Source organism: Notechis scutatus, chromosome 5, assembly GCF_049901735.1.
Source record: "Notechis scutatus isolate UNSWTSFEM ecotype Mainland chromosome 5, rNotScu1.2, whole genome shotgun sequence".
Taxonomy (NCBI): Eukaryota; Metazoa; Chordata; class Lepidosauria; order Squamata; family Elapidae; genus Notechis; species Notechis scutatus.
Window position 1 is genome coordinate 83,867,232 of NC_142013.1, and position 72,089 is coordinate 83,939,320.

Genomic DNA, 72,089 nt, shown 5'->3' on the forward strand with positions numbered 1-72,089 from the left:
CAAGTGTTCTTCCATGGGTTCAGTAAGCTTCTTACTCTTTCTGAGATCGTAGGCTTTCGGAGGTATCACGGCTTCTCCAGAGGGTTGGACATCTAAAGGTGGTTGTTGGGAACCAGGCTCCACATTTACAACAAGGGTGGGTGGAGGATTCTGGTCTTCTGGTACATCAGAGACATCTGTCATGGCTGAGGAAGTTTCCATGATTCAAATTGGTAAAGGAAGAATTTTGGAAAATTTTAGTGGTTTTCCGTGCAATTCCCTTTTTTGTACTAGGGTGCGCAGGTAGTAGATAGTGTAATTGCTGCTGGATTTAATACTTGAGCACATAGGTGGCACTGCAGAGTCTGGGCGATGCTAGCACAGCACAGAGTATGGCTGCTTCTAGGGTGCGTTGTGAGCTTGCAACACAAGGGGGCACTAGAGGTTGCATCATGAAATCTGAAGACTAGAGGCCTGAACGCAGAAATATGCTTAGCGTAGTCTGAAGACTTGAGGGCGGAACACAGAAATATGCCTATTATTGTCGCTTGTTTCACAAGGTGGTAGCAGAGGGTCAGGAAGATGCTGTTGCTATGCCCATGTTAGGTTGCAGTTACTCTTGGGACCTTTGAATTAAATTGATTAAATTGTCTACAATGGTTTCAATGGAGAAACACTCTGGTCAATATTTGAGAAACTGTGTAAAAAAAAAAATCAAAGTCTGGGAAATTTCTCCTTCAGCCCCAGATGTAGCTGTGGGCTGCGTTGCTTATGTCTCACTTCTTTGTGGAAGAAAAAAGAGGGGGGAGAATTTCCTGCCTACTCTTGAAAAAAAGGGAAAATGGTAAGAATTCTTTAACTTCACTGAAAATTTCTTCTTGACCACCAGATTGAGTCTGATTTTTCTCTTTAGGGGGGTGAGCCTCGTGGCTATGAAGTTTGCTGATTGCCCAAAGGAATTTATTGCCTACTTCAGGTGGTGCTGCAAGCTAATAGTTGAATGTCAGCCGATTTCACTGGAAGAGAAAAATTCATTAGGAAAAATACTTCAGTAAGTTGCATGCACTGTGGCCGTGTTATGCTTTTAATTTTTTAGTAAAGATAGGAGGAGATGAAGAAACGTTAGGCATTTAAACAAAGGAAATTGCTCCTGAATCAGCCTTGTGACTTGGGGGAAGGAATGTGTTCCGTTGCTTTGAAGATGGTCCCTCACTAATAATTTATGACCCCCAATAAACCAGCCAGAGTGGTTGTAAAATAGCTGGAAAGGCCTCCTTTATTGCCTCTTCGAAGCAGTCGAGAGCATAAGAAATGCAAAACCTTTCCTTTTAGCAATACATGCAAGATTTCTCAAACTTTTGTTGCATTTGGAAAGGGTTTGTAACTGGAGAGAGACGTAGATGGGGAATACCTGGCCCCTTCCTTCAATTCCAAACAGGCTGTAAGGTTACTTTGGCCAACAATGGAAGACGCAGATTAAGCCAGAGAATAGGATGTTTGAAAGTCTCTTGCGTACATGGAGAAGGGGGGGGTGGATGGGTTACTGGTTCTCTTTGTTTGTAGCATGTGGAGGAATTCCAACCCCTCCCACCATCCACAGCATGTAAAGAATTCCAATACTCACAGAGAGAGACGATGGGGAAATGCAGGTTTAGATTAACATTGCATATTCACTCCTGGCTTCAATATTACTTTGCTTTATCACAAATCCAAATTAACAATCTTATATATAGATGTGCCTCAGGAGATCATCGTTTACTTTTCTGCCTTCTGCACAGAGGTGGATTTGAAGCTGTACAGATGCAGATAGATAACTCAACAAGACGTCCATAACAAATTACATTTATTGGTTCATCAGGTATCCTCATAACTCACGTGTGTGACTAAGTTCTTCTTTAATGACCAATCCTTTGTATATCTGCCTTGTAGTAAAAGTTGGTTATCTCCTAACCCATCTCGTAGCAATAGAAAGAAGCTGACATGAGTTAGGTAGTTCAGGCAAGAATGAGGAAAACCTCCCCCAACCCCTTGAGGGTCAATTTAGTGACCAAGAGAATTACAGGATTACAGATGTGGCCACATAACATGAACTACATTTCCCAGGATACCTTTAACTACATTTACCATGATGCATTCCCTTAAAGGGACAGCTCATAATTCCTAAGTAACTATCCAATTCCCATAGACTGGCTGGGACAGCACACAGTTCCCTTTCACCTGATGTTCTCCATGTCCCCAGCTTTGTGACCTGGAAATCTTTCTCTTTGGCTTGTCAAAATCAAGATGTCCACTACCTGGTGAAAACGAATTAGTGTTTTTGTATCTCTCTGCCTCCATTTAATGGCAGCCCGGATATTCCATGCCTATTTTCTGTCCTATTTTCACTAGAAGATAGGAGGAGAGGAGCAGGAAGAGGAAGAAAATAGCCAGAAGTACCTCTCTGGGTGTCAGGCCCCTGTTGGAGTCTGAATCCAAGGAAGAAGATGAACAGCTGACAGGGAGTGGGAGTGTGGCTCCATTGGCTGTGGAGGAAACTGGTGAAGGGCAAAGTCTGGCTGGGCAGAGCAGGGGAGAGGTAGAACAAGGGAAAGGAAGTTCAGAGGAAGACTCAGGCCCATCTTCTCTTCATCCTAAGGCACACAGGGAGGAACAGAGAAGAGAGCAACGTGGGCTGCATGGCTTATGGGGGAGGAAATGGCCCTGATTCCCTTCATTAGACACACCTGGGAATGAGAATTTAAGAGATGCAGGCTGAGAGCAATGTCTGCTGGGAACAAACATGAGTTTATCTTGTGTTGACTTTGGTTATCTGTGTTCCTGACATTCTCCCAACTGGGTTGAATTACTGCCATTCCTTCATGTCAGGAATTCCTTCTCTTGCCCTGCCAGACAAATTACATCATCTTGCCTTGATTGGACTTATGGTTACAGTTTTTGTTGACAACATTTTGGACTTAAATCTCTGCAGCTAAAGGCTGTTCCTGGGAGAGTTTTTCTCCAGCCCAGAAGATAACCAGGACATTGGGGGCAAAGTTGGACCAAATAACAGAACTCCTACTGATTATTTGACTGTATTGCCTTTGTGTCATGCCCTAGGTCATCACACTGGGCTCCATTTCCTGCACGTTCTGCTGTGCTGTTCATATAATAAGTTGCCAATGCCAGCATCACATTTCTGTAAAATATAGAAACAACTGGGAACTAGAATTTACACTTCCATCAAGCATTGTTATCTTTCTTACATTTGGCAAACCAAAACTATGAAATCCACATTGAATCAAAGTTATATCTACAGAAGTACTTTTGATATAAGACTAAATAACAATGTTGATATGAAAAAAATAGTGAACATTTGTATAGATGGATGGAAGAAGACAGGAAGGGAGATAAGAGTGAAGCAAATGGGTTCAAAGAAGAGCGATAGGGAAGAATAACAAAATAGAAGAAATTAAGTCCTGTGAGGAGAGCTTAGCAAAACAATCTTTTTAGCCTTGAGAAAAAAATATTGGAGAAAAGACTGTAATAGGATTCTTATAGGAGAATGGAAGAAAGAAGGGAAATATTATGTCATCCAACATCTTAGAGGATGGGAATAATGTCTTAAATTACAGAATAGTCTGGCTGAAAATATGGCATAAAAGGGGAATCGATATACAAGGCAATTGGTGAATTCCTTTTTACTGGTTGCAGTCAAACAAAGGATGGACTATCACCTACTGGGAATGGCTTTAATTTGAAGAAGTGCACTTTGTAGGACAGTGAAGTGACAACTGAAAATGAATGAGGATGTTAAGCATCAGTCTTATCTTGCCAAAAGTTGTACCAGGCACAGATTTCTAAAGCTTCAGTAAGAAAGGGAAATACAGTTGTCACCAAAGGGGATGGAAGAACCTATGTTAAATGCAAATTCATTTAGAGTGAGATAAAGCTTCATACTCTTTACTTTTTTTGTCCTGTTTGTTGTGCACAAATGTCTTGAATCCTTTTTTTGGGAGGGGGGGATGGCAGGATGGATAATTTTCATCTGGATTAGCCTGGTCAGCTGTTTGCCTCTGACCTTGAAAGAACTAGCACTATGGTATAATGAAATGATCTGTAAACCAACCCTGGCTTTTAACAGTACATGGGAAATGTAGCAGTCTTGGGATGCAATATCTCTCCATCAAATACTTTCCTAAAGATTAGGGCAATGGGAGAGACGGGGGAAAAATATCACCATATTTTCTTTATCTGTCCTTGCTGGTACTTTAACTTGTATTGCAAGTTAATGTAAATAAGAGACAGAAAAATGGTGGACATTTTTGGGCACTCTCAAATATGTTTAGAAAAATAATTCAATATGGGGCTTTATTTTGGGGGAGCTGGGGGAAGGAATGAGGTGAAGATACTAAATAGTTCCTAAGTTCTTTCAACAAAATTAACATATCTATTTTTCTTCACAATATTAATTAGGTATATTTATCATATTAACCTGATATCATTAACTGAAAGATGAAACAAGAATAGTGTTGATCCTAGGATATCCTATAATTGCCTTACAGGATTGTTTAGGATTTAGAATGAGATAATGTACAAGAAGTTTTGATCAATGATAGAACATAAGTGCTAAGTTGGTTGGTTCTACTTGTATTTACATATGCTATTCAGCATTGATTTGTATATCATTAATATCTGTGGGAAAGCCATCAAATGGATAGTTCGGATGATAGTTTTTCATACTACTTTTGGCAGCTGAAGATGACTGGACATGCTAAAATGCAATATATAATAGAACACTCATAACCCTTCATCTCTGGAAGACCATTGTAAAGCTCCTGTAATATAACTTTTCCTGAACCTTAGCCTATAATCAGTATCCAAAGTCCCAACCAAACAAGGATATGATTGGTTTGGCCTTTATTATTAATTGTTGGACTGCCATATATTTTAGATCATGCTTCTTTTACATACATTTGCTCTCCCTAAAATTCTTCAGTGAGTTCCATTTTTATGTTCCATGTATTTTTCAGATAAATTAAAATCAAAATTCAAAATAAAATAAAATCTGGTTCAAACATAGGTAACACATAATATTCTGTGGGAATGGGCCAATATATTCCAAAAGTATAATGCTATACAACAGGACAAAGATGCAGATATTGTACCCATGTTAGAAAAGGTTACAGATCCTTTCCATAAAGAAGTTCCCAATTTCCTGATTGTATCTGCTACATTTAAAAAAAACTAGGATATTTTCCACATCCTAATTCTCCTGAAGATGTAAGAGATTTGGGAGAGCAGAAGGGATATTTACACATAATTGACTTTTCTCAAGAAAAATCACATGACTTCAGTGAATCCTTGCCAAGCTTTAAATGGTTGCCTTTTAGGGTGGTAATCATGCTTTTTATTATGATTGTACCAGATTGTGGCATTCTGGATTATATGTATCATGTTGATGAATATTTGACTATTTGTTTTCTGTAGTGTTTTCTTCCTAATAGATGTGAAACATAATAAAAATTATACACTTTGATATCTGACTAAATACATCCATTTTCAGATTAACTGTGAATAAAACTGAGCATAAATTTTACACGGGCTCATTTGGGAAAGTATTGTTTAGCTGGATTTTAACTACTAACCATTGCCACAAGCTTTGGAGGAAGTGATCATCAACTTGAACATTATAGTTTGGTGGCTTAATAATAATTTTCAGGAAACAAAGCCCTGCCTTACCTTATTGTTTACCCTCACTTAGCAGCATTGCAGATAAAGAAACCTAGAGAAAAGGTAGTTATTTGTTCTGAAGACTATTTCTAAAGATTGCTCATGTGATGAGAACTCTCTACTGTTCTTCTGCCTAAATTCACTCTTATGATACCATCCACCAAAAAGAGAGGTAAAGACAATCACCTTAAGGATTGTCTTTAGTACAGTATATTGGTATGAAGCAGTGTTCTCCAATATGTTAGATATGAATTGATTTTCTTGAGCAATTGTGGCTAGGATTTTTATTTGTTGAAATTCAGTGTGTGTGGAAGAAATTAGGTACAAAGATTTATGCCATTAGTTTGTATCATTTAGCATCAAGTCGGTGGATCTAAGCTCATATTTAATATTTAAGACTTTTGAGTAGATGATCCCACCTGAAAATCAGTTAATAATAATTAATAATAATTTGTTAAGTTCATAAGCTGTCTGATTCCCAGTGACTTTGAGCAGATTTACAAATTGTTAAATGATATTTCAAAAGAAGTTAAAACAAGCTAGTTAATTAGTTATAGCAGGTTAGCTCATGTTGACAGTAAACTTCTGAGATCTTCTCTAAGTCTTTTTCACAAGACCAAGGCTTCAGGCCTGGAAATATACATGAAAACCATGTTTTAAAAATGTCATTAAGGGACATTTTAAAAGATGAGCATCCTATCCTAAAGGATATGTGTGTGCATTTTCCATTGTTTCATTTGGGTGGGTCCTCATTTATATCACTTAAACCGATAGCTGAATTGTATCCCAGAATCTGTCATTGTTTCATCTAATACATTCTAATTCAAAGAAAAGAGAAAGGTGGGGTTTTTTGCTCCCGCCCCCAAAAGGTTACCTCTTCAGTGCTTATTATAAATACAGTAGCGGCTTCGTTAATCGATGCCACTAGGTTAAAAGTGCTCAGCTGTATGATTTGTCTGTTTCATTTTTTGGGTCTTTGTTGTCAAAAAATTTTCATTCCCCTTTTTCTTTGAAATGCAGAGCAGCATGCTTTCTCTTGCTCGCAATTTTTGAAAGCAAAATGTAAATCATTGGGATGTATTTTCTTTGCTTACAAACACTTCCTCTTGGGGAAAAAAAGGTCACCTTTCGATATCAGGGTAGATTTGGGGTATTTTGTCACAAAAATTAAGCTGGGTTATTCAGAAATTGCCTATAGGAACATCACCAAATATAAAACATTGCCACGAAGATTTCTATCATATATTTATATTGTTTCAGCCATGGAATAAACTATTGCTAATCTCAGCAATGGTGACTGGATGTATGTATGAATGTACCCCCTACTGAAAAGACACAGGAGACTTTCTTGGCAAAAATCTATTTATTTCCCTCTTGTTCTCAAATATCAGGCAGAAGCTGTATCTTTCTCTCTTGAGTTTTTGCAACCCCATATTTAAGACGGTTCCGTTTCCCGTGCAGAGTTTTCATCAGCAGATTTGATATATGGATTGAGATCAATTTTTTCTTATGGCAAATCTATATGTTATTCTACTTCTTCATTTGGTACTGTTTGCTGAGTGGCTTCTACTTGGGAGCAAAGGTCACTATCTTGCTGCTGGAGCAGGCGAGTAATATTTTACTCCTCATAAGGGTAGTGAGAGATATTAAATCACACTTGACATACCTGAAGCAAAGCAACTTCATCCATATTTTATCCACTGTAAATTTAATACCACAGCACTTTTTAGGGTGATGTATTTATTAACTGGCTGGAGATGAACACTACAGAAATTCAGTTTGTTCAGGAAAATAAAATGAAGACACCCTGACAAGTTTATAAAGTAAGCACAATAGCTATTTATTACTTTTTAAATACATAGAGGGCCTAAATGTTTTTAGCAGGAGTTGCCCAATAAGTAGATAAAACTTCCCAAATCATCTCTGCTTGCTTTCCTTTGGAATTTTAATGAAGTTTCATCTTTATTTTTAAAATGCTGCCTTAGCTTCCATCAGCATAAACTCTACTTTCTTATGGAAATAAATATATCTAAAGGGCATAGATAAAACACATTGGGGTTGCGAGTGGGGAAGAATTGTGGTCCCGGTCTCATATTAAATTCTTACAAATCATTTCCCCACCCTTCTCCCTATGGAAATTTGTTTTATTTTATTTTATTTTTAAATCCTCCCAATAAATCGAAACAGGTTTTGAAGGCAAAGACTGCCTTGCAGTTAGTGAATCACTTTTCATTTGGTAGTGTTTGACTCAGGCTATTCTCTTAGACTTATAAATTACAGTATGTTCTTCTCTGTATCTTCTATTGAGTTCTATGGACTGAAAAACCAAAACCCCAGGCAGTGTCTAGAGTGCCTAAAGTCAGCTGGCAGACTGCACAATCAAAAATGTGAAAAATATTGTCAGATAAAATAGGGGAAGGAGTTTGCTGCCCTCTTGTTTCAAATGCAATATCTCAGGGGTGTGAAACTCACGTCATCATGGCGGCATCATGTGACTTATCAGGACTTTTTCTCCTTTTGCTAAACCAGGTGTGGGCATGGCCGGCGCATGACACATCCAGCCCACAGACCGCGAGTTTGACAGCCCTGGAATATCTAGTACATGAAGGTGGAAGACTTTTTTTTTTAATGAGCTATAATCCATGTTTTCTGATAGTGATCTGTTGGTATATGGATTGTTAGCTAAGGATGATATTTAGATGGCTCTTTTCGTTATGTTTTCCCCTATAATCATGAAGCAGGGGGTGTATTTCAGAATTAATTTCTGTCAGATGTTGCCTTATGCTTGCTCGTGTTTCACTGCTCTGCAGTGACAGACTGCCATGAACTGTGGGGAGGTAGAATGCTTGGGAAAATAAAAGTATGTGCAAGACAATGCCTCAAGGTCACCCAGCTGGAAGGAGGGAGCTGCATATGAAATGGGCTTGGATTGATTGTTATGAAAACATCTTGCCTAGACCTGATTGGTTACAATGGGGTAGTCAATAAGAGACAGTTAAGGGAAGAAAAAGTAGAAGTTAGAGGTTTTGTCGTATGATTCTCATATCTGGCTATGTAATACTGCAATAAACTTGAACTCTAATACAACTATATATTTCTCAACAAATGGAGCCAAGTATTGTTATTGTTTAGAGGTTTAAGCTGTGGCATGTACACTTTCTGGCAAAACTATGAATACGGACACAAGTATTTTATCTTTAATGATCTTCCCAATTCTATCTGATGTCAAGGCTCATCATTCATAACATAAGGTTTTATTGTTATTTCTATCAGCTTACTCCCAAATTAATCCTGACCACACTTAAATACCAAACTAAAGACAGTTTCCCAATATGAAAATAGCAAACTCTAGATCAACTGAAAAAAGTAGATTTTGTTGTTAACAGAATACTGATATAGAGAAGAAGAGAAAAAAGCAAGATTTTGAGATTTTAATTTTGATAGACCTTTTGTTGATGCTTTTGGAGTTAGTTTTAAGAAACTCACCTAAAAATGCTTATTCGATCTTGGTAGGCAACAAAATAATCAACTAAGAGTAACATAGAAAAGTAGATGGGCTTTGTCCCGTTTAGGTTACTTGAGTGAACTGGGAGTGAAAGAAGAACTATTTCTTCTGTTCAATAATTTTCTCAAGCTAATTTGATAAAGCAGCATAAAAGAATGCTGCCGTTCAAATTAGTGCTGGGTTTTGTAGGTGTCAAACAGGACTCAAAAAGTTGAAGTTCACTTGGCCAAAACTCTTTTTGAAATGAAAACTTATTTGATAGTGGTCCAATCCGTTCTCTTTCCCTTTCTATGTCTCTTTCTCCCAGACCCAACGCTGCTACAGATTGTAACAGAAAGCAACCATAAAGAATATTTCCCCCCTTGAAATGAAAGCATTTATATACTTGTTCTCTGAGGCTCCTTACAGGGAATAAAACTTCACTGAACACTCCCTAAAAAGCATTTGAAACATTCGGGTGGGAGGGTGGCATTCTTTCTTTTTTCCTGTGATAGTTCTGAAAAGAGAGAAAACGAAAGAACTAAGCAAAAAACGATCTGACCTTCCATCTTTTCTGTCATGCTTCCAATTATATTCATTATTTGTTTCCTCAGGACATTGCAAAACACCGAACAATTATATTTTCCACCTTTTGTTTTGTCCCCTCATTTGGAGGCTCAATTTTATAGATACATAAAGATCAAACTGGAATGGGATGGGGGATAGAAAAAGAATCAAAACATCAGCTCCCTTCCCTATGAACTGGGGAGTCTCAATACATAATGAGTGTTGTGTAAACAAGAGGACCAAAACAAAAAACAAAAAAAAACCACCTGATGGTGAAAGGCAGCTTTAGTGAAAGCTTCATTTACCTTGGAAAGTCTGTTAGGCAATTCTTTCTCGAGGTTCATGAAAAACCTGTCTCAATTTTCACTGTTTTGTGTGGACAAACACGCTCTTTCATTGCCTCCCTTTCAGGATCAGATCATATCTACAAGTTCACTTGTCACAATTCATTATCCCAGCGTGTGAGTCCTACTCTTCAACTCCTCAGAACGGTATCTTTCTTCTATTCCTCTTCATCTCTGCCTGTCTGCAATAACTTCTCTTTTCTTTTATATTTATTTCTCTGCAACTTTCCTTTATAACCATTAAAATCTATTTCTTTCCATCGATATCTTTAAAAAACAACAACCCAAAACAACCTCAAAAATAGGTTGCACAGCTGGTAGGAAAAGCTCAACAATTTTACTTTTAACAGGATTGATCAGTTCATCAGAATTCAATGGAACATGCTACAAACAAGAATAACAAATGATATTATTCTTATAATATTGATATCCTAAATTGTAATTGACTTTGGTGCAAAAGTTATATTTTCTTTATTTCTAATATTCCAACTAATGTAAGCAATGGAACATCAATAAGTTTAATTAGACTATATAAATATATTGTATCAAAATAATATAATCAATTAAGATTTACAACAATATAATACACAAGGGAAAATAGAATTCAATGGAACTTCCTTCTGAGCAGTATATAGGTACTCCTCAACTTATGACTACAGTTGACACCATAATTTCTGTTGCTAAGCAAAGTGACTGTTAGGTGAGTCATGCATGAGTTTATTACCTTTTTTTCACAGTTGTTAAGCAAATCACTGCAATTGTAAAGTGAATCATGGGATCTTTAAGCACATCCAGTTTCCTCATTGACCTTGCTTGTCAAAAGCTGACTGAGAAGGTTGCATGTGGGAATCACATTACTCTGGAACTCTGGGAAGTAAATTGAGGACTACCTGTAGAACAGCCCTTTTCTCCCAATGTGCTACGTTGGTCTATGAATGCCATACTAGATACAGGTCTTCGGTACTGCATTACCAGCACATTCGGATTTCCAATTTGGAAAAGACATCCTATATGAAATATCCTAAACCAGGGGTGTCAAACTCAAGGCCCAGCTGGCAGGGTGCTTCGATCTGGCCTGTGGGGCCGCTCTCAGAAACAGTAAAGGACCGACCCGTGGAGCCTCTGCAAAAATGGAGCTTGGGATGGCCCCACGAGCACCCCCCAGCTCCATTTGTGTTGTCAGAGGGCTGTAAGAGGCCATCGTGACTGAAAACAGAGCTGAGGGTGTACATAGCCCCCCCCCCCCGGGCTCCATTTTTGTTGGCAGAGGGCTAGTAAAACAAACTAAAAGCAAAACAAAACAAAAGGAGAAATGTTTTCCCTTTTGCATTTGAGCATCCAAAAAGAGACAGGAAAGGAGAAAGGGAAGGAGGAAAAAAGAAAAAGAAAAAGAAGGAAAGATGGGTAGAGAGCAAGGAAGGAAAAATAAGGAAAGAGGGGAAGAAGAAGGAAGAATGAGGAGGGAAGGAAAAAAAGAAGGAGGGAGGGACGGAAGGAAGGAAAGAAGGAGATTATCATAAGAGGGAGGGAGGATCTGAGGGAAGTAGTGCCTCAGTACTTGGCTACCACAGGTGCCCCCGAAATGAGTGACGTCAAGATGGCCACCCACCCACCCCACCCACATTCACTCCCACCCCCCCAAGGTCAAGCACAACCCTGATACAGCCCTCAATGAAATCAAGTGTAACATCCCTGTCCTAAATATTCATATGGTACTTTAGAAGGGTTTATAGCTGAAAATGCAGAGTCGTTTCACAAGAAGGAGATGTCAATCTCTTTCAGTATCTCAAGACAGAATTTTAGAACTGAAAACAGACTTGGAGAGGAAACATTCAATTTATATTTAACGTTTTATGGAAGAGAACTACAATGACTAAGGTAATGATGGGAAAGAGAGGAGAAACCTGTATTCTCCTTTCATTAAAAAAACATTATTGAACTACAAAGAACCACCTTTGTGTATTTTTTGTTTCAAAACTTCTGGAAACTATTTTTTTTCAGAAATTATGATTTTTAACTACTAAGGCTGGAGGGTGCTTCGGAGTCTAGAAAAAAAGTAAGTTGAGATTTGCATCCAGACACAAGGTTTTAACTTAGCCTCTTCTAACCTAGGCCACCTCATCTTCAGTATAAAAATCTTGAAATGAAAATATCTCACATAAATATCCATTTCAGTCTCCATAAAGCCCTTCAGCGAAGGAGTGGCAAGGAAATTGATTCTGAATGTTTCGTCGATAGTCAGTTTCTCTGAGTCATTGTGAAGCTTGCCAAGCTTGCCATCACTGCGATGAAAAAAAAAACACCTCAGAGACAGCTCTAATAACAAGTATGATATGATATGAATTTAGCATTCAGAATCATTAAGGCCTGATTCTTCTTTAAGCTAGGCTTTTGCAATTTTTTTAAATTTTTGCCTGATCCTATCCTGGTAGAGATTCACTGGGAACTCACTTTTCTACATAATTAGATAAATGAGCAGCCTTGGAAACAATGATATTTGGTGGTGGCTAGCATAATTTATATTTCTGAACAAAAACCTTTCTTTTCTTGGTCTGATCACACATTTTTAGATTTCTATCTTGTGATTATGTTGTTACTACTTTGCATGCCTTATGAAAATAAATAAATCTATTTGTAATGAGTTAACAGATAACAGATAATCAGAGTTGGAAAGGACCTTGTAGGTCATCTAGTCCAAACCACCCCACCCAAGCGGGAGACCCTACACCAGGGGTGTCCAACCTTGGCAACTTTAAGACTTGTGGACTTCAACTCCCAGAATTCCTCAGTCCACAAGTCTTAAAGTTGCCAAGGTTAGACACCCCTGCCCTACACCATTTCTGACAAATGGCAGTCCAATCTCTTCTTGGAAGTATCAAGTGATGATGCTCCCACAATTTCCGAGGGCAAGCTGTTCCATTGGTTGATTGTTCACACTGTCAGAAAGTTTCTCCCTATTTCCAGGTTAAATCTCTCCTTGTTCAGTTTCCATCCATTATTCCTTGTCTGGCCTACAGGCACTTTATAGCTACAATTAAGTACTTCATAGAAGGCTGGCATTTCTTTTTTTCTGTTTTGTTTTATTCATTTATTTATATCTGACCTTTATTACTTTATAAGTAACTCAAGGTGGTGAACATATCTAATACTTCTTCCTCCTCCTTTCCCCCTAACAACAACCCCGTGAGGTGGTTTGGGCTGAGGCAGACTCGCATTCTTCGACCTCTTTGAAGTGCAACAGGACAAACTTCCCTTCACTGTATCAACATGCCATGGACCAAGAAGCACGGCGGGGAGGAGAGCTACTGGACTCTGCATAGAGTCATTGGATGGAAGTTCCCGGTTCCCACTACCGCCCGTATTTGAATGCAATGGGATACCGAACGACGGCAGTCAGATTGCAACACCTGAGGTCATAAGTAGCATGCCTCACCTACAGCACCTGGCTCATCACTTCGCCGCTCTAGATCCGGAAGCTGATATCCTACCCTTGCTGGGAAATAATGCCTCACGCGCCTTTCTCTTCTCCAAGTTAGTCGGCGGCCCTGTAGACGGCCCAGTGGCCATCAAATCTCCACTAGGATGGGGGATCGTAGAAATTGTCAGTGTTGATCAGATGCAGGCTCCAACCCAGGCAAATGCCTTAGCACCATCCATTCCAACCGCCTTCCAACGCCCTTTAGCACCATCAAAAACAAGAATGACGTTCCAGCCTAAGAGGCCGCTGCCGATCAGTACACTTTTGCTAGGACACCCTAAACGGCTGCCAACAACCACCAGATGTCCACTAAGATGCTCTACATGGGCATATGCCTACACAACACCCTTTCTAACAGCTTCCCAATGCCCTTTGACACCGTGGAAGCAAGAGTACCATTCCAATCCCAAAAGGCCGACAGAAGCAATCACCAGACTTTCACGATGGGTACCAAGAGTACCTGTCAACCCTAAAAGGCCACCAGAGGTGACCAGCAGACTTTCACCTTTGCCGCCAAGAGTACCTGTACACCTTAAAAGGCCACCAGAGGTGATCAGCAGACTTTCACCTTTGCCGCCAAGAGTACCTGTACACCTTAAAAGGCCACCAGAGGTGACCAGCAGACTTTCACCTTTGCCGCCAAGAGTACCTGTACACCCTAAAAGGCCGCCAGAGGTGACCAGCAGACTTGCACCAAGTGGCCGAACTTGAAGATTGAACCTCAAGCTTTGCTTGCTTTGCTTTGTTTGATGCTTTATTAATGTTTACTGTTTTTCTCTTAGTTATACAGCTTACTGTTTATATATTTATAGTTATATATTTATATGCTATTCAGTTAGTATTACAGTTTACTGCTTATCTTAGTTTATAGTTAATTCTTTTCTTTTCCTTTAATAGTGGAATTTACCATTCCAGACGGAGAGTGTGCTGTCCCAGCCAGTGTATGGGAATTGGACAGTTACTTAGGAATTATGAGCTGTCCCCTTAAGGGAATGCATCATGGTAAATGTAGTTAAAGGTATCCTGGGAAATGTAGTTCATGTCACGTGGCCACATCTGTAATCCTGATTGGTCACTAAATTGAGTCTCAAAGGGTGGGGGAGGTTTTCCTCATTCTTTGTCTGAACTCTCTAACTTCTTTCTATTGCTACGAGATGGGTTAGGAGATAACTATCTTTTACTACAAGGTAGATATACAAAGAATTGGTCTTTAAAGAAGAACTTCATCACAAACGTGAGTTATGAGGATACCTGATGAACCAATAAATGTAATTTGTTATGGACGTCTTGTTGAGTTATCTCTCTGCATCTGTACAGCTTCAAATCCACCTTTGTGCAGAAGGCAGAAAAATAAACTGTGAGTGATGCATGAAGATGTGTCTGGACTCTGAATGGGAAAGAAGAATCCTGTGCATCTAACCATCTAGCAGGAGGGGAAGGAACACTTCAGAAGGCTCTCATTGAGTAAGGCTGCTATGGAGAGGAACTAGTATTGGTCCCTCCTTTCATTTTTTCCTATTCGGCTTTCAAAAGCCCCACCCTGGAGGACTGGTTCCTGAGTGGTCTTGCTGGAAGGGTCATTTGAGAGCTTTAAGGCCAGAGAGCACACTCTTCATTTTGGCTATGTTTTGTTTGCTAACTTCAAGAGATAGATGACATATTTGCCCTTCATGTATCTTTCAAGACTGTGAGCTGGATACATTACAGCATCCTTTGCAGGTCCCGAGAACTATCTATCAACCCTGACTGGGGAGTGGGTGGTGAAATACAGTGGGAGGTGGCTAGCTGAACAGTTGTACTACTAAATTACAGTCTGTCCAAGGAGAGTAATTCCTTGTTTCAGCAGCAAATACTAGTACCAAATACTGTAAACCTCGAGCTCCCTGAAATGGGCTGTCATATCAAGCACCATAAATTACATCAGTCAAATATTCCATCAGTCATGCCAGAATCTTACACTGGGATGAATAGCCTGCTTGGGGGGAAATCACAATAGCTGAGTGGTTGATTTCTTTTCAGTTCACCTTCTCTGTCAGCTCACAAGGCGGCATTGCTGGAAGTTTAGTTAATCATAACATGAAGTTTAACATCTGCATCTCTGCAACTGTCTGAATATGTAGAATTTGTGCCTTACTACGGACCCTGAACCTGCTCAGTAAAGGAGCTTCTTTTTGAACTGGAACATTCTTACATTTTTAACTTTGTCAACAAATCCTTTGTGGCAGAAGAGGTAAAGTTTTGGGGATAAGAAGCGAATTACAAAATATCTCCCAGGTTTAAACAAAAAAATATATTTAACGTTATAAATTTGCCTTTGTTTTGTTTTGTTCAAAGGTAATTTTATAGAAAGAGTGCATTTGTCTTTTTTTCCTTTTTCATGTGATCCCTACAGGATTATTTTCAAATACACTTGTGAGTAAGCCAGTTATAAAAACTCAGCAGCCAAACATATTAGTATTTGCCTTGTGTCATAATGAAATATAAACTGCATTGGTCCGATCCATGCTTAATCACACATTTCATCAAAACAAAGAATAGAAGGGATCTGCTATATACTTAAGATTGCAGTTTTATTCCTACTTATCTGGAGGTGAATTGGAGTGAGACTGATACCTAAGTTATTTGCCTTTTCATTGCATTAAAGTACCAGCTTTAAATACATTTGTATAGAATATGTTTCACTAAGCTCACTGGGAACTTTTCTTGAGCTAGAATTGTACTACTGCTGCTGCTACTACTGCTACTATTATTATTATTATTAATTATCACTAAGAACTGTTAATCTTCTCATCACCCCTTATCACCCATCCCCTCCCACTTGTGACTACATGACTGTAACTTTGTCACTTGTACCCTTAAGATTTATATTGACTGTTTCCTAGTATGATTTGATTGCTTATTATACCCTATGACTATCATTAAGTGTTGTACCTTATGATTCTTGACGAATGTATCTTTTCTTTTATGTATACTGAGAGTATTTGCACCAAGACAAATTCCTTGTGTGTCCAACCACACTTGGCCAATAAAGAATTCTATTCTATTCTATTCTATTCTAAGAACTAAACCTTTTGTTTGTTATTACTGGGATACAACAATTGCAGTAAATAGAAAACCCTAACTCAAATAAGAAAACTGCAGAAATTTCTCTCATGAAAGATTTTGGACTGAGTTAGTGGTGTAAAAGACAGTAAGAAAAATAACATGCTGAAATGTTGGGAATTATACAGGAATATTTAATGTGGATACTGGAGCCAATTATCCAATCTTATATTCTATTGTATTGTTCTGATATTGTAGCTTATTATGACATTATCCCTTCAGATGTACCTTATTAAAAGAAAGTATTAAGCCTGCATGGATGCAAAAATCAGTGTTCAGACAAGTACCAAATGTGCAAGCCAGATCACCAACATAGTTCTCATCAGTAGCTTATTTGTCCCTGACCTTCTTGATAGTTTTTATTACATACGAAGATAGATTCATTGAGAGAGCCCTATGTTAATACCTAGTTATCCAGAAGGGGGAAAAAACTGCAAAGAATACATTCATAATTCAGATAAACATTTGGTCCAGAGTAAGTTTTGCATTTGTATTTTAGAGAGATCCATATAAAACATAATTTATTTTCAATATCTTTTTCTCATTTTTGCTAGTTTGGGGATGATGAAAAGAGAGGGGACCTGGCATAAGAAAGATATAGAAAAGGAGGTTGAGAATCTACTAGGAAGGATGGAGGGACTGCAAAAAATAAGGGGATCAGATCCTGCCTTATACAACCAAAATATTTTTCATTAGTACAAAGACTCCATTGGAAGCAAGTCCCTGGGTATCTACAAGTTCCTTTACCTCCATATCAGATTAGAAAAACAATGGTGTACCTATACAGATGATAACTTGACTATTACATTTGAAACTCTCATTGCTCCCTCAGGGAGTTCATAGCTCAGAGTATTCTTACTCACAATCCCTCCACTGCTTGTTTTGCCAAGAAGTCTGAGAGATGGATTAAAAAGGTCAAGCACAGGTTCATGCAAAAAAGCTATTTAAAGAGTTGCCTTGAGATTGTGGGACGTGGAGATCAATCTATGTAGTTGCTGGAGAAAATCATGGAGAAAATCTGTCCATGGGGTCACTAGAGTCTAAAATGACTTGATGACACATAAGGAAGGGAGGGAGGGAGGGAGGGAGGGAGGGAGGGAGGAAGGAAGGAAGGAAGGAAGGAAGGAAGGAAGGAAGGTTGTTTTCTAATGATTAAAGAGCATCAATGGAAACTCTTAAGGATAATTCCAGCAACATGATGCCAATGGTACCCCTGAGTGCATCTCTTTCTTTTTCAGGATCTCATTGATTCCATCTGACCATGACTTTCTCAGTCCTCTTGGCAGATTCCCTCTTCCTCCATATATCATTTTGCAACTCATCTTCATTCATTCTCACTTCACATAACATCTCAACATACTTCTTTCTTATGGTCATCACTTTTGTAGTCAACCAACATTCATTCTCGATCTTACCTCTGCTGGCAACACATGCTTCTTAAGTACCTATTCCCACTGCCTGTTTCTACTCATCTATCCAACTCTCACTTCCATTTAACATACACATTACTCAAGGACATACTAAAGAGCAAAACATGTAGCTTCACATATCCTGCTTAGCATAAAGCTGAATTGTATTTCCCAAACTGCTTATTTACACTTCTCAGGCCATCTCAATCAAAATTCTTCTTTGGTAAATAATTCTATAGTTAACACTTAGTTATTTTATACTAATTTAAGTGTGTTGTTAGTATTAATCTGTCAAAATGTAATCACATTGGGAGATACTGTCCAAAAAGAACCCATGCTTTCTATAATCCATAGTTCTTTTCTTCCTGTCCCCTTAGCCTCTGTTTATTGGAGAGTTAAATGAATGCTTTTTGTACATTTTATAACAGCTTAGTTTTTGCTACTGAAAGATGAAGTTATTCTAATATTTTTGATTTATTTTAATCTTTTGAAGCTACTAATCAAAAGATTAGAGAAAGAATATCTTTTAATTAATTTCAAACCCTGGACTGAGTATTAAATAGAAACATGAAATAAAAATTTCCAATTGGAAAGGCTGGTAACTGAAGAGTGTCCTCTGTCTCTTGAGGATTACCATTTAATTTTAAACATTGATTTGAAATAAATGATAGCAGAATCCCAAAGGAAAAACCTTATTTCGGCTGTAAACAAAGAGCAATGGATAAAAATGAAATATATAACATATATTGTGGATTTTTAAAATACTTTGTTGAATAAAAATACTATGGGAATACCTCTTATCATTATTTGCAGACAAAAAAAATCTATACACACACAGAGAGAGAGACATCATTTCTGGGTTTGTGTTCAAAGACATTAATCATTAACTGATTGGTTAAAAAATGGTATACATGAGAATGTTCGTATTTAGAATCAATGGGAAAATTCCCTATAGTTGCAGCTGTCCCTAATTTAAAAAAAGCAAAATAATAACTGATCCCAAACTCTGTATACAGTACTAGCAAATGGAATTGGTCAAAAAGCTTTGAAGAAAGTCATGACATTACAGCTTACTTTCCAGTATACACTACTCTAGAAATACACAGTGAATATGTCATTTATGAATTCAGCTTCAAGATGCCATAATCCACAATTTTCAAACTAATGAGCATGATCCACTCATCTGGATAATTTAGCTATTCAGAAAACAGAAGGTGGAGGAGCAGGAACAAGAGGACCAAGAGATAGAGAAGGAAGATACAGATACAGTTTCTACTTTAAAATTCTGATGCAGCTTGTGGTTGTTTAAACATATCAAAATATAAATTAGGAAGATGCTCAGAAGTCAAAATTCATGTCAAGCCACACACAAAAGGAAAATTTGTAGTTAACATCTCAGCTTTTGAAAATAAAATAGAAAGTAGATAGATTTGTACCTGTACAAAAATACAAAAATCTCTCAGATTCCATTACTGGTATTCATGTTTGCATTTAAATGAAAAGGGGGATATTATATCTTTGGGAAGTGACATTCCAGATCAAAATCTCATAGAATAAATGCACATGTCTACCATGTGTGGTTTAGCTCCAGGCAAATGTTTGGTTTCCAGCTGTGACCTGATAGACAAATTATGTTAATTGAATGAAACTGAACTATGCAATTAATGATGGCCCTTTGACTTATGATAGCTTTCCTTTGTTGCCCTTCATGGTGAAAAATAATTCTCAAGTGTTGTATATAAGCTATAAACTACAGTGCTTATTGAAAGTTAATTATGTATTTGCAGTCATACAACAAATACTCTTTTCATCCTTTTTGTACTATTCACCTTCTGAGGGGTTCTTGGTGGTCTCTAAGCTGGGTTGTTTTCTTGCAGACATTTCATTACACAAACTAGGTAACATCATCAATGCTAGTGAGGAGGGAGTTCAGTTTATTTTGGGGCTTGCTTTGTTAGTGTTGGTGGGGATGGTCTTTGGGGTTCTTTGCTTGGGATGTTTACTGTTGGCTTGTTTGGCAGCTCCATGATGTTAATCTTGGAGTTCAGCTATGCTCATCTGGATGATGATTGTTGGTGGAGAGGTGTTTTGGTCTTTTTGTTCCCTTTTTGACTTGTTGATTGTTTCTTTTGCAAAGTATATAGATATTATTTATGTCCGGTAGCTCTGAAGAGCAGCAGACACAGAACCGGTTCTGTGTCTGCTGCTGTTTGGCTCACCCGCCCACCCGGGCTTTTACCTGTCCTTTATTTCCTGCTTTTTCAACCTCAGCTACTTTGCGCAGCACAGTTGAGGTTGAAAAAGCAGGGGGAAAGTGCTTTTTCAAACGCTGTGCACTCGCACACAGTGCTTATCAGCTGCCCGGGCAGCACAGCTTTAGGTACACGCACACGTAATCACTGAACTTAAAAACGAAAAGCTACAGTAGTTACTGGTGAAATCTTAATCATCTTGGTTTTGACTTGGCAATAAGTAGTTTCTTTACATTAAAGTAGTTTTCTTTGTTGTTGACTTCCAGGATTGACATAGTTTAGGTGGATATTTCAGGAAAACTATCAAGAGCCTGTTCATGTAAAGATGACCTTGGGGTAGAAGCTGGGAAAATGGAAGGAAACTAGTCTTACCTTATGCATAAAGCCAGCTGGGTGTAGTAACACCAGTTGAATCCTACCCCTGTCTGTATGTCTATTGGTGGCTAATTTATCAGAATGCCAGACTTTTAGAAATTGGACTAGACTTGGTTACTGTTTCCCAACTATAACTATGGTTAAGTCTGTTGTGAAATTAAGAACATCTCAGAAATCACAGTAGACTACTACAGCATAGCACACAAGCCACTAAAACATCCAAAGTAAACCAAAAAACCCAGCCGTCCCAGAGGAAAAAACAGCAGTCATCTACAACATTCAATGTAATGGACTGCAACAACCACTACATATGAGAAACAGGTAGAAGACTGGCAGAATGCATCCATGAACACCAACTAGTAGTCAGAAGACATGATAAAAACTCTTTAATTTCACAACATATGGACAGATTTAACCATAGTTTTGATTGGGAAACTAGACCAAGCCAAGTCTAAAAATGCTAAGGAATTTTTAGAACCCTGGCACTCTGACAAATTATCCATAATAGATACATAGACATAAACAGTATCTATATAATATAATATCACATCTATACAAATCAAAATCTATACACTATGCAAAAGAGTCAACAAGCCAAAAGGGAAACAAAACACCTCCCCACTAGCAATCAACACCCAGGTAAGCATAAACTTCAAGATTAATGTCAGAACTATCTTCAATTCACCATACCCTCCATACCTCCCACAATTCATTTTTATTTAGGAAGGAAGGAAGGAAGAAAAGATCTGCAGACAATAAAAAGTCAATAACTTTTCTATAATATATAAAAGAAGTTGTTTGGTGTGTGGGGAGGTCTAAATTCTAATAAAGATATGTAGTTGTGCCTTTGGGTCATTCTTGACTCCTGGAGATTTCCTGGATAAATCCCTCCAGTTTTCTTGGCAAGCTTTCAGAAGTGGTTCTCCTATGCCTTCTTCCTAGGGCTGAAAAAGAGTGAATTGCCTAAAGCCACCCAGCTGGCTTTATGCATAAGGTAAGACTAGTTTCCTTCCATTTTCCCAGCTTCTAGCCCAAGGTCATCTTTACATGAACAGGCTCTTGATAGTTTTCCTGAAATATCCACCTAAACTATGTCAATCCTGGAAGTCAACAACAAAGAAAACTACTGTAATGTAAAGAAACTACTTATTGCCAAGTCAAAACCAAGATGATTAAGATTTCACCAGTAACTACTGTAGCTTTTCATTTTTAAGTTCCCAAAAGTTTTGTTGTTTGTTTGTTTGTTATTGTTCTTAATGTATTTGTTTTCTAATTACTCTTTTTATCAGTTTAATCCCACAAAATCTAGGTCTGATCAATCCACATGAAAGTGAATGTGGAACACCAAGGAGTTATACTTACTACACAGGTCCTGCTATTCACCTTGTAGTACAGAAAAAATTCAAAACTAAGGTGATCTGCAAAAGATTTCTAAGACTGGTGCTAATTACTTAGTTAATTACAGCACTGAATGAACATTCTTTATCTGCAATGCGTTATACCGGAATGAGTAAGAGGTAATTGATGCTGTATAGAAATGGCAACAACAACAAAATTTTAAAACCAAGAGATTTGTGCCAGTAAATATTGGCAACAGCTAAATGGAAATTATAGTCTTAAAGTGCATAATAAAATAGATCTGGAGGCTGTGCAGTGTAGTATACAAACCTAATAGTTAGAAACAATTAATACAGCTGCAAAATCTATAGTTCTTTAATCTGTTTTTAATCATTGACATGGATGGTTGCCTAAGAAATTTAGTTTGAAGAATATTACAAAACACTGAATATTCACTGGAGATGCTACTAACATGCAGTCTTATGGAACACATTTAGAAGATATTGATTTTTAAAAATTATTTAAAACTATCAAAATGTATAGTATGGATTGCATCACAGTTTTAGATAAGAATTGTTTAACATGAGAGTGGGCATGCAGAGAATTCCCATGTAGAGACACCAATTGTAGATCAATGAGGCCACTACATTTCATTGGCCTCCTAAACTTCTCAGATGCCTGCTTGAAAAAAGTCAAGTAATGTAAACAAATCTTAAATATATGCTACCAATTAGCAAAATCAAATCATAAAAGACACCATTTGACAACATTTTGGTCTGGCACCAGTTATAGAGAAGATGAGAGAAGGCCAACTCTGCTGGTACAGACATGTCCAGAGAGCAGCACCTTCTACCATGGCCAAGACTGCCTACCAATTAAAAGTCAATGGTCAGTGACCTCGTGGGCATGCAAAACAGAAATTGCAAGACACCGTTGAACAAAGATATGCAAGCTGTGAGCCTCCACCCTGGAAATGCAGTTGACCATGCAAAGCGGTTTTTAATGATCCAAAAAGTGGACCCTACACCTGTGAGAATATGCTAGGAAGAAGGAAGGGGAGGGGGAGGGGAGGAGGAAAAGGAGGAGGAGGAGGAGGAGAAGAGGAAGAGGAGGAAGAGGAAGAGGAGGAGGAGGAAGAAGAAGAAGAAGATGTTCTTGGAGCTGTCCATGGTTTAGAACAAATGAAACCAAGATCAAATGCATTTTCATCAAAGTGGTAACTTTGAGTCTAGTTCTACAATTTGCAGTTCAGTAAATGTTCTTCCAAATTTTGAAAAATGGGTAGATACATTTTTGATATGAATTCATGATTGTGTGGAAGTGAAAATGAATGGAGTTCAGAAAGGGAATACTAAAAGTTTTAAATCTAATTTTATGTGTCCAAAATATTTAGATCAGAAAAGTAAAGAGCAAATGACACTGTAAATACCATACAAATCCTCTTTCCAACCCTCAAAATTAACTAATTTTGTGTGAATAATCTAATCTACAATTAGATTATTCCTTTTGATTTGCTCAGTGTTCATTTTTTTTAAAATTCTTAAGAGCATTGCACACATTTTATGGCAAAGAACCCAGAATAGAGTGACAGCCATATTTAAACTATAATGATAAATCACAAAATCTCATTATTTTTTCACACCAATCCCTTATGTAAGCAAGTGCTATTTACTGATATGCAAGGTTATTTAGAGTGGTTTTCCAAAGAGAGGAAAGCTGAACTACCATTTGAACTGATGTGGAATATAGTTTACCTTGTTTGTTTGCATACATACTTGGAAATCATTCTTAAGAATTTTTTTTAAGATTTTGGTTTCATGAAATTTGCTGCTTCCATGAAATTTGGATTGTTGTTGTTATTATTGTTGGTCACACAGTCAGCCAGATGTTTAGATTTTTATATATCTATTGAGTCCTTCTCAAGGATCTTGGATAGGCAGATATTATTCTTTGATGGGGATAAAAGTATTACTGCTGTTCCAAGTAAAACTCTCTTTTATAATTGACTGATATGGCAAATTTATCAATGTCAATGCCAATGGTATTCAAATGGTATTCCAGATTGTTTGGGAGAGCACCCAAGGCACCTATTACTATTGGTTCTACCTTTGCTTTCTTTCACCACAGTTGTTCTACTTCTGCTTGTAGCTGTTTGTGTTTAGTGATTTTCTCTGATTCTTTTTCTTCTATTCTGCTGCTGTCCTCAGGTACTACAACGTCTTTATTTTTCTTTTTGACAATTGTTAAGTCTGGGGTTCTATATCGTGTATTTGAACTCTAAAATCCCAGAGAACTTTAGTTTCTTCATTTTTTATTACTTTGTCTATTTTGTGATCTCGCTGGTTCTTGCTTGCAGGCAAATGACATTTCTTGCAGACCTTCCAATGCACCATTGTTGCTACTTTTTCATGCTGTTGTTTGTACTCAATCTGTGCAATATTCTTGCAACAGCTAACTAGTTGGTCCACAGTTTTTCAGCTTCTTTGCAGTGCCAGCATTTGTTGTCAGTTACTGTCTTCTCAAGTCTGGCTTTGTATGCATTTGTTATTAAGGCTTGTTCCCTCTTTCTTCAATTCTCTTCCCCTTTGACATTGCCAAGTCTTGTTGTTATTGTCTGCTATTTTTTTTTCTTTGTATGTATTGGTCCTGTAATATTTGTAATACTCCTCCATGTAAGACAGAGATTTGGTCCCTCACAGCCAAAGTAAAATGTGTGATTACTGCATAGACACAAGCACACAATCAGACACACACAAATGCACACACTCAAAATCCATATATCCTTTTTTTCCCACCAAACTGTAAGAGCAGAGTCACTAATACTTTTCAGTTAACATTGCAATAGCTACTGGTGCAAATATGTAGTCAGAACTGGCATGTTACAGCTTACTCTGAGTGCCAGTTTGATGTAGTGGTTAAGGCATTAGACTAGAAATTGGGAGTTCTAGTTCTGGCTTGGTCATACACAACCTCAGGCTAGTCACACTCTCTTAGACCTTGGAAGGAGACAATGGTGAACCACTTCTGAAAAACATGGCCAAGAAAACTGCAGGGACATGTCCAACAATCTCCAAGAATCAGACACAATTAAGCAGAAAAGGCAAAAAAAAGCTTACTGTCATTCTCAGATGTCTCAAAACCAGGCAGCATCTTGGATTCTAACTCTGGTTTATATCCAAGATAGCTAAAGAATCCAGAAGGCCTACTCATGTTTGGTTGCACAACACATAGATGAGAGGATGTGATTCAGTCTAACAATTTGCCCCCCAATCACACTGTGAAAGAATGTGGACAAATCTTGAATGAAGTAATTAGCTCTTTCTCCATCAGAAGACTTTTGAAAGAAAAGAAGTACAGCTTAGTAAAAACATAAACATCATTGTACCCAATCTAGCACCGATGCTTGTGTTTCTGCATCTCTCACATGTAAGAATTCTTTCATTATTTTTTGGAGTTTAGGAATTCTGAAAAATAGCTTTGCCTACTTCTATGAGTTCCATTCCTGTACAATAGCATTCCCTCAATCACCCCAAATATGACTTAAGGGCATCCATTTTGGTGTTTGTCTTTGGTAAGACAAACACCAAAGTCTTGTTGCACTTCATAGCATACCACCTTAATTGTAGCAGAAACTTTCACGGTCTAGAGCCTACTGTGTCTGAAGATCACAACAAATCTTTGCCCAAAATAAATTTGTAGCCTTTACGAGACCATAGGCTTCATTCATCTGTTGCAAAAACAATTATGGGCCTCAGGTTTACACAGCATGCCTTTATCTCGGGACTGTCCTTATCTTTCCCCCTGTTTATTTGTCTCCAGATCCGAAGCAAATAAAATCAGCATTTCTGATGATATTTTTTAAATGCAATCTTCCAAACACAGATGGAATGAGACATGTAGACGTATGCATGAACATCATGCACACACAGAGACATACACCTAAACACATTCCTTTACTGGTGGGTTTTTAATTCCGCAGATCTGTATCTTTCTGTGTTGGTTTAAATATTGGTTTTACTTTCTAGCACATCTGGTTTAATATGCTTTGGTCATGGGAATCAGAGCATAAAGGGCTTCAATAAATATATAAATCAAGCCGCATTAAGATATATACAGGTTGACTAAGCATTCCATCCTTGAAGATGAGTTGTGGCAATCTGGGCAATTGTCTTTTGAATAACTTCAGCCCTGTGACTTAGATTCTATTGTTCCTTTAAAATGAATACCCAGAAGAGGGCACTAATGATTCAACCATCTGCAGTCTCAGGTAAAGTCATTCTTCCCCACCCCCAAGATACAATTCCTTCCTGGGTACAATTTGTTCTTGTCTTTGCCTCCAGGGAAAATCAACCCAAGATGTCATTCTCATTTACCTGTTAATTATTAGAAGAATATGTTCTGTCTAATTCTTTCTTTCCTTTGTTTTTTTCTTTTCTTTTCTTTCTTTCTTTCTTTCTTTCTTTCTTTCTTTCTTTCTTTCTTTCTTTCTTTCTTTCTTTCTTTCTTTCTTTCTTTCTTTCTTTCTTTCTTTCCAGGAGCATCTCCAAGCTCAGATGTTGCAGCAATGTGACTGATCACGTCATAATGTCATCTTCATGATGTCATCTTTTGAAGGAAACCCCAGTTTCAACACATGAAACTGGATTTTCCTTCTCTTCCGTGTTCCAAAGGGGGAAAAAAACCATGAAGTATTCTCATGCTTCATCACCCACTGTATATTCTCTGAATACAATTCATCTTTGCTTGTGGAAAAAAACAAAAATCTAAAATGATAACATAGTCTTATGGAAATGCTTTGACTAACAGCTTTTTGTAAGCTCTTAATTCTAAAACATTGATATGTTTGCAAAAGACATGGCTCCTCCCTTACATTATTCCTCCCTTTCAATCATCACCGTGCACATGTTTCATTGCCCTGTAAGAGCATTGAAAGAACATTTCTCCACTTCAGTTATAAAGTACAGGCCTTTGAGGAAGGAGATGTTATGCACTGTACTTGAAATAAACCCCACTGCTGCCCCAATCATCAAGTTTTTAAAAATTCCATTTAAATTATTTGCTGACTAAAATCTCAGTTCTTGCAATTTAGCAATCCCATTTCTGCAGTATAATCAATAAACCTGGTTAGCCATGTTCACAACAATAATGAATTGAATGTTAAAGAAACAAACACATAAAAACAGAAAAAGAGGGTAGGGTTTTTTTTTTTCATTTTTAATTCTTTCCAGTTGTACAGCTTCAAGTAGAAATCATCCCAAAACAACACACTTTCTTCCTTGTTGCATCCTAATTAATACTCCTATAATGAGCTTTCTCCAGATAGCCAAATCCTTAATCAGCCCTATCAAAAACTATGTCTGCTCAAAGAAAGACTTGTGTTAATTCTGCTTAATTCCTGACATTGGTTAAGCACCATTAATACTCCATAATTTCATTGTGCATTGTTGTAATTGTATCAGCATATATCTTCACAGCTAGCAAAAGCTCTGCAGGCTGTTGGTAAAAAAAAAAAAAATCAGCCATGTGATGCCCTCATTTAGTGCCTATCTTCCATCACTGGCCAGACCTCCTTGCCCTCCCCACAGTCAGTAGCCTAAGCAGGTATTAATAATAGTCTCCTTTTTAAAATTGCACTGCTCTAAATGGTCTTTAAGGGACCCGGTAGTAATCTCTAGATTCCTATATTTTAGCCGGAACGCAGGACAGAGGAATTAATAAGAGTTCTTTTCTGTGTAAACTGCTCCCTGCTCTAAGGCTATATCCTCATGTCAGGGCGCTAAGAGAATTTTAAATGCACAGATGAATTGTTTGTGTTGCAAAAGCGAAACAGGGGCAAAGGCTAAGAGACTTGAGAAAATTGAAAGACTGCCAGAGAACGCCAGGATGCAAATAGCAACAAAACAGGGATAAATGCTCCTGTTCACATATGCAGGAGTACTGCGGGAGGGAAAGGGAGGGAAGGAGGGAGGGAGGAAAGGAAGGAGGAAGAGGGGGAGGGAAAAGGTTATTAATTTTCACCAGGCTGTATCTTACAGCTGGTAGCTCAGCATCAGTTTTTGGTGTAATGAAAATGGTCTGAGCAGAAGATAAATGGTTCATAAAGTGGACTATTTAGATGCAATCGAGGCTCAATCTGGCCAGTGACTAATCACGTCCCCCCAGTAAAGCTGAATTCCTCTAACAGACTTTTTTTTTTTCCTCCTGCTGTACTAGTGAATTGTAGTTGGGTCTAAGTTCAAGGCAGGCAGAGAATTATCTTGATTTATTAGTACGCTGCCTGGCTGTGCCACTCACCCGGCTGTGGCGTTGTGGGCGCCTGCCCTGTTGCTGCTGGAGTGTAATTTTTACTGTTCCCCTGTGACTAGTCCCTAGCATCATTTTCAGCCGTGAGAAAAATGGCTTGCTTTTGCACCTGTAATTTTTCTTCTTTTGCTGCTGAAGGTATATAATATATCTCTAAAGTGCGTAATAAGTTTCTGAAAAACGTGTTTTTAAAAGAAATTGATTCCAGTGGTTTATAAGCTTGAGCAAGGCCACATCGGGAAATGCATCAGATTGGAAAGGTATGCCTGGTTGGAAAAGGGAGTCATTTGTTCCCTCATCCACCACACCTAAAGTCCTCCATCAGCATGACACCCATTGAGGCAGGTCGCCATTTTGCAGAGGCCCAACCTTGATCAAATCAATGTGAAGCTTTGCTTTTATTTAGTCTAATTGGCTCAGAAGTTCCAGCCATGAAAACAACTAAGTGTATATCATCAACATTCCTTTATTTTATTATATTTTACTTTTAGGTGGTAGTTGATAGATTTGGTAGATAGATGATAGATAGATAGATAGATAGATAGATAGATAGATAGATAGATAGATATAGACAGATGAAAAACAGAGAGAAAGAGATGATTGACAGATATAGAAAGGTCAATTCAACATAGTGAACATATTTAATAGTCCTGCCTCTTTTGCTTAATTCCATTTAAAGTAGTGACTGCCTCTTTTAGTGATTGTTAACAGTTATGACAGTGATGAAAAAGTATCTTGATGACCAATCCTCACATTTATGATTTTGCTAAGTCTCTAAAGTGAAGGAAATCTGAAGTAAAATCATAAGCATAGACTGAGTTTCACTTACCAATCCCTTCACTTATTGACTAAATTTCTGGTCCCAATGAGTCACTAAATGAGGGCTACTCATATAGACAGCTCAATTGTGGCATTATTATTTGTAGCACATGGATAACTAAGACATTTCTATCAGGAAGATCACCGAGTACATCAGCATTCCCCAAAGTTCAGGTCTGGAGGCCCAGTGCAGGGGGGAAGAGGGGAAGGTTTTGTGCAAGGGGCAGATGTGCACACTGAGCTTTATTTGCATGAGTGGTAGGCACATGCACCACTCACACAATTGGGGCTGCGAGCACTGACACCCACTGTGAGTGCTAGTCAGGCTGTGTACATGCAGCACTGACCCAGCAGCCCAGTTGTGAATAGGCCATGACCCTGTAGTGGGCCACAGCCCAAAGGTTGGGGACCCCTGTAGCACATAATGGGAAGATGCTTTCCATCCCCATCATTTTCAAAGTCTCCTGATTGCTGCCAAGAGTTGCAAGGTCATTTTAATTCAATCCCGTTGATATAGCACCTTAATTTTCCAACTTCTTCTTAATATTTACTAATAAAGGGAATCTACCAGATTCTTGATAAAAATATAATAAATTAGTCTCATTATCTTCCACAGGACCTTCTAAAACCTTCAAATTCAACACATAGAGTGAACAGTCACAATGTTTTATCTTACCCGTGGCCACAAGGATTCCAAAATTCATCAGGTGTTGACTTTCGTGTAAATGCTCACATACCTAGAAAATGTGGTAGGTTGTCCTCAAATACTTTGAAATATACGAATGACTTTGCCATCCCCCAATATGCGATTGTGTCCTTTGTCTGAAAAATAGAGAAAAACGTCTGTCAGTATTCACACGCGAATGTACATTCACTGAACACTGAAGATTTAGTCTAACTGCTAGACAAATATACAGAGATATAAACATGAAGATATAAATACGTTTCTGTGTGTTCTGAGTGCATGAGCTTCATTTGGCTTGTCTTCTTCCAAAGGATTTGCAAAACAAAAAAAATCAGTACTCAAGCTACAATATTACTATAAGCACCATATTATCAACATTTCAGTCCCATTTTTTTTTTAAAGAGTAAGCAGAAAGTATTGAGATCTCATGCATGTGTGGAATTCATTATTTCAAAGCTGACCTTTCAGGATCCCCTTTATTATCCAGTACGGAGACCCTTTGCTCTTTCCATTGTCAAGAGCTCTCCTCTTTCAACAGTGCTGGATTCTGTAAGGCAGAATAAAAGCGGGGGGGGGGGGGAGAGACACCTTCTCTTCTTTTTGAGTCATGATCACATTCAGTACATATTAAATAGCTCCCAACCCCCCAACACATTCATCCACCTTGCCTAAAACAATTTGACATCTTCTGCTAACTTGCAAGTTTAGTGCAAACAATACATTCCAATGGGAAAACAATGGGGATGCCACTTAGAAGAAAAGAGATATTATGTAAAGAAGGACCAAAACATTCATATCTTAAGTAGAAAGAGGTCTGCAATGCATTTAGATATGTAGGCTTTCAAATGTTTTCCGAGATGGGTATACATTTTTCCTTAGTGACTGAAGAGTTTAAAATGATTGAATTTCCTGATTACATTTCTAGATCACTGGAGCAGCAACAATTGGGTTCTAAAGCACTAAGATGATCCTGCTAAGCTATTAAAAGTGTTCCTGTCCCCCTAGCCTCACATCCACATCCCTGATAGGAAAGCCAGAAGAGTCCAGTTGTTTTTTATTGCCATCTTTCAAAAGTACATCAATGACTTATGCCCTTTTTGTCCATTTTGTAATGAGTTTAATGCATCATATCTCCACTAGCCAATTAATTCTCCAGTAGACTCAAGACAACTGGCAAACCCCACCCAATATAGAGAGACATTTTCCCCTGGCCAAGAACTTGAATATATCACAACATTCAGATTTAGTCAAGCAGTATTGACTAAATACTAATTCGGCAGTTCAGCGGTTCAAATCCCTAGCAGCACGTAACAGAGTGAGCTCCCGTTACTTGTCCCAGCTTCTGCCAACCTAGCAGTTTGAAAGCATGTAAAGTAGAAAAATTGGGACCACTTTGGTGGGAAGGTAACAGTGTTCCATGCGCCTTCGTTGTTTGGACATGCCAGTCATATGACCCCTAGAGCCAGAAACAACTAGCACATATGTGCAAGGGGAACCTTTACCTTTACTGTTATTGACTAAATAAGAAATACAGGAAGAAGAGGTGGATAGCAAGCCAAATGTCTCCTTCAAACCCCTTACAAGTGTTTCTTTTATAATCTATACATTCAAAGTCTTTTCCTCATTCCTCCTCATCATGAACAATATACATACAGGAAACATATCTCTATAAACTACCAGAGTGTTCCCAAATTATAGAGAATTTGGGTCTTCCTTGAGTGTTCTTCATTAGGACACATATTTTCTGTTGGTCAGACATAAGTAGTGCAAGACTATGTGTAACAATCTCCATATTACTTTTCTGGGTTCATCTTCTCTACCCCATCCAATGTGGATATCTTCCACCCTGGGGAGTTCTGGGGATGCTTCATTTCTGTGATGTGATGCATTGAACTGAGATGTTTCTCCAATACAGCCTCATTATTATGCAGCATTATTATTATGTCTTTGAGGATAGGTTTGTCCAAATAATTATCACTTCCAGGAAAATCTTGGAGACCTCTCCTAAAAGATTTTAAAATAAAGTTTAATTAGATGGCATCACTATATGATTTTTTTTGGGGGGGGGGGTGATATTTTTGTTACTATTCATTTTCCCGTGGATGTTTGCATTCTTGTGAATGGTGGTTGTTTTAAACATGTTATGTGGCATCGAAAGCTTTTGATATGGATGATATAAAATAAACAAATAAATAAACCTTGCCTCATCTATGTTTTTTTTTAAACAAACAAAAATAAATTGCAGCGACATTGTAAGAATAGAATGCTACCAATTGTTGCAGAGGGACTTGTTGAATCAGGAGAAGGAGTCACATAGATAATTAATCTTTACATAGGCACAAGAGGACAAGATCCAACCCCTTCCCACCACTGAATGCTGTTGAGTGTTATCTAAGCTAAGATTCCTGTGAAATAGGCATGAGCAATAAAGTAGCTAATAGAACTATTCATGTGTGGATCTGGTTGTTCATGCCTGATACATCAATGCAACCACCAGAATTCAAGAGGCTTTTTCTCTCAAGTTGGAACACTGGTGTTTTTCATTCACCATGAGTAGCAGCAATTTTAACCACAGTTATCAGAAAGTGCCAGGGAAGAGGAACTTGCTGCATGTAGACTATGACTTTTGAGCTATTATATCTTCAAGCAATTGGTGGTTAGTCAGGTTATTATTTTATGAGACAAACAGATTGCGAGTGGAAGAACAGGGCAAGGAATGGAGAAAGGATATTCTTGATATTCTTGATAATATTGTACGTATAGTTGTTAAGTATGTCTATGACATAAAAAAACAAAATGAAAATCTTGAAGAACTTACTGTATACCGAATCAGACTACTGGACTATTCAGGTCTGGGGGGAGGAGGAGGAGGAGGAGGAGGAGGAGGAAGAGATGCCACTAGTGTTATTGACATGTTTACCTTTCCTTCCCAAGATACATCAAGGATTAAATCTCAATCAGCCTAGATGTAAACAGTTTGTATCTAGATAAACAGACTTTATCTATTTCACTGACAAATGCAGTCCAGTTTGACTAATTGCTTTTCTTAAAATAATTAATTGCCTTGTGTTACTTTTCTATTTGCTGGCAAAAATAAACCTGCTGTTGTTTTTTAACTGCTTGAAAAACAATGAAGTGTTAGCTTGTGGAATGTTGATTTCAATTCACCAGACTTCCTATGAATTTACGAACTGTTTCATAACATTTTCTGGCAGCATATAACGGCAGTCTTTAGGCAGAAATCCAGTGTATGTTTAATTACATAATAAATACAGTATTTACATGACCTGTGGACTACATTAGGGATTTTATCTCTCCTTTTTTTCCAAGGACTTTTCTAGAATGACATTCTTTTTATTTCTTCTGCTAAATGAAATATCATACTCTGAGTTCATAAAGGGAAATCCCCCTACTGTAAATGTTAGGGGAATACAACTCAAACCACCTTTAACAAAACTTTTGACACTGATGTGATTTGAGGGGGGGAAGCTGCCTGGATGACACAGTGTAGTTTATGATATTGTTTCCTGGCTTTTAAATCTGCTCTAATGTATATGCGGGTGTTTTCCCTTAGATTATCATTGATGCCCCTAAAGAAATTCTGCTCCAAATACAATTGGCTGGTTCATTTCTTAAGCAATAAAGAGCAAAGAGGGGTGCTGCTGAATAAGCAAGCTTTTCTCTTTGAAAAGCCCACTTGTTAGGCCCTATAACACTTCAGTTGATATTTCTGCAGTGCAAACACGATAGTGGAAAATTAAGTTGTCCCAGCAAATTCAGTTTCAGAGAAATTTATTATGAATAAAATGCTGCTGCTGGCTTTAGAACATTAAATTTCTCCACCAAATAATATCTTAGAAATACCACTTCAGAAGAAATCAGCTCTAAATAATTGATAAATTTGGTTTGTTTGGAAACCTTTTGACCCCTGTAATAGAAAGTAAAAACACATTTCAGATATTAAAGTCACATATATTCCCTCTGGTAGGAGAAGCTTTTAATTTTAAACTCAGCTCTGTTGGGGCCATTTGATAAAGCTAGGAAAAACCTTTTCAACTGCTGCTGGAGGATTCAGGTCAGCTTCCCTTGAGAAAATGCAAAAGATAAACTTGTAGCTTTTCATTTTTAACACATAAAGAAACTTCAGAGATTTTAAACATCAAGAACTATTGGAACTGAAAGACAGACTTTCTATCATTCTTTCTCTTCTCATCTTCTCCTCCCTCTTCCCTCAAAATAATTTTATATTCTCTTCTTGTTGTACTGTTGCATTTTTTAAAATGTGGAGGTCTAAGCTGGCTAATTTATGCTACTTGAGCCTCCATAAATATCCGGTTAATTAATATTGTAACAAAGTGACATGTATATTTATTATTACCAAAATAAATATACCAAAAAATGAAAACCTTCAAAATAGACTTGCTAGCAAAATAGAAGCGCAAACTCTTTTTTCTAAAAATACACTTACCTAAGTTATGAATGCAATACATTAATCCACATGATAAAGCCATCGGTAATCTATGATAAAGCGTTTGAAATGTTCACAGACTAGGTTTTTAATTATATACATTTATTTAGCTAGTAACTGTAACACAATCAAAAAAAATATTTTTTAACATTTTCATTCTGAACAATTACCTTCTAGATGAAGGAAGTGGGATTTGAATACAGTAATGTTTTCACAGGTAGGTTAAAATATGCTCTGGTAAAACCTAGTGGGATACTGATAGTATCTAGAAGTTAGATATGAGACATGGCTCAGTATTTGTAAACAGCAATGGATCATGCCCAATATTTCCTAGTCGAACCACAGACAACTACAATGATCTAATACATATCAATTTTACAGAAGACAATGTTGAAAAGCACTATGCAATCTAAAACCATCTTCATTTATTGGACCGCATGGAATATGTGCCTACTTCTTAAAAAGGCTATCCACTGCCATAGCCAAACCTCTAAGCAAAAACTTTGAAAAATCTTTCAGGGCCAGTTCCTTGCCAAACCTATGGTCATTAGCCACAGTCATCCCCATCTTAAAAAAGGGGGACCCCAGTCTAATTGAAAATTACAGACCAATCTCTTTATGCTGCGTCACCTGTAAAGTCATGGAATCAATTATTAACCAATCCATTATCCACCACTTAGAGACAAACAACCTACTCTCTAACAAACAATTTGGTTTCAGAAAAAAACTATTCTGTAATCTGCAACTCTTACACTGCAAAAACATATGGACTACACAACTTAATCAGGGCAAAGCAATTGATGCAATTTACATAGACCTCTGTAAAGCCTTTGGTTCAGTGGTACACAACAAACTACTCCTAAAACTAAAATCTTATGGTATCTCTGGACACCTGCATAACTGGATAAAAGCATTCCTGTCAAACAGACAACAAATGCTCAAAATTGGGAGCGTCCTATCAAATCCTGTACCTGTCAACAGTGGTGTCCCCCAAGGCAGCATTCTAGGACCAACTCTCTTCATATTCTACATAAATGACCTCTGTGATCATATTAAGAGCAACTGCATTCTTTTCGTTGATGATGTAAAGCTATTCAACACCACCGACAATACTGCTACCCTTCGAAAAGAGCTGGACTATGTGTCAGAATGGTCAAACAAATGGCAACTTCAAATCTCAACAAATAAATACTCTGTCCTACATATTGGCAAAAAAAATCAGAAAATAAAATACAAGCTGAATAGTCAAGACTTTGAAGATGACACAAACTTTGTCAAGGACCTTGGAGCACTCATCTCAAATGATCTAAGTGCCAGAGCACACTGTAACTACACAGCCAAAAAGGCGTTAAGAGTTGTTAACATAGTCCTGCATCGCTTTTTCTCCAGTAATATCACACTACTAACTAGAGCATACAAAACATTTGCTAGACCAATACTCGAATACAGGTCATCAGTCTGGAACCCGCATTACTTATCTGATATTAATACAGTTGAGAAAGTCCAGAAATATTTCACAAGAAGAGTTCTCCACTCCTCTACTCGTAGCAGAATACCTTATGCCACCAGACTTGAAATTTTAGACCTAGACAACCTAGAACTATGCCGCCTTCAGTCCGATCTAAGTATAGTACATAAAATTATATATTGCAATGTCCTGCCTGTCAATGAATACTTCAGCTTCAACCACAACAATACAAGAGCACACAATAGATACAAACTCAAGGTAAACCGCACCAAACTGGATTGCAGGAAATACGACTTCAGCAACAGAGTGGTCAATATCTGGAATACTCTACCTGACTCTGTGGTTTCTTTCCCAAACCCCCAAAACTTTAACCTTAGACTGTCTACTGTTGACCTCACCCCTTTCCTAAGAGGTCTGTAGGGGGTGTGCATAAGCGCACCAACGTGCCTACCGTCCCTGTCCTATTGTTTCTTTTTTTTCTTATTCATATCCATTTCATGTATTCATAACCATGTTTTTACTTATACCTGTTATCTAATAATTGCTTGACAAAATAAATAAATAAATAAATCTTCAATTTATTTCAACTTTTTTCATTCCTTTCCATTCTCAGGACTTAAGCATAGCATTGTATGTCTCATGGTCCATTCTGCAGCCACAGGGGTTTCTTTAGGTACATTATTTGTTTGCAGAAAACTGGTGGCAAAAGGATATTACTGACTTCCATTGATTTAAGGGCTGACTTTATGCATAACACCAAACTGTCTGATGTCTGTTGCTTCCTTCCATCCACCAAACCAGAAAGGTCATCTGGAAACAGTAGGGGTTCTGCTTCTTGAAACGTTCCCAACAGAGACTGTTAATATGGAAGCATTTGTCTGCAGAGAGAAGGTCAGAGTACTTTCCCTGTTCACTCAGTAGAAAATATCTGGTCATTTGCTCATATTTTTAACTATAGTAAAGGTTTCACCAAACCTATGAAATGTGAAAGAGGAATCTCAAATTAAACAGACTGTTTAATTGTGAGAAAATTAGGTTTTATTAGCCTTCTTCAAATCCGAACAATCCAAAGTGCAGTTTGCATAGCCTCAATGTATTGCATTAAGATATTGTTCAATACTTCATTGTTGAACTAACTTGAGCAAGAGAAACTCTTCCACATTTCATCCTGATAGATGTGGGTAAATTCTGGCCTATCACACTAATTAGAATTTTATTTGCTTTTTATTTCTTGCTGCAATGGTACATTCTATTCCTGTCGGGCAAAAAGTATTAAGTTCCAATCACTCAAGCCTGTACACAAGAATCTAGTCAATTGACAGGACTAAATTGATGCTTGATAAGAGTCAACAGAATTCAGAGGGGGAGGCTGGCTGGACATTTGAGGGAACATAATGACTCCAGACTGATTCCTCTCTTGACTCTGCTCCCAGGCTCTCCCTCTTCTTTTCCTACAATCCCTGGTGTTATTTCTTGGCACATTTCTTTGTACAGTCTATTGATAAATTTCTCAAACAATAGGTTTCTTGAAAACTATCCACAGTATTTATATAAATAGTAGTTATCTTTAAAAAAAAAATCGGTAAAGATATTTAAGAAAAGACTTGGTAGCAACTTGTCTGGAATGATATAGGACAGAAGGCAATGCATGCTGCCCCCCCCCATGCCCCTGCACATGTGCGTGTGACCCCCCTCACATGCCACACATCTGCGCATGCATGCGCGATTCCTCCCTTGCACACCGTGCATCTGCACATGCACACGCGATTCCCCCCTCGTGCGCTGTGCATCTTTGTGCCTGCACGCGTGTCTCTCCCAAACACACACCCTCTGCCCCCTGTGCATGCACACCAGATACCCAACAATCAGCTGTCAGGCGGCGGCATGCACACACATGTGCAGTGGGGCTCTTCCGGGTGACCTCTCGCATGCCCGGGGAAATGGCTCTGCGTGCCACTTCCAATACACATGGCATAGGTTCGCCAACATGGATATACGATCTCCTGCTTGAGCAGAGCGTTGGCCTAGAAGACCTCCAAGATCTCTTCAACTCTCTTCTTCTGTTAAGTCACTACATCAAACTTGATGATGTGGACATCACAGATATGTGTATTGACATTTCTCTGGTACAGCAAAGAGGTGGATTCTGATTGCCTTCATTACACCTGCCACATGTTCTTATTATATCCTATTTCCTCATTTTAAAAAGGCAAGCATAAAGATTCTTTTCTCATATTAAAAATACCAGTGTGTTCAAGGAGAGTGTTCTAGTCAATCTAGATGATCTGATGTGATTAAAAGTAACATTGCGTACAATTTTAAAAATAGAAGTAGCAAGGATTGCTCTGTCTCTTATTTCTGGTGATGGCCAGAAATTGCCAACCATGCCCCATGCAATCTTTGGAATGCACAAAAGGTTAGTTTGGTCCTTTATCATAAAAAGGTTGCCCATTTTTATGCATTAACTACTGCTATTGCTGCTTGGTCCTATTATTTGTCAATGCTTGCAGAAAGGAAAGCAAGCAAGCTGTTGACCACAACAATGGACACTTAAAGCCACTGAAACACCTCCGGTTGTCAGTGGCTCTTCTGCTGAAATGTGGATCTTGGCACTTGCATGTTCCTAGGACCATTCTCTTCTTCCCATTTACCAAGTCAAATATTTCTAAAGATTTTTCTACGGGAGGATATCAAATGAAATGGTCAGAGACATGGGTAGCATTTTTTTAAAAAACATTGCAGGGATGTAAAATGAAAATGACCACCAAGATGAAACATGATGGCCATCATCTCTGCAGGTTTATATTAAATCATATTCATATTTCTCAGACTAATAAGCAGGTGGCAAAATCATTCTCAAATTGCCTTTGATTTTCAACTTAAATGCATCAAAATGTATGACGACACATGGAAAATGTCTTTTATGGTAAAATCTACAAAACTGTAGATTTTGGGGGCACAAATGTGATGTACAAACAATGCAAAAAAAGAATGCAGATTTTTTTTAAAAAAAATAATTACATTCTCACTATATTTGACAATGGAATAGAATAGATGTGTGTGTTATGTGCAAATATAACATGATGTGGAGCCATCCATTCCTATCAAAAATAACCACAGAAGAACTACGAGGGAATTGGCAAGTACATTTTTAAAAAATCTTTGTTAAGGCGAAGGAGCAAAACCACAAGCTAAAAGTCCACATGCAGAAACAGATATTCAAGACTTCTGCTGACTTTTCAAGGTGTCCGTCAAATGCCATGGTCCATAATAAGAAAAGGCATCATAACATCTAGCAAAATCCATAATGGGCAAATATAAATCTCTCAGTGAATGGACATTATTGACAAAGCATGAATTGGGCATGTGATCTGCATGAGGGCTGGAGTCTGTGTGCGAGAGGCAGAGGTGGGATTCTACCAGTTCGCACCTATTCGCTAGAATCGGTTGTTAACATTCTAAGCAGTTCGGAGAACTGGTTGTTAGAATAAATTACTGGCCTAATCCTGTAAGGAAGGCAGGAAGGAAACATTCTGGTGTTGCTTACAGAAACTGCCTCTCCGTTAACCCTTATTACATTCTTGGCAGGATTAGACTTCCTCTCTCAGGAATTCTCTGGAGTTTTTCCCCCCTCCTTTGCTGGTACTTTGCTTGTGTGGAGTGACCGTTCAAAGTTACAATGGCACTGAAAAAAGTGACTTATGACCATTTTTCACACTTACGATTGTTGCAGCATCCCCACAGTCACGAGAAGCCAGCGAGGAGATGTAAGTGATATTGAGTTGGCCACACCCAGCCAATAACATGACCACCAAGCCATGTCCACCCAGTCACATGACCACCAAGCCACACCCACCATCTAAGCCACACCCACAGAACCAGTTGTTAAAAAAATTGAATCCCACCCCTGACAAGAGGCATATCATTTTGTTCCACAAGTAGATCACCCAAAATAGTGGTTTCATCTCTGGGCTGGGCAAATTTGGCAGATAAAATTATTATGAATTTTAATTTTCTCATTTTTTCTATGAAAGTGGGGGGGAAAGGCAGACATTGCATTCCCAACAATAAATATCTACTTCACTTTGGAGTGTACAAATAATTCTGCCTTTTTCCTCTAAAATGTACAATATGGGATTCAAACATATGAACTGTTGAAATCTTTTTTAAGAAAATTGGAAGAAAAGAAATCAAAACATTTTCTGACAGTAAAAGTGTAAGCCTACTAGATAGCATTGCATGTAGAAATGTGAAAATAAACCACTAAGAAGCACATAGCTCAGGTTTCACCCCCATTTGCTATAGTCTGCTAATTTCCTCAACCCCCTGTTACTCATTGCAGGTTAAAATACTTACAGTGTAGTGTAGATTACTATAATTAACAGGTTAAACACATGACAACATTACTTTTTTCCTCTTAATGTTCTCCTGAATCCTTATAGTGTTAGCTTTAACATAGAATAATAACTTCAACCAAGGCAGAAATTACCTCTGTGGGATTTTTAATTGTGACTGAGTTTCTCTTTTCTGCAGTAATGCTGAAGAAATGAAAGTTGGTAAATAAAGCAATCTAGCTGAGCTTCTGTATCTGTAAACTATTAATTTTAAAGCTTCATTTGTCATGTACCAATGAATGCACAAGACAAAGCTAATACAACCAGCCTTTTACTTAGACAGGGAATAACGCTGTGGAAACAGTGGCTGCATATGGATGACAAGAAGGCATGGTTTTTCCTGACAAGATTGAGGTTAACTTCAGGTTTACAAACACACCTCCCTCCCATTGCTCACTCCAAAGTGCCACCTTTTCTTCTAGATTAATCACAATTTAGCATTAATTCACATTGTAATTTACCTGGCTTAAGATCTCTTGAAATATGTGGGCTTTGTAAGTTGGCTTGTTTAGAAATAAAACATTATTAATTACAAGTTTGTCAAGGCCAAATGATAGAACAATCTGCACATAATGTTGTATGCAAGCAACCAGAACCCCTTGTGGGTAGGCCCAAACAGATATTTTATTGTTGATGCCTATATCACAAGAACCTCGGAATACTATTTGGAAATGGTATACATAGACCTGGGGATATGATCACATGAATGGACTCTAAGTTAGAATGTCTCTGTACTCCTGTGGGACTTCTTCCCCTTCAGCCAATGGTTCCACCATACATAATCAAAACATGGAAGATGTTGTTCCCATGGTGGGATTCAATATTTTTTTACTGCCAGCTCTGTGGGCATAGCTTGGTAGCAGGGGAAGGATACTGCAAAATCTCCATTCCCTCCCCACCCCACTAACCTGTTTTCCAGCTCTGTTCTCCTGTATAGGGTAACATAAGAAGACCCAGCCAATCAGCTGGGACTCGGGAGGCAGCAAATAGATGGGGGCGGGGGCAGTCAGAGGTGGTATTTGCCAGTTCACCAAATTACTTAAAATTTCTGCTACCGGTTCTCCAGAACTAGTCTGGATACCACCTGTGCATTATTCCATATTTTGTTTGACAGCTACATTACAAGAAGAAGGTCAGGGGAGGCTAGTCTTAGGATCTCTTTTTGATCTCTTCCACATTAAGTGTCCTAGTGTGTCCCTTGGTCCATTGATATGTGGAGCTTCTCACTGTCTTAAAAAGTTAAGATTTTTTTGGCAGAAAAAATGCTAAGATTTAATTTTACGCTTGATTAGGAACTGAGAACTTAGGTGGCTTCCCATGTCTGTCATTTCTGTGATCACCCTTCTTTCTAAAAACCAAGGAGCCATGGCACCTTCCACTGGGTTTCAAGCAGTGGATTTGACAAATGAGTCGTTTGTCCCTCACACAAATCTGATGTGATGAGAAGAAAAGCAAGGATGAGAAATACACCCATTTCCTTCTGTTTTTAATGTTCCCCCAATGGCATGGGAATTATGGTCATAGTTGGAAACTGAAGTTTAAGTCTGCTTTCAGGCACAAAAACTCCTTAAGTAACTGGCTGATCACACTGTATCCAAATTGCCCTACAGGCAGATCCCCATTTAAACCATTTTGAGTTTTTGGAGTAAGGATAGGATATATAACATATAACACTCAAGCAAATAAAAATATATCCCAACATGAGGTTTGCCCAAATTTTAAATGAAATGTGCATACATAAATCAACTGCATTGAAGTGTTCGTTTCATAAACATATGTCTCATATCTAAATACTGACTACTGACAACCTCAGGTTTTATGTTATGTACACAAACACGTGTGCGCGCACACATCTTTTTTTTTAAAAAAAAAAATCATATACCAAGTCTTTATAGCATAGTTAACATAAGAACTGCAATTAACATACTGTCAAAGGATCAACTAACTACTACTGATAAGCTTCATTTAACTAATTTGAGAAGTGGAAGTTTTTTTTTTCCAGGAAGGTAGCTTGTTTCCTTATTTCCTTTCAAGTGAGCCAACTCCTGTGACCTGTATTTAAAAGGGCTCTTTGTAATTAAGGCAGCGAGTCTCCAAGTGAACTGTTCTCACAGTGGGAGGAAAGGGAAAATAAAGGCAGGAGGGGGGAGGAACAGCCTGACATTGCTTAACTAAGCAATCGGCATTCAGCCAATCCTTTCTACTTCTGGCCAGTTAGACTAGCAAGGGCCTTTGACGATGTCTTCCTCCATTGGCTCCTTATCCATTTTATGGACCACCAAGTCTATTAAGATCTTGGTCACTGGCCCTCTCAGAGGGCACAGTCCCGTTTTCAGTGACTGCCCACAGACAACCAGAAACTGATCAGCCATGTTATATCAATAACATTCTCACACCGGGTTGTGTAAATTGATCTTTTACAATTTCTCTCGGTGACAGTCTCGGTAACCAACAAGATAAATCATTCCTCCTGTAGCTTTTTTTATTGATTGCTGGGACCTGTGTAAAAATTACACTGCTCCAGCTGTGAGCTGAACATCCTCATAAAAGAAGGCTTTCTATTTAAAATCAAAAATTATGTTTAGGAGTGGCTCAAGCACCGTGTTTATTTTCCTCAAGCTGCTAGACTCCTGGAATTTAACTTGGACACAGAGCATTTGGAAAGTAAGAACCAAGTAGGGTTTTAGAATTAAAATGAGGTACATCCTAAAAATGCCAATGGGGGTAAGGAGAGAAAGGGGGCAGATGATCCCCTTTAGAAACTCTTTATGAAAAGTATGGCAGTCATAATAACAAGTCATCCATCCAAAACAATGATGAAGAAGAAATACAGCAACAGAATCCGCTGGGACATTTCGGCAATCACTTGTACTACAAACATAGCATAAACTTTGCTTTTTACAGTTTAATGCTGTAATAGGATTATGACTGGAAAACTCCTGTAAATGTACAGGTAGTCCTTGACTTACAACAGTTCATTTAGTGACTGTTCAAAGTTACAACTGCACTGAGAAAAATGACTTAGGATTGTTTTTCACACTTACGACCCTTGCCGTATTCCAGATGCTTAGCAACTTGTTCATATTTATGATTGTTGCTGTGTCCCAGGGTCCTGTGATCAACTTTTGCAATCTTCTGACAAGCATAGTCAATGGGGAAGATGGATTCACTTAACAATGCCATTGCTAACTTAACAACTGCAATTATTCATGTAACAACTGTGGCAAGAAAAGTTGTAAAACGGGGAAAAATTCACTTTAACAATGTTTCACTGAACAATTTTGGGCTCTATTGTGGTTGTAAGTCAAGAACTCTCTGTATCTATATGTAGAGCAGAAACATGTGAAAAACATGTGCTGTTTTTTAAACAGTAATATCCCATCTATCATCTATTTGACAAGAAAGGATCCAGCGTGTTGTATCGAGGTTGACTCAGCCTTCCATCCTTCCAAGGTGGGTAAAATGAGGACCCAAATTTTGGGAGGTAATATGCTGACTCTGTAAAATGAGAGGGCTGTAAAGCACTGTAAAGTGGTGTATAAGTTTTATTGCTATTGCTATTTTCTCCCAAATATAATCTGCTACATATACAGAGTTCTAATTGCTGGATGGTCCTGAATAATCTATGGGTGTTTACCTATACCTGTGATGGCAAACCTATGGCATGTGTGCCGGAAGTGGCATGCAGAGCCATTTCTGCCAGGATGCAAGCCGTCACCCAGAACAGATCCACTGTGCATGCACGCATACCTCCCGCCAGATAGCTGATTGTCAGGTATCTGCCGGGCATGCGTGGGGGATAGGGGCATGCAGGAGATGCATGTGCATGCACAGTGGGGATGAGGCATGTGGGGGTCATGTGCACATGCATAGGGGGTGGGGCACACATGCACAGGGGGACGGGGGCACATCGGTGTGCACATTCGCAGGGGGGTGGGCGTGTCACACATGCATTGCATTATGGGTACAAAAGTGCAGGCATACACGCACTTTTGGCATGCGACGACGAAAAGGTTAGCCATCACTGATCTATACGATATATAGAAAAATATTCTTAAACATGGAGATCCCATCATTATGGGCTTTATCTGTTTTTGGAAGCATTATAGAGATAACTAATGATGATTGGACAACTATTTAGCCCTACAGTGCTACAGAATACTGGGATATCATGGGATATTAATTAACCAGATTAAGTCATATTTAAACAGTATTTATTTTTATTTTAAATATTAGGCATAGATCATTCAGAATGCTATAGCTAGTGATTTATCAACTTAACATTTATGTGTCAAACACAGATCACAGTTTTATCAATGTGATGATCCTAAGGCAGTTTACTTGTATTCATTTCTCTTTTGGACCATGACAAACAACCCATTTTTCTCTCACTAACAGTTCATGGCTGTAATCCTATGTGAAAATTTTAAAACAACAAAGGCGTTTCCCCATGCTAACATTTCTAAACAGCAATATGTTTGCACTCAACACATTTATTGATTAAAGGGCAGGATCCATAAAAATGGTTTTGCAAAGTCAATAAAATCAGTGCAGAGCACACTTTTCCAGACTGGGCCAACAATTGAGAAGGTAACTGCTGCACACACTTTCGTATAGGAAGATACCTGGAACAAGGCTTCTTAAATTGATTTGAAAGTATGTGTATTAATATACAGAAAGAAGCAGCTCTTCTGGTACTGTAGCCCCAAGCCGTGAAATATTCTTCTTTATTTAGCAGGTGTCTTATTAGTTACATAAAGAGCTAAGAATTATCCCAGTGTGATGGGTCTCATGTTGTTTTCTCTTTCAATTATGAATGTTGGATACCTAGAGCTAATTTTAGCCAACATGCCCTTCGCTTTTTTTTTGTATTCAGCATTATGGTAACTCTTAAGCTACTCCTGGGAATCCGTGGTGGGGAAAATAACATTTTCTTTTCACTACCTCTTTCCAATCCCAACTCTAATAAAATACAGATCTCATTTCAGAGATCAGCTGAGATAATTCTACACACAATAGTTTTAGCATTAGAAAGCATTATGAATAGTAAACTAAAGCAGAGCACTTGGTGGTCTGGCATGGAGAAAAAAATATCAAGCTACCTGTGAAGAGGAAGTCATGAAACCATAGAGAGAAATTATGAGTTATTTTCCTTCAAAGTACCTTGTTAGAGTTTAAGCATCAGAAGGTCACTTGGGTGGAACAATAACAAGGTCTGAGGCTAAAGACCAGAAAAAATGCTTAACCTAGGATCTTTAGGTCAATCATAAGGAAATGAGCCAGAAGAAAGTACTAGTGACAATCCAGGAGAAAGAAAAGTCCAATCCAAAGATTTGCAGGAAAAAACTAGCTGTCAACTAATAACAGGTTTTTGGATAGAAATGGTATCTGGCATAGGACAATACCTCTCACAAAATTTGTTTTGAAGTGTGGATATCTTGCTTCGGAGGTAATATTAATGCTACTAAGCAGAAATTTGTCCTTCAAGAGATATAGGTATTCACTCACACATTCTTTTCAAAATAGGCACACTGGTTATTTGTTAGTGGGGATAGCACATATACATATGAAAAGCATATATATAAAAATAAGTGAACATTCACGTACAACAGTATGAAGAGAATTTTATATATGCAAAGGATGTTTTCCATTATTAATATAATATAATATTAAGTAAAAGGACTTAAGTGTTAAAGACATTATCTCAATTTCTGCTTGTAAAACTGCTATTTTACCATAGTCTAGTCCTAATTATGCTTTGCGTGATTTGAATTAGTCTGAATTCCTGGTGACTACATAATCGAGTCCCTGCAGTTTTCTTGACCACATTCTCAGAAGTGGTTTGCCATCATCTTCCTCCTAGACCTGAGAGGCAGACTGATTGGCCCAATGTGACCGAGAAGGCTTTGTGCCTAAGGCAGGACTAGAACTCACAATCTCCCAGTTTCTATCTTGATGTCCTAACCACTACACTAAACTGACCCCGTAACCATATGTATTGGCAGTTCTTATTCATACCAACAACAATTCAAACTATGCTTTATTATGAACATTTGTTTTCCATGTTTTTATTTACTTACATTTTCCTATAAGCAATGAGATGGATTGCAGAGTTTTGTGGTAACACACTTTCCTACAATACTTTCCTGAAAATATTTGTTACTGCCTTTGGAATGTTTAATTGGTTTTAATTGATTTTACAGTTATTTTAATTGGATAATCCTAAATGGGAATCCACATTGGTACTCTCCAGATCATGTTAAGACAGGGCTGTCAAACTCCCAGTCCGTGGGCTGGATGCGTCATGTGCTGGCCATGCCCACACCCGGTTTAGCGAAGTTGGGGGAAAGTCCTGATACATCACATGATGCTGCCATGATGATGTAAGTTTGACAGCCCTGTGTTAAGACTTCCCTTCCAGATTTCCTGGATAAAAATTTCAGTGACTTTTTGTGAGTTTACAGAAGAATTCTAAGAAGTTCAACTTAAGAGAAAGTGACTGAAAGAACTGTTAATCACTGCATTAGTTGTCCAGCTCCTGAGTATCAAAAACCACAGCTAGACTTTCCAGCAGTTGACCAGGGGAAAGTTTTTATCATAAAACCTTGCCTTCCACTGGAGCCAATATGGTATTGAATTAGCAGCTCCTGAAATGAGCCTCCCAGCCTCTCATCTCTCTGCTCAGTCCTTTGACCTAAAAATGCCATCCAGAAACAAGAAAAGAACTGGGCTTACCCAGAGGTGGGATTCTATCAGTTCGGACCAGTTCTATAGAACCAGTTGTTACAATTCTGCACAGTTCAGAGAACCAGCAAATCGTACCACTAGCTGGTCCCTCCCCACCCACCCCCGCCTAGGAGGCTTCCCTGAGGCCCAATCAGGGGTACTGTTCAGGGGGTTGGAGGAGGGAGAAGTGGCCTGAGAGCAGAGCTGAACCTTCCTTCGGATTTTACCCACCTAGGAAGGATGGAGGGCTGAGTCAACCTTGAGCCTGGTGAGATTCGATCTGCCAAATTGCCAAATTACAGGCAGTTGGCTGCAGCAGAAGTAGCTTGCAGTACTGCATTCTAACCACTGTGCCACTGAGGCTCTTGTAATGCTAATGTGTTAATGTGATCAATTTTATTTTGCACTGTCAATTTTAAATCTGAATATGGATAAATTCAATAATTTATAATTGATTATTATATATTTTAAACCATATGAATATTAAAAGGACCTTCCTAAATATGTAGCTGAGGTTATAATATTCTCTAAGTCCTACACTGCACTGGAATAGTTACAATGTGGTGTTTATTTGATATATATGGTAATTTTCAGCCAATTAACTTTATATTAAATCAGGTTCATTTCCAAGGTTTAGTGGAACTTTTAATGATACTGTTCTTCATGCAGTTTACCTAGGCTTCAGTGTATTCGTTAGGGAAATTTTAGCTGGATTAACACCCTAAAAGAAAATGAAGATAAAAGGGTGAAACAACTCTTCAGTGTATTATTAGTAGAGAGGTGAACTCTAATTTCTTTAATGGGCACTAATCTAAGAGGTTGTGCAGATCTTTAAAGGGGCATTTCACTTCATTGCAGGCTTGAGTGCAACCCACTTTGAAACCAAACCACAAGGCAGGGCCACTTTTCTAACTAGGAGAGAGATCAAGCAAGGCATGTTGCATTTGGATCTAAAATATCAAAGGAAAGTTACAGCATTTATTTATTTTATTTATTTTGTCAAGCAATTATAAGATAACAGGTATAAGTATAAACATAGTTATGGATACATGAAATGGATACATACAAGAAAAAGAAAAAGAAACTATAGGACAGGGACGGTAGGCCAGTTGGTGCGCTTATGCACGCCCCCTACAGACTTCTTAGGAAAGGGGTGAGGTCAATAGTAGACAGTCTAAGTCTAAGTTGGGGTTTGGGGAAGAAACCACAGAGTCAAGTAGAATATTCCAGATATTGACCACTCTGTTGCTGAAGTCGTATTTCCTGCAATCAAGTTTGGTGCACATTATATTTACCTACCAGCATTATATTTACCGATCAGCAGCTTCTTAAAGAAACTGCAGCTTTCCCGCATCCTTATAAAAATAAGTGCTTCCAATAAAAAAAGAATATTTATAGTTTGGTATTGGTGCTCTCTGAATTTGGTTGTTTCTTGGAGACATTTCATTATCCAACTAGGTAACATCATCAATGCAGTTTGGATAATGAAACATCTGCAAGAAACAGCCAAGCTCAGAGATCACCAAGGACCCCTCAAACATGTGTTTTTATGCGTTTAAAGAAGCAGCCATAGGTGGGGAAGTCTTACAAAATGTAGAGGAAGAGGAAGAAGAAGAAACTTCTCTGGTATCTCTAGGGACCTGACTTGTTTCCTGTTGTTTGCAGACCAATCCTCATAAGCTAATCCTTAGCTAAGAATTTGTTAGATTTGGACAAACATTTTTCAAACAATATTTGTTCTTTGCTTTAGTTAATGATATTTGGAGTTATTTCTTGCTGACTGGAAGCAATGACTAGAGTGTTGAGCGTTTGATATTGATGTGAATTCGCAAAAGTAAATGAATAATTTGTCATTATGGTTATTATTGCTTCAACTGTTACTGAGCCATAAGCAGCTTCCAACCTGCATGTTAGATGAATCCCCAAAAGCTTCTGCAGACGGTTTTCTTTTAATTTTCCCAAAATATTAGCTTTTTTTTTATTGTGAAGAATTGTTCTCCTCTGTATAGTAGTATCTTTACAAGTTTCTACCAAGCTGGTGGCTTTCCTATTTTATATCTTCAATTTCTTATGTGTTAGTACACAGCAGTGTTGTGCCATTACTGAAATAATTCATCACTGGGAAATTTTTAATTGCTATCCAATTATCTGGTATTCTAAACTTTAAAAAATTGGACTAGAAGCAGAGTAGGTACCACTGATTTTAATTCGAATTGCTTTTGAGTAATTATATATAGGATCAAATATCAGAATTTATAGTGGATAATCAGTGTGTTGATAAAAACAATTTCTGAAACTGAGAAATCAATTGACATTTTTAATAAATGCACATCTTATAATCTGGTCCCATACAGATTAAATAATATTCCAGTACAGAATATTTGGGTGCTTATAAAGAGGGTTAGATAACTTAATTCAGAATCTATTATCAATAGCCTTTTGTTAAGTTTCAGTGGTAGCACCCCAGAGGAAATCCATATTGTAATGAAAATGCTTATTATAATGCTCAATAAAGGAGAATATATGTAGTGCAGGATTGAACTATTGAGTCCTTGGTGCCCTCTTGTTTTCTTGTAAACATTTCATTACCCAATTAGATAGCATCTTCTTAGAAGGGAGTGGGGTTTGCTCTCTATTTACAGTGACTTGCCCTATCAGTGCTGGTGGGGTGTTGTTTGTTCCTTGGTACCTTCTTGATTAGGCAATTATTTACTGTTTCGTTGTTTTCTGAGTTGATAGTTCCTTGGTTAGAGTATTGCTTATCGTTTTATTCTGTTTAGTGTTGCTCCTAGCATTAATCTCTGCTTATCTAGGTGTTAATTCCTGCCCAAGAGATGTTCCGGTCTTTTGTTTCCTTTTTAGCTTTTTATTGTCTCATTTGAATGGTGTACAAATGTTGTTTATCTCTATGTGCCTGTTGATGTCTAGGAATTTCCCTACTGTTCCCATTTTCAAACACTAAACCTTCCAAAGTTTGCAACTTTGAAACACAATCATTTTAACTGTATAAATGGTGAGAAGAGGTCTGATTTAGAGTTTGGTCCATTTGAAGGTAGGGATATCATTTGAATATGTTTTGAAAGCTTAGTCTGCTCTTCTTTTTTCCCTTTATCTTTTAGTGATCTAGATTACTAGTCAATCAAACTGGCATGGTCAGCACTGGCTAGTGATGGCTTTTAAAATTTTGAAGCAAACAAGGATTTTCATAGTTTTTCTTGCCAAACATTAAACTATGCATGTAAAGCAATGGGGGAGCAAGCACTTTAAAATACAAATACATAATCTGAGAAAGAAATTAGAAAAGCCGTATTCCAAAGAATATTATTATAAGCTGTATAGTATGCAGTTTAATACTGAGATTTTTCAGTTACATCATGTTCAGTTTTAAGCAGATTGATTCATCATGCTTATTATCACCTATTTAAACTCAAGTAAGCTAACCTTCTCAAACTAACCAAGCACTAAAACGTTAATATAAATGGTATGCCTATTTTAATTGCATGACACAGCTCATGTAATTTAATGCTAGTAAGATCCCTTGCTTATAAACAGAAAACATATTTCACTAGCTTGTATATACAGTATAATGTGAACTGGAAATATAATTTCCTCCATAAACTTCATCATCTTCCATGTGTTTGCAGACTTGGTGGTGACAAAAACGTTAGACATGTAACAGCTGTGCATCTGTAAAATATCCAGTTAATTTTATATACATATGCACACGCACAAAAAGGAACACATGATGTATATCAATATAGTAAACTCTTTATTTCAATTTAGTTGTGCCAAAAAGATCAATACAAACTACCTAGATCATGACCATGATGGAATTATTTCTTCACCGAGATGGACGGGAAACATCTATGACATTTTCATTAGTCGAGAAGGCAGAAACATCTGGTTCCTTAGTTCATCTCATCAGCAGAAGTGTCTGTAGCTGATTAAACCGCCCCTCAATAGTAGGGGTTACCATAATCAATGAGAATTACAAAACATGGTTTCAGGGGACTGGTGTTAATTTGGCTTGCCAAAATAATATGCAATTTTTAAAGGAGTGTGTGTCAATTAGTTGTATAATTTGATATGATATGATTGGCTTTGCACAAGGAAAAACAGAACAGAGTTTGTTATTGGTCTATGCAGTTCAAGAACTAAAAGGTGCCACTTAATAGTACACAGTTTGAATTTGCAGCTTGAAAATCTAATTCAAGATCTAATTACAATGGAATTTTTTTTCCTTAAAAGCTAAAAGTATTCATTTTTTTCTTCAGAAAAGAAATATTATTTTGATTACCATGCTATTAATTCTTGATCTGTTATTATTCAGTCATCACTTTAATCAATTTGGTTATTTGGATTTTATTTATTTTGTGTATCATCAGGGCTTTAGTTGAAATTGTGAAACTAGTAATAGTAACACTGTGCTCTTCATGAGCAACCTAGAGGTCTCACATTCAGGTTTTCATTCATTCCTTATTAGCTTTTCTTTCCACTCTGACTATGTGTTATGCATTTGGTGACTAAATCTTTGTTCAGGTCAACCATTAAGAAAGGGGAAACCAGATATTGAAGCAGAGGGAAGTTAGGTGTGTCCAAACTCTATTGAATTTAGAGTGCCTAATTGTGAAGTTTTAAAGGCCTTTGAAATATTTGCATTTCTCTGACCAGTGTTTGTTAAAATGGATATATAATAATTTAAACAATATAAAGCATTCTAGTAAATTTCCTCCTCATAACTTGACAGGATTGTATAAATGATCAAATTAGGCCAGGTGACAGTTTAATCATTTATTTGGAATATAGACTTGATAGATTTATACTTGCATTCTATGGATTCTAGTATTTTTATAAAGGAATATCTATTTTCTAAAATAAATTATCTATTTTCTTCAACCCCATTAGCAATTTTGTCAGGAACTTTCATTTTCCTCTTATTCATCTATTTCCTTCCATTATAATTTTTCTCATAGAAGAATTGTTTTACCTACCCTTGATTTTTTTGGTCACTTATTCTAGTTATACATATCTTTGTAATCCATTATTCTAATATGGTTACACTATAGATATTAAAAGCATGGCACATAAACTGCATGCTTTCCAAAATATAATAATATATAATTAAAGCAGAAGGGACATCAAGACAGGCATTAAATGGACAAAGTATCACCATAATTTAGTGAAGGGTACTAATGGAAGAGCCAAGCTGATCTAATGGTTGAAGTGCTGGACTGGGAATGAGGAGGTTTGAATTCTAATCCTACGTTAGGCATGAAAGCTTAATAAGGGAATTTAGGCCAAACAATTTTTCTCAAGATTAATTTGAAGCCATCAGGAAAAAAAAAAACATTGGAGTAATTGCCTACTTATTTTTATAAATCCAAACCTACATGTTGTTAAAATTGTAACTGTAGGGATGCATAAAATCAAAGGCAGATAATGGCCCAAATTATATGTAAAGTATACTTTGCTTCTCAGACTTTGGAAGTTAGTATGTTTTGTCTTGCAACAATGTCTGGAGAATCTCTAGCTATGTAATAATACATGCTTAAGAATAGCTCTTTGCTTAAATGTTAAAAAAGGTCCTTGTGGCATCTGATCAATTAATGTATTATGAATGTAATCTTATGGATTGGATTTGCATGCATGTGCATCTTTAAGGTGGAACATAATACATTTTGCTATGAAAACCAATCAAGGTATTAAGGTTTCTTTTACAAACCAAATAGTTGTTAATTGATCCATTTTTAAACAGACAAATAAAATAATGTAAAATAAAAATAAAAAATTTACCATATGCAAAACAAAAAGAAAAAACTGTGTGCAACTTAACATAAAAAACAAACAAAATGTAATTGCAACTACATTGCATTCCAAGTTCACCTGACATTGTAAACCTTCAAAAAGAAAATTAAGCTTTTAATGTTCAAAAAGTTTCCCAGAAGGAGAAATTATATGACATTTTCTGATTAACCAAATGTATAATTTTCTCAAAAATAGCTAAAGCACAAACCTCTGAAATCCAGTCTTTATGCCTAGATTATTATTTTGCAATTATTATAACATTTTGTTCAGAATATGTTATATTCCAAGTAGTCAGTATATAGTTCAGTACAGTATACATATCTTTAAAAACAATTTTCTCAATTATAGACATTTTTATTAAATTGTACATTGGATGGTTGAATTGTATCTTTTTAATTCTTTGAAATCCAAGCATTCTTTTGGACAGACAATTTGGCATTGGATGTCTGTAGTATTTCCTTTTGCTGGTTCAAATTATAATAAAAATGCATTCTTTCATTGGATTGGTGGTGGATCTCTAAAGTAATGAGATTTTGACTTGTAATGAGATTTTGACAAATAACTTGTTGGCGGATGGTGGCAATTGGTATTATAGTTGCCATAAAGGCATTTCAGGGGCAGAAAGGAAAGTGGAGGCCTAGAAGATGTCCTTTATATCTAATGGCTAGATAGCATCTTTCTCCAACTTGAGAATAAATGCTTATTGCTGGACCAAACAATATTTCTGAAGCATAAGAAGAAGAAACTGTGTGTGTAGGAGATTCTGAAATATGTATCATGTAATAGAGATTGTTTTTGTTCAGTTGCTAAGTCATTTTCAACTCTTTGCGACCCCAGGCACCATAGTACACCAGGCTCCCTCTCCTCCACTGTTTCTTGGAGTCTGCCAAAACTCATGCCCACTATGTCAATGACACTATCTAACCATCTCATCTTTTCTTCTTCTTTTGCCTTCAACCTTTTCCAACATCAGGGTCTTTTCCAATGAGTCAACTCTTATTCGGTGGCCAAAGTATTTGAGCTTCAGCTTCAATATCTGTCCTCCCAAAGAACATTAGGGTTGGGTGTTTTTTAGGATTGACTGGTTTGATTTTCTTGCAGTCCAAGGACTCTTAAGAGTCTTCTCCAACACAGTTATTAGAAGGCAAACACTCAAATCAAATATCCTTTCTGGACTTTCTGAAGTAAGGTATAACAGGAAGATAAGGAGAGATGCAAAAACCAGCCAGCTCATCCATCTCCAAGCATGGATGTGATGTCCTGAAGAATAGAATAGAACAATAACAGAGTTTTGGAAGGAACTTGCAATCTTCTACTCCAACCACCTACTCAGGCAGGAAACCCGATACCATTTCAGTCAAATGGTTGTCAATCTCTTTTTAAAAACTTCTAGTGTTGGTGCACCCACAACTTCTGGAGACAAGTTGTTCTGCTAATTATTTGTTCTAACAGTCAGAAAAAAAATCTCCTTGGTTCTAAGTTGCTTCTCTCCTTATTTAGTTTCCATCCATTGCTTCTTGTCTTGCCTTCAGGTGCTTTGGAGAATAGGTTGATCCTCCTTTTCCTTGTGGCAGCCCCTTAGATATTGGACGACTGCTATCATGTCACTCCTGGTCCTTCTTTTCATTAAACTAGATATATTCAATTCTTGCAGACATACCCAATTCCTGCAATTAGCAGGAATTGGATATTAGCAGATACAGTATTATCAGCATCAGTTCTTCAACTTCAAGTGTATTGATACCTAAATGGATGTAACTTAAAAAAAAACCACAGCTCACCTTGAAGATTCCAGTCAAACAAACCAAATTATGCTCCTCTATTTATTTATTCATTCCTTCATTCAATGTGTGACTCACTGCAGTCTACTAGGACTCCTGGCAGTTTAACAAATATACAGGACATAAAATATCCATGGCAAATATAAATAATGAATCAATACATAAATAGCAATCCCACAACAAAACAATTGCTATATAAAAACCTAGACAGCAGCTGTTCACTCTGCAAAGGCATTTTGGAAAAACTCTGCCTTCAGCACCTGCCAAAACAAATACATAGAAAGGGCCAACCTGATCTCAGTCAAGACGCTGATCAAAAGAGCAGGATATGCCACTAAGGTTAAAATTAATGCCTCCAAGGTTTATTCTCTCCCACTACACAAACACACACACATACACACAAACAAATATAAATATAAATAAAGTACTACCAAAAGCTGTCCCCAGGCCAATCATGTTGGTCAGGTCAAATGCATTCCTGAAGGAACCTAATGCCAAGTGCATGAGGCTTTGTAACTGAACATTTCATTTGAAGGTCTGTTCATGCCAATGTAAGGCCCAAAGCACAGGTTTAATGTGACCTTATAAGGCATTTTGAATCAATTGCCTTAATTCTGCATGAACTTCGTATGGAGTGCACTGCAGTAGTCCAATGAAGAGGATATGAATTACAGCAGGCAGCCTTCTGCATTTGTTCTAGCCACAATTTGCACATGAACTTTGGGTAAAAGTCCCACTGACCATGGCCTTTACTTGCACATCAGCAATAGCTATGGATTTAGGAAGAACATATATGCCAGACAGAATTATAATGGTCCTAAATATCAATTTATCCCATCCTGAAACAATCAATGATCTTTCCAAAACAGTCAAGCTATTGTTAAGCAATATCTAAACTCAAGACATACATTTCTATGATATTATTTTGAACTGGCCCTATGTCCTGTATCACCACTTTCAGGGCCAAGAAAAGGTTAACATTCTAGTCCTAGGTATCCTTTTGAATGGCAGGGAAACTATAAGGATAATAATACAATTAGGGATAATGCAACAATAATAAAAAATATCTGCCAGCAGCATTGACCTAAAAGTCACTCATATGAGGCATTCTCAGTACATTAAGGCATATTATAAATGCTTATATAGCCACAGTAAAGATAAATTTTACTTTTACCCCAAGGAGTTTATTAATCCAATAAAATAGTTTTTAAAAATCAGGGTTAGAATGTGGGTTAACTTACCATTTTAAATTGAGAAACCAAAACAATAAACTTCTAAGTCAAGGGATATGCTTAGATATCAGGTTGTAAATACAATAGTAATACACAGTCTTGTGAATTTCTTTAAACTTCTTCTCTAAGTACTATCTTTTCCATTGGCCACTCAGATCTTTTCTTTTTTCCAAGAAGCTGGTAAAACTGAAAATGGAATCAGTCTTTATTGTGTGGGCAAATTCAGGAGCACTTCAACAGATTGCCTAAAATAAAGGCAGGGAGAAAATGATGTGCCGAAATTAAAAAATATAAAAATGTTTTGATAGATTCCACTGCCTCTTTTCTCTCTAGAACTTTAGCAGGAAACATTTTTGCAGAATGCCTTATTTTATAGCAGGTACTAATATTTGACTTAGGAGTGATATGGTGGCCTAGAAGTGGAGCTCTTGCCTCACAATCAGGAGGCAGATATTTCTCTCTGAGCATACTGAGAATATATCTTCTGCACAATACTCCGCACTGGCAACAGGAAAGGCATCCAGCCATTTGCACACTCTACTAGCTCCATTCAGTTGCTCAGACTCCACCCCACAAGGGATTATGGGGTCGTTAAAAGGTGATGATAATGACTAATCTTTGATTTCCAACCATTTGCTCAATGTTCAGATTAACAACGGCTTCTCAAAACATCAGCTATGACCTAAATTTGAACTTTTGACTATAGCGCTACTCCCATGGTCACATGATTGCAATTCAGTCACTTGGCAACCAACTCTTACTTACAACTGGTTGCAACATCCTGTTGCAAAACCTGCTATTGGTTAAGCTGGATTTGCACTTATGACCATGTGACTTGACTTATGACTGTAATAGAAATGGTCATAGAATCAGGTCCAGTCATGTGATGACTCAACTTACAACTGCAATGATTTATGATTAAAATTCCAGTCCCAATTGTGGTTGTAAGTGAAGGACCTGAAGTAATATTAGTAATAGTAAATGCTATTAATAATAAACAAATACTATTAATAATAATATTAGTAAATACTAATAGGGGTAGATGACTCAAAGTCAAGTTCACCCTTAATTATAGAAGCTCACTGAATGAATTCAGGCCAATCTTTATCTGTCAACTCCCCATGGAGACCAAAGATACACAGGTGTATTATTACAAGGTTATCATAAAAGAATCTTGCAAATCTGAATGTGATTTTTCTCTCCCTCCCTTGATGATCATCAGAATTAGGGAAGGGCTGTGTTTGTTTCTCAGATTACATTTCTATCCCAGGTTCAGATTGTTTTTAGTTGATATTGCCTTGGTTGCAGTTTTTCCTTCTGTCCATTACATTATTCCTCAAACTGAATTATATAAGATAAATTTTCAGGAGGAGGGGAGGAGAGATAAATGGCAGAGCAAGTGCTACACATTCTTCCTTAAGTTCCTAAAGAGAAATCAGCACATAAATCTAATAAATGCACTTCAGCAATCATTGTTATTTTTTTAAAACACTGAGGCACCAATTTTCCAAAGAATTTTTTTTAAAAAAATACTGATGCTCTGTGTGAGGACTGAGGCTAGTTTAGAGATGCCAAAGAGCTTAGTGCATCATAATTATTCTATATTCCACCGAAATTCACGACAAATAATTCAGCCAATTTTGCTGAATTGCTGCCATATTTCACTGGCACAATCTGGGAGAGGACGCCACTCACAAAAAGAGTTCACGGGATATAGTTTCTCAATTCTTTTTCAAAGCAAAGAATATAAATCCCCCCCCCTAAAAATACACTAGAAGCTTCAGTACAGTGATCCAGAGATGACTCATTGACATATTACTTGTTATGCAAAATGCACTTATACAATATTCTAAGTCTCATCATATAACAACCAGTGGGAAGAAAGGAATCACAATGAAACCTCACTTTCATATGTAGCTGGCATCTTAAATTCTGTGCATCACCTTAGAATAGAGTTTTCATTCATTTCTTATACTTGTTCTTATTCAGTGAGAGCAGATTGGTTTAATGGCTAAGGCAGTAAGCTAGAAACCAGGAAACCAGGTGACTAGGCCCATCTTACTCAAGAAGGATGGCTGGCTGACTTTGGGCCAGTTACTCTTTTTTCAGCCCATAACATGAAGCTTGAGTGACAAGCTGGTCAGTCAATTCCTGCAGCAACCAATTGGATCAACACTAAGGTAACCTGGAAATAAATATAAATATTACCACACAGATACCACACACACACAAAACCAGATAAGCTAAGCCTAAGGCTGTGTTAACAGAATCTTACACGTCTGATAGTACAAATCTCCTGCCATCTCTTTTTATAGCCTGATATGTTACGGAGATGCCTTTATGAGTATCTTTCTCTGCCTATTATACAACTACAGGTTATGCCCTTATTATCTTATTACTCCCTAGGCAGCAGCTCTTCCTCCTGCCCCCCTCCCCAGGTCATTTGCATATTACATATGCCTTGTTAATATTATAATATTTACTTAGTGAATTATCTATCAGAAGAAAATTTAGGGACCCTGGCAATCTTTGCAACTCCTTCGTTTGCATAAAGGCAGGGCAATCTGACAAGCCTTTCGCATCTAAGCTTAGAAAGACTTGCAGCTATTACATCTGAGCCAAAACAAAACTTGGGTCAGGGATCACAAAAAAATTGCAATATACATCTATCCTAGTGTTCTAGCATTTATATAAAATGGGGTAGGGGGCTTTACCACACCTGAAGCTATTGTGTAAGTTCTCTAGCACTGGAGGAGAACAGTGTACATCTCACTGTCCACACATCAAAAGCACGTATATTCCAATTGAGAGTCCTTTCAGGCATGCTTTTTTGTTGTTTAACCTTTCATATTTGTCTATCAATCAAAACAAATGTGAATTGTTTTCCTTAGCAAATTATGTTCCTTAGCAAAATATGATCCGGTAAGCTGGATCAGAGGCTGAGAGTGAAGAGGTATAAATAAATAAACTCTCCAGGCTGCCACCCAAGAAGGGGTGGAGTGAAATCTGGTGAAGAAGAAGGAAAAAGAAAAAAAGAGAACAGGACAAATGAAAGGGGGAGGGAGAAATTTCCCAGGGATTTCTGAGAACTCGAAGCAAACTTCCCAGACGTTGCTGGGCAAAAGTGAAATAGGGTCCAACTCTGAACGCTGGGAGGATATTGAGTGGGGGGTTTGCTTTGGCGCTGCCCCTTGTCAGAGGCAGCGGATTGGGGCAAGTACAAAAGCAGGAAGAGAGTCGGGATGTTCCTGTGAGCCACTTGTGGTGTGGGAAAAAGGCAGTTGCCGTGCTCTGTTTTAGCAAAGAAAACCACAACAGTCTCCTGGCTGCCTTCAAGTTGAGCAAATTTATTATGGCAGAAGATTTCATGATGCCCATCCTCAAGCAGTCTCCAGTTTCTCATTCCAAGAAGAAGCCCCGTCTGGATCGAGCCACGATTAGCGCCCCTTTGGGGATTTTCGACATACAATGTGTTAAGTTTGGAGAATAAGGAGACCAGACATCTGACCAGTGACTTCAACTCTTTAATAACAGGAATCAGAATGGAACAGAGCAATGCTATGGGCAGCAGTAACCCTTTTATAGGGTTAGCTGCTGCCTTATTAACCAATGAAAATGTGCAACAGGTTCCAACTACTGACCAATAAGGACAGTCCCAAAAGTGGCCAATCAGGGACTGGTTCTGGCCCAATCCCAAGTTGTTGTATAAGGACCAATCAAGTGTGCAGGTTTTCAACCCCTAATTTGCATTTAGGTTATTCACTTTTTATTGATTCACAACACCCCTCCCCTTGGGTTCCGCTTTGAGGGGAGCTGTGATAAAATCTCAAGATAGGCAGGCCGCTTTGGTCTGCCTGGATGATTTCCGAGGCTCCACCGGGTTTTGTCCAATGTCCGGTTCCGGTGGAGCGTTTGGATGACCATTGTTAAGTTCTATTTCGCTGCACGGCGATTCCGTGCTGCATTCACTGTGGTTGTCTCTGCTACTGCGTGTTTCTTCGGGGTTTTGCAGTTCGCTTTCCCCGTATTAAAGTTCCCTGAAGACATCAACTCCTCCCCGCTTCACATTCCGGTGCTTCGCTGGGCTGTAGGGCTCCCGTTGACCTGCTATTAGTTGTATCAAAGTCAATTCCCTCGATACTCCCTCCCCCTTGAGTTGTTGAACCGGGAAGTCATGGCCGCTGGGTGGTAATCTCGATCGGAGTTGGTCTATGTGGCGTTTCCACACCCTCCCATCGTCTGTGAGCAGGCGGTAAGATCTAGGCCCGGTGAGGTGGGTAACGGTTGCGGGTATCCATAACGGGTCGCCGGAAAAGTTTTTGGCAAAGATTAAATCGCCTACCTTAAATTCCCGGCATTTGCTGCTGGAGCCGAAAGGTTTTTCTGGTGCGAAAGCGGGGTGGAGCCGGTCAAGGTGCGATCGTATTTTCCGCCCCATAAGAAGTTCAGCGGGTGTTTTGTTGGTCACGCTGTGGGGCGTGATGTGCTGCAATAAGAGGATTCGATTGATTTTCTCGTCGATGTTGCCAAATTCCATTTTATGCAGGGTCTTTTTCACAAATTGTACCATGCGTTCTGCACGTCCATTCGCCGCAGGGTGCGCGGGCGAGGTCAGCGCATGGCGGATGCCCCGATCAGCCAGATATTGTTCAAAGGGCAATGCAGTGAACTGTGGGCCATTGTCCGAGACCAACACGTCCGGAAACCCGTGCGTGGCAAATAGTCTGTTTAATTTATTAATAACTGAGTCGGTTGTAGTTGTGTGCATTCGATGAATCTCGAGCCAGTTAGAATAGGCGTCGACAGTAATCAGGAAAGTGTGACCTTTGGTAGGCCCCGCAAAGTCAATATGAATACGGGACCACGGTCCCCTCGGTGTTTCCCATTCGGTTGGGCTTGCTTTCGGTGGGGCGTTGCTGACGTCCTGGCAACGTTGGCACGTAGCGACCCAGGCCTCGATTCTTTTGTCGATTCCCGGCCACCAAGCGTAGCTGCGTGCGAGTGATTTCATCCGCACAATGCCCGGATGTCCCTCATGCAATACCGCCAACACAGTCTGTTGCAATTTGCTAGGGATTACGACTCGATCGCCCCACAAGATACAGCCTTTTGGGAAAACAGCTCGGTTTGGCGGGCTTTGAAGGGCGCCCATTCAGGTGCAATTTGGTCCGTCGGCCACCCCCGTTCAACCCAGCGTAGTATGTGTTGCAGAACTGGGTCACGTTTCGTTTCAAAAGCAATGTCTCTAGCCGTCAAGGGTGGTGCCTGTAGAGTTTCAATCTGTAGTGTTGAGAGGGTTGGGGCTGGATCCACAACAGCGTCTGGGAGCGGTGTTCTGCTCAATGCATCGGCGTGGAGAATCGATTTCCCCGGGCGGTGCTGCAAGGTGTAGTTGTAGGCCGCCAGGAATTCAGACCAACGGGTCATTCTGGGGGACAATATATACGGGGTTGGTTTATTACCCGCAATGATCCCCAGTAGCGGTTTATGATCAGTGATTATTGTAAACGCACGGCCATAAACATATTCGTGAAATCTTTTAACTGCAGCAACAATAGCTAAAGCTTCTTTGTCCAGCTGACTATAATTGCGTTCAGCTTTAGCTAAGGTTCGCGAAAAAACGCGATGGGGGCTTCCGCTCCGTTTGGTAACACGTGGGCCAGAATTGCCCCAACCCCAAAAGGTGATGCATCATACGTGATAGTGAGCGGCAGAGTCTCGTTGTACTGCATAAGTACTGAATCAGAAGTTAGCAATTTCTTTACTTGTTGGAAAGCATGTTGTTCCCGTTGTCCCCAAACCCACGTTGCTTTTTTGTCTAATAGTCTATGCAATGGTTCAGCTACTGTTGCTTTGTGGGGTAAAAACACATTATAGAAATTGATAAGTCCAAGGAACGCCTGTAGGTCTGCCTTGTTCCTCGGAGTGGGTGCCTTTTTAATTGCTCGTAATTTGTCTTCGGTGGGATGAATTCCTTGGCTGTCCAGGAGGTATCCCAAAAATTCTACTTTTTCGGTACATAAGTGGCATTTATCTTTTTTTACTCTGAGGCCTGCATTTTGGAATCTTCGTAAAACCTCTCTGAGTCGTTTTTCTAGGATGTCTTTGTTAGGTGCGGCGATGAGTACATCGTCGAAATATGGGACAACGCCTTTTATCCCTTGTAACAACCTTTCCATTAAACTCTGGAAGATTCCAGGGGCGACGCTTACTCCGAATTGGAGCCGGTTGCATTTAAATGCGCCCCTATGTGTTACGATCGTTTGCGCCTTGGCTGTGGTTGGGTCTACAGGCAATTGTTGATACGCCTGGGCTAAATCTAGTTTGGCGAAAACTTTCCCGCCGCCCAGAGAATGAAGTAAGTGTTGCACTACCGGTACTGGATAAGCACTTTGCTGCAGTGCGTGGTTTAATGTGGCCCGGTAGTCTCCACAAATTCTTAGGGACCCATCAGGCTTGATAGGCGTTACTATCGGGGTTTCCCAACGGCGTGGTCGGTGGGTTCCAGTACGCCCTGCGCTATCAGCTTATCGAGTTGTTCGTCGATTTTAGGCTTTAAGGCGAACGGCACCCGACGCGGCTTAAGGCGGATGGGTGCTATTTCAGGGTTCAAGTTAAACGAGATTGGGGTCCCTTATACTTGCCTAGTCCGTCGCGAAAACGCCTTGGAATTCTTGCACGAGTGCTTCCTCCCAATCGACGCTCGCCTTGTGGACTCGCCACAGTGATTCCGAGCGCCTGAACCATTGCAGGCCTAGAAGACTAGGCCTGTCTCGATCCACGACAGTCAGTGGTAGTGTGACGGTGCGGTCCTTGAATGAGACCTGAATCTGCGGGACCCGACGACGGGAATTCGGTTGCCCTGATAGTCTTTGAGTATAACCCTCTGAGGGTTAAGGTCTTGGCGGCGGATCGTTGGAAGGAGCTGTTGGAGCGTTTTCCACGACACCATCGAGAGGGAAGATCCCAGTCTACCTCCATCACGCAAGGTTTGTTTTCGATGGCGACCTTTACTCGGATTTTCCCGGCATCAAGGGATGTAGCGTGGCCTATGGTGATTGTTTGGTGGGTCTCTTCCCACCTGGTTTCCTCACGCCTGGTGGAAATGGTGGACGGCTTGTTTCTGTAGGAGTGGTTCACTTTTTCTCGGTGTGTGCCGAAGAACCGGAAGACTGGAATTCGCCTGTCGGGGTTTGGAGTTCTGTTTGCTCCTGCAAACCTTTGCGATGTGACCGCGTCTCCCGCAATGGCGGCAAAGTGCGTCAAGGAATTTGCAGCCGGATCGTGGGTGATTTGCTCCACAGCCGGCACACGGTCGAAATGAGTGTTGTGAGGACTGGTCTCTCTCCGTTCGAAGTCGGTTGACCTCTTCCTCATCGCTGTCGGACGGGGACTCTAGGTCTTCGTGGTGAGTTGATACCGGGTGTCTCTCTGAGCGAGGCGAGGTATCAGTGGCGAGTTTACGTAGCGGTGCGTTGGTGCGGCGCATTTGGGCTGCTGACTTCTTTGTCGCCTCTGCTGCCGAGGCTTCTTTAAGGGCATCGGTGAGGCTGATGTCCCCCTTAGCCATAATTTTGCTCTGGATAGTGCGCCTTTCTAGGCCCAGAACCAGGCGGTCCCGGAGGGCTTCTTCCAAGTCGGCGAACCCGCAGAGGCCTCCTAGGTTCCGGAGGTCCGCGATGTAATTGGCAAGGCTTTCGCCCTTCCGTTGATCCCTCTGGTAATATTCGTGTCTTCTTACTAGGGTTGGTACGGAGGGCGCGTAGTGAGCCCGTAATAATGGCTCGAGGACATCCCAGTCCATTTCTTTTACCTCTGCTGGCTTGGCAAGCGACTTTGCCATTTTAAACACGGTTGGTCCACAATGCGTTAGAAAGATAGCTCTTTTTTTGCCGGTTGTTGCATCTTTCAAATTGTTAGTTTCCAGAAACATCTGGAACCGATCCATGTAGGCCTCCCAGTCTTCGGTCTCTGGATTGAATGGAGCGGGTGGTACGGCACCGCTGGCCATGTTGCCGTTGATGGTGTGTGTTCGACCACGTGCTCTGTTAGTTGCTCTGTCGATTAGTCAGCTCTTCGGTCTCCGCATCCCACCCTCATCGCCAGTGTTAAGTTTGGAGAATAAGGAGACCAGACATCTGACCAGTGACTTCAACTCTTTAATAACAGGAATCAGAATGGAACAGAGCAATGCTATGGGCAGCAGTAACCCTTTTATAGGGTTAGCTGCTGCCTTATTAACCAATGAAAATGTGCAACAGGTTCCAACTACTGACCAATAAGGACAGTCCCAAAAGTGGCCAATCAGGGACTGGTTCTGGCCCAATCCCAAGTTGTTGTATAAGGACCAATCAAGTGTGCAGGTTTTCAACCCCTAATTTGCATTTAGGTTATTCACTTTTATTGATTCACAACACAATGCACATTGCTTTTGGAGACACATCGTTCCTCAGCAACCATGGGGGTGCCAAGACCAATGTTAGATAAGACAAAGGACAGCTAAGGAATTTCACAATATTTACCAAATTTATCAGATTAAAGCATGCCTAACTGTGTACTGGAGAAAATGTAATGAGTTACAGTAGAAATATAATGACGCTAAAACTGTGTGAAGAAAATGGGTTAGTATGACAGGGTTAGTCTTCATATATAATACCTTTAAAATGGCTGCATACACATGGCTCCCATCTTAATCTTCCAATATGCTAACTATTATTTAGTGGTGACTGTTTCTCTAAGCACATCAAAGAAACTAAGAAGCATGGTTATTTTGTCTTTTATAAAATTACCTAGATCTTTGTAAGCAAGATTTTAGGGTTTCTGCAGAAGAAAAGAAATATTCTGGCTAGGCCTACTATTGTTTTCTATACATAGTACAGAGGAAAGCACATTGTGGGAGTTGAAGAACTATGCTGGAGGTCCATGATCCAAATTGCATTCCAAAAAGGACCATTAAAGGATAGATTGGGTTGACTGCAAAAAAATGGATAATATTTTTAAGAGTCAGAAAAATCACAATATAACATACAAGTTTTCAGGAAAAAAAATAACCATTATGAAAACCAAGCATGAACTTTGTTGTCTTTTTGGAACTAAATCTTTAATAATTTCTTAATACTGCTACCCTGAAGGAATATTCAGAATAATTCTGAAGCCAGACAGGAATTGTCTCACTCTAATTGAAGATACCATATTTACATTGCCAAAAAGATAAATATTCATATACACAGTTAACAACTTAAATTTGTGAGTACAAATTAAAAAACCATTTAAATAGAAAGCATGATGTCTCACAATGAGGAAGAAATCAATGCACTCTGCTTTGTCTAGATGTTGATGATGTTAGTGGTGCTAATGACAGACTGTCAGCTCATGAAGCTTGGATAGGTGAGATGCCGCCATGACAGTTACTCGAACATCTCTGTTGAATTAGTAAAAATGGGACTGAACTTAGAACTATGTGGGCATAGTCAAAAAAGAGGAACATGTGAATGAATTAACCTACTAAAATAGATGTTTCATGTATATTCATTATGTTTACACCATATCTGAATGGAGATCTCTCAAGTAGAACAAATGGCAACCATGTCTTAATTCCAATTTATTCCATAGTTTCGAATTTATACTTTCAAAGATGTATACTGATAATGGTAAATATTTATGTTCATAATATATACTGAATCAAAACATATATATTTTAAGCTAATATTCTTCCATACTTACTCAGAAAGTGATTGAAATGACTAAAAGGTACATGAAAACATATGTCTATATTACAAATATGTTTACATCACATTGAAAAGCTTACAAAAGCTAGGTAATTTTAAACAAAACATGTTGCTTTTTGTGGCATGTTAAATATTATTGTCCATGTTTCCCTGCCAACTAAGGCTGATGTGATATGACCAACCTCAGTAGTTTCAAAGTTCTCAGGACTTTGATAAATGCTATATCACAAGATCACATTTCCAAGTTTGTAACAGTACCATTAGTCTGTGTTCAAATATACATTTGCTAGGCATCCAAGACAATTACATTTCAACAGTCTAATGTTATGGGCTCTGCTCTGTAGTATGCTAATGTTGCCTTGACATATATTTTACAGGGAATTAAATGCTTATAGTAATGGCCCTTAATTGAACTATTAAGTAATGCAATTAAAAGGGTTTCCCACCCATATTCATAAAGACTGAAAATAACAAGGCAACACACATATAGAAAATGTAATTGCAAGTCCCCATACGAATAAGAGATTGATTTTTTTTACTTTTCACTCTTACTAACTGTTGAATTTTAAACAGTATAAAATAAATGGGTGATACAGTTCTATGTATGACTACTCAGAGGTAAGTTTCATTGTGTCCAATGTGTATAGTACTTGAACATAATATATAATATTTATATATTACAGGTGATATGGTAAAAAGAGGTGGAGCTTACATGGACTCATTCCATATTTTTTTTACTAGCCCTCCATACACATTCCTTGATTAAACTGTGATATTAATATCTCAAAGGATGAATAACTAAACAGTTGACTGGACAGTAATCATAATAACCATATGCAAGGTTTTTTAATTGCAAATTTAAAAAAATTAAGTGTTTTGCTCTGCCCTTATGCACTGTTTGGGGAAATATGAGTCTGCCATATGCCTCAAAGTCCATGGATGGCATTGACGGAATCTTTACCCTCTAAAAAAGAAGTCCTCAATTCCCAGTTCCGATCTGTGGCCTGCTAGAAACACACACACACCCCAGTCCATGAAAAAATTGTCTTCCATGAAACTGGTCCCTGGTGCCAAAAGGGTTGGGGACAGTTGCTGTAAAACATTGCTGAGATTCAACAGTAAACATAGCAGACAGAATGGAAAGGCTGTGGGATTATATTAGAAATAAACTTGAGCTTTTGCTTCTTTCCTGCTTCTGCCTAGCATGTCCATTGCCTTTCGTAGTGCATGAAAATGACGTCCTCCGTCCATACCCATAAGTACCAGGGAAACAATATGGTACAGATAATCCTCATGTGATCATAACTGGAGTGTACCGTGTTTCTCATATAATAAGGCCGGGTCTTTTTTTTTTTTTTGAGCCCCCAAAAATGGCTAGGCCGTCTTTTCGGGGTGACTTAATTTCCCCCTGCATCTTCGGGCGGGCGGGCAGCGATGGCTTGGATGTTGACCTCGGCATTGGTGGGGCACTTCATATCGGGTCAACGCAGGCAGCACCATATCCGGGTGTGCAACAAAAGTGCTTCCTAACGGCAAGCCCCCACCATTCCCCCATTTCGCATGTTTTAATATAGGCCTTAATTTGGGGGAGGGGCTTAATTTTATTTCATGCCTATAAAACATGCTGGGACTTCCTATTGGGGAAGGCCATATTGTTGGAGAAACAGGGTACAACTCCATCATTAAATGAAGCAGTCACTAGGTGAAACTGCAGTTCTGCTTATGTTCTTACTTCAGCTTTTCTTTGCTTTACAGACCAGCAGAAGTTGTCAATGTGAGGATTGATCATAAAGTTACGTTCCATAACCACTCTAACTGAGAACATTTGCCATATGAGGGAATGGCTAAACAAGGACTTCCTGCATATATTTGGGAAAGCAACAGCTACAGCCAATCCAACCAGACTCAGGCCAGCCAATGGTTCATGGCCAAGAAGTAAAAACAATGATAGATTTTCTCTGCCAAATTTATTGTGCTCCAAGCTCTTGTAAATAGATCACAACAGGACTAAAATAACTCACAACTTCTAGAAAGGGGTGGGAAGTTCACCATTCATGCCCTCCTTGTTTCATCAATCTCCCATCTCTATATAAAATATGTTAATATTATCAGTAGATTCAATTGAATTTCTGACACAGTGCAAAGTATTCTAGATATTCAATTAAGTCAGCTAGGAATCATGGTTTATCATAGGCATACATAAAAGAGTTCTCATCCTAGGAGGTGTTTCAAAACATTGATGTTAACTTAGAGCAATACATTTTTACTTGTTTATTTATTTGAATAATTTATATGGCCATCTCCTTACTCCCATGATTCTAGGCAGCTAACAAACAATTAAAACTATAATAATCCAGATAAAAATGAGCACTATAAATAGCATTAAAGAATGTGATGAAGATCCTCAAGAAATGTACATCTATAGTCATATAAACAACTCATCTTATCCTGGCTCAATGCCTGAAGAAATAACCAACTTATTTTAAAAATTTAAAATAGTAATTTCATTAAAAATTATACTTACAATGATTAAAAAACAAATACAAACTGAAAAACTGAAAGAAGAAATAGAAGGTGCAGGGGGGGGAAAGAACACAGAAAAATAGAAAATAAAGAATAAGAACATAGTAATGAAAAACAAAGGAAATATGTTTAAAAAATTACTTCCTTCTTCACTGCAAGCATAAACTTTAAATTTTAGTAGTGTATCAAATCTTGAAATAAAATAAATATCTGTTCTTCTCATATCACATTTCAGGCACTTTGCAACTGACTTGCATTTACAATTGGTTGCAGTATCCTGTGATCACATGATTGCATTTTGTCCGTTTTCTGATGAACAGCACCCATTGGATAAGCTGGATTTGGACTTAACAACCATGTTATTTGCTTAACAATTATGATCATAAAAACAGTCATAAAAATGAGTCATGTGGTGAGTTGACTTATAACCACAATTACTCAGGATCAAAATTCTGTGCTCGATTGTAATCATAAATTGAAGACTATCTTTCTTTATACTTATATTTAAAACTTCTTTCATCAAGCATTGAAAGAAATTCACCCGACGTTTTTAGATTTGTAGGTCCAAAGATTCCTAATAGTTGAAAAAGCAGTTAATAATTTCCAGAAGTGATTAGAAAAGGAACTATGCCAACCCAGTATCCTTTTAAAGAATTTCCCTCATCTTCCAGAGCATTAAACCTGTCAAAAATGTCTGTCTTGCGGTCTCCTCAAAAAGGAAAAAAAAAGCCTGTCTGGATTATTTACGGACAATCCCAATTTACATTTTTTTTTACAAAGGAATTACAAAGAGTGGGTCTCCTCACCAGTTCTTTAGTTTGTTGCAATTGTCAGCTCCTCTTTTAGCAGAGTCATCTTCAGTTTGCTATTTCTTCACCACTTGTTAGAACTTTTCAGGATCAGGGCCATCTTAACATCAAGGGGAATCATTTTCATAGGACAGGTGCTATATAGAAAAGGCATGCCTTTGGGTTCCACTGGAGAACACTGCTTCAGGGAAAGGAGTTGGAACATGCCCACCCTACAGGTGGACACACTTGAAGAAGGCAGTCCTAGAAATAACCTGTTCCTATACCATACAGGATATAGAAAGCATCTACTTTCATCTAAAAATGAATTTAAAAATGATGCAATATTCAATACAATTCCCACGATGAAGGAAGGGATAGAGAAAATGTCATAAATCACAGAGATGGCAAAACTGCCCCATTTGGTAGAGAAAACCACCACAACAAAAAAATTCTAAAAAACTGGGACTCTTACATGGCCTTTTTGCTGAAAGGAGAAAAACAGTTGAAGATTTATGAGTTAAAGGATTGAAAAAGAAGTAGACCAATCAAGGGGTTGAAGGGACTTGTATAATGTCTAAAAAGGAGGAGAAATATAAGATCATAGTTATGTGTTGATGAGAAGGTGGGAAGTCATTATATTTCATAACTGTAATTTATTCTCTATTTTCTTTTTTTGCACCTTTTTTCTTTAGTTTTGACTTTTAACTGTATGTAAAATTCTCAATAAATATAAATAATAAAAATGATGCAATGTTTCTCTCTGATTTCATGACAAATTATAATAATACACAGAATATCATATTATCATTTATTACTCTATATATTTAGAAACTTAATATTTGATGGATGTGTAACATCTATACATAGCCTTGGAACATTTTCCAATTATTGTACTTTACTGAGATCCTTATTAAAATAGGCCACAAATCCATTAATAAGTCAAAAGTGTCATTGGGAGCATTCATTGTGTGTGTTTTTTTCTAGCCTTGTTAGTAATTTTGTTTATTGATTTGTGTGTCTTCAAGTCCATTTTTGATGCCTGATTACTGCCTGGACTTTTTCTTTTTTCAGAAGCGGTACCATTAATACTTTTGGTACTTTTGCAAGGCCAAGAGAAATTGATTCAAGGTTGCCTAGTAAACTCATGGCCAATTTATACCATATATCTTTGGATAGCTATATTTATTTAAATTTCTTAACATTCATATTATTTATATTTTCTCTAATGAGCCCAAAATGGCACATATGACTTTATCCTGAATTTTTATCATATCTATATTCATGAAAGCAAAGATTTGCTAAGAATTAGTAAATAATACTGAATCAACTACTGAGTTCCACAGCATTTGTGACTTGAACTTTGGTTTCTCCTACTCCAATCCAACTTTAACCAACTATTTTAAGCCTAGATTGTAAAAATATGATATCTCACTCTAGTTAAACTTACTACTTGTCCTTGTGACTTGAAGAAGAACATTCAATGCATGCACAATATGTTGTATTCAGTATCAAAGGAGGAAAACACCCAACTATATACAATGTGGTTGTATATTAACTCTCCAAAGGAACATTCTGGGGCTCTAGAAACTTACCTCAGAAGTAGGCCTCCAGACAAGGAATCTTAATAATCTGAAAAATTGACAATAACTGTGCCTCATTCAGAGAATTTTAGAAGTGGTCAAGACAATATCATCATTTGTAATCCTACTGCCTTTCCCACCATTTTTGATCCAAGAAAAATATGTTAAGGGTGGAAAACTTGGAACTCTCCACCTCATCTAGTCATCTCCCCAGGTCTGGATGCTTCCAAAGCCCCAACAAACAAAATGATAATGAATTAGAATCAGAAGTTTGGACCAATTAAATTTTCCATTCATCTTGCAGACTGGAAAAAACAATGTCCAAGAGTTAAGTGATGACTCATGGAAAAAATATCTATAGAACTCTTCCCTTACTGAATGGTTTGGCCAGACAACAGGAAAGTTTCACAGAGTGGTTGGAAATGAGCTGGAGACAATGTAACCATGAACTTATTTAAATAAAGGTTCAAACCTTAAGACCAGGATAGTTGCAGACAATTAAGACATTTACAGCTACTGTTACACTTGTGGAGATTTCTCATTTTATTCTATTCACCACATTGTCGATCTTAAGCCTGCGGGTAGCAAGCAGACATAATGCCATCTTTCAAGCTGTTTTGGGCAATGATACAGCAATCAGGGCAACAGTAATAGTGGCACTACACAGAGAAGGGAATCCACAGTAGAGCTTGGCATATACAACTAAATGTATGGCACAATTCCAATGCTTGGAGAATAATTACATCACATATTCATTAAGCCTTGATCTAGCTTCTGCTTCAAAGAAAAAAACGCATGGAAGGATTTAAAGTTGGAAGGCATCCCAAAAATTACATGTTAGAAAACTCTACAGTTCCTCAGGCTTAATATGTACTTTCCTATGAATGTTTACTCATTTAACTGTCCAATGAATGGATGATCTCCGACATATTGTCCGCATTTCTAGGGTGCACATTTCTTCTTCCTATTAAGTTATTTCTCTCATTGTTTTTAAAAGTTGGTATCCTCATTTTTTCGTCTTAGCAATTTGATCCCACCATTTAGAAATAACAATTCCAACAAAATATGCCTTTGCAGACTCAATGTTGATAGTGTAACTACTTCCCAGGAACCATCTGTAATGAAAATAAAGTATCTAAACTACACATCATGATCAGAGGTGCTATTCGACCGGTTCGCACTTATTCAGGCGAACCGATAGCGGTTATTTGGCATGGGTCACTGAACCGGTGGCAATCCCTGGCTGGCCACACCCCCAACCCGGTCGCCCGGTCGCTCACTTGTGATTGCTCTCCTAGCTTTCCGTTCCCCACATCCTCTTTCTCCCCGGGCAAAAGGAAGAAAGGCATGGACGCTGCAGGTATCGCTTTCTCCATGTGAGTTAAAGTGTTGGGAGTGAGAAAGAGTGTGGTCTGACAGAGGGGGTGGGGGTGAATCGAGCCTTGAAGCACTTTTGCAACTTAAAAGAAATGCATTTTGGAAGCAGGTCTTTTAAAAACTTCTCCAAGGATTCCCCATGGATGCTGCAAGTATCGCTTTCCCCTTGTGAGTTAAAGTGCTGGAGTGAGAAAGAGTGCGGTCTGACAGAGGGGGTGGGGGAATCCACTCAAGCCTTGGAGAAATTTAAAGGAGCTGCTTCCAAAATGCTTGTCTGTTAAGTGCTCTGTGTGTGTGTGTGTGTGTGTGTGTGTGTGTGTGTGAGTGTGTGAGAGAGAGAGAGAGAGAGAGAGAGAGAGAGAGAGAGAGAGA